The sequence below is a fragment of the Perognathus longimembris genome, chromosome 8, assembly GCF_023159225.1.
Source record: "Perognathus longimembris pacificus isolate PPM17 chromosome 8, ASM2315922v1, whole genome shotgun sequence".
Lineage (NCBI taxonomy): Eukaryota > Metazoa > Chordata > Mammalia > Rodentia > Heteromyidae > Perognathus > Perognathus longimembris.
Window position 1 is genome coordinate 5,683,665 of NC_063168.1, and position 56,419 is coordinate 5,740,083.

Sequence of the window (56,419 nt, forward strand, 5' to 3'; positions counted from 1 at the left end):
CTAAAGACTCTTTATATGTCTAACAATTACTGATATTGTCAAAGAATTTCAGCACACACGGTTAACTCCACTGTTAACGATAGTAAAAAATAAAACAAATCAAGAAAATTATGGATCATTAAAAATACCAATGAAACCCCTTATCTGTTAACATAAATAACATATCTTTTATAAAATATAGCTTTAAAACAAGCAAAACGTTAGGATAGTAGCATTGTTCTACATAGTTTTCCAGTTCTGGAAATATCTTTTGTATTTAGCTCCATAGAAGACAGTTATAGTCTCTTGTTTCTGCTTGTGACTTTGAAATACCATACATCGTTTATGTATGCTCTGGAAAACTGCACTGAACACTTGTGAAAGAAAGTGACTAAGCAACACCATCTTTAAATGGTTATGAAATGTTAAGTGAGGTAAGCCGATAGCAGAGAGACAAACTGTACAGGTTCTCCCTGATATGAGAGAGTTAGATCTAAAACGCACTGGGGTATGGCCAAGTGCATAGAATTCTACATCCCCAAAAGAGGATAGTGTTAGGAGAGAATCACAAAGGTGCAATACCCAAATGCCTCTTCGCATATAAATAAAATAATACACATACTGGAATGCACTCCAGAGATTTGGAAACAAAAGACTATTTCCTGACGTTTCAAAAATTCATTTATTTTTCCTTGTTTTTCCCAGTCTGCTACATAGAATAAGAATTGTAAACGGTCAGTCAACTATTATGTCCAAGTCATTTTTCTTTTTGTTTTTGTTATCTTTAAGTAATTGTTACAAAGGCGTTGCCATTCTACAAAGCAGTTTATGAATACAACAGGTCTTGATCAATGTCAGGCCATTGGACATTCTCATTCATCCCTCCAAGACCAGCTCTTCCCTCACCTTTCTTTTTTTTTTTGGCCAGTCCTGGGCCTTGGACTTAGGGCCTGAGCACTGTCCCTGGCTTCCTTTTGCTCAAGGCTAGCACTCTGCCACTTGAGCCACAGCGCCACTTCTGGCCGTTTTCTCTATATGTGGTGCTGGGGAATCGAACCCAGGGCCTCATGTATATGAGGCAAGCTCTCTTGCCACTAGGCCATATCCCCAGCCCCAGCCTCGCCTTTCTTAATTTTGTAGAATATGTATTGAATTCTTGACTACATTCTCCCCAACTTCTCTTCATTTATCTGTCCCTCCTCTCTTGACCCTACTCTGCCCCTTTCAAGAACTCATTTCCCGGTGCTTATTTTTCGTTGAACTTGGCTTGTCTTTCTAAAGAATTGTACCATTTGAGTTCTTCCTTCAATCTATTTCCATATATTGGATGTATTTATTGAATGAGTGGATGGATTTCAATCAGTACAATTGCATATCACCCAACATATCTACTTATATATTTACAGACAAATTCTAGCTTCCACGTATGAGAGAAAACATGCAAACTTTGTCTCCCTGGATCTGACTTACTCCATTTAATGTAATTTTTGCATGTCTTTCCATTTCTTTGCAAATTGTGCAATATCCTTCTTTCTAATGGGTGCCAAGTCACTTTTCTTTCTTTTTAAATTTTATTTTATTGTATTGTAAAGGTGATGTACAGAGGGGTTACAGTTACATAAGTAAGGTAATGCGTATGTTTCTTTTGAACAGTGTTATCCCCTCCCTCATTTTCTTCCATTGCTCTCACTCCTGACTCCTCTTCCCCCAAGTTGTAAAGTTCATTTCCAAGACAGTGTCCAGTGAGTATCACTGTTACATTGGTTCACCCTTGGTCCCACTGTTTCTGTGATTTTCCTTCCCTTCCCCAAATCAGAAAAACTTATATACAAGAGAAAGGATACAAAAAACAAAAACAAACAAACAAAAAAAAAACCAACGTTGAGAACAGGGAATAAATCCAATCTTCCCTGAAGAAAAGAAAAAAGAAATGACTGCAAATAGGACACTACAAAATCCTCTTGTTTCCATTTCTTGGAGTTCGTTTCGATAAGCATCATTTTATATGGTCATATGCACATAGCTATTAAGCTACTGTGATCCTCTGCTAAGAATAGCCTAGACATACTCTAGTTACTACAAATGAGGGAAACCATGCAGCCTGCATTTCTTTGGGTTTGGCTTACTTCACTTAACATAGTTCCCCCCCGCCCCAAATCTTTCCATTTCCTTATGAAAGCATAGAACTCCATTGTGTATATAGACTGCATTTTCTTGATCCACTCATCTACTGTTCTTTTCTTTTTCTGAGGACTCTGTAGTCTTTATCTTCTCTATAGTGTACTCACACGCACACATCTGTGGGAGGGCGGGGGAATGGCACGGAATCCAGGGAAAAAGTGCAACACACTGGATTGCACTGGACATTGAGGAAAGTGAACTATATAGCTCGTGGGTGGAGATGGAACGGAGGGAATGGGAGAGAGTGAGGAACAGATGACACTGTGCAAAAGGAAATGTACTTATCACCTGACATATGGAAATGGAGCCCGGCTGTATAGCACTCGAAAAAAACAACAACAACAAAGGAAATTAGAAAAATAAATAAATAAAGCCAGCCTGGGCAGAAAAGTCTTAAACAATGTTATGAAAGTCGTTTCATTCTCGAGAAGTAGAAAGGGTCACTGGGATCTTTTTAAGAACTGTTCAATAGCCTTTCCTCTTTAATATTTTTAAAAATACTTTTTATTTTCAGTTGTTCCTTGTGTGTATTTATGGGCACAAAGTGGTATTTCTATATATATATATATATATTCAATGCATAATAATAAATCAAGATAGTTGGCACATTTATCACTTCAGACCTTTGTCATTTCTTTGTATGAAAATATTCAAGGTTCATTCTACTAGCTTTTTGTGTGTATGTTAGTACTGGGGCTTAAATGTGAGGCATCTTGCTCGTTCTTGTTTTTTTCACTCAATGCTGGTCCGTTACCATTTGATCCACAGTACCACTTTTGCTTTTTGCTGGTTCATTGGAGGTAAGAGTTTTTAGGATCTGTCTGCCTGGGCTGGCTTCAAACCAGAACCCTCAGAGTAGCTAGGAGTACAGGTGTGAGCCATCAATGCCCAGCTATACTAGCTACTTTGACACATCCAATTTGTTTTATTTTTTTTTTGGTCAACCTTAGTTCTCCTTTGCTATAGACTGTTAGAAGCTCTTCTTCCCATTGACCATCTTTCATCAAACTTTTGGGAATTGGCCATCTTAGAGAAAGTGGTTTTTGGCCCTTTGGCCTCCTGCTGTCTTTCTTTCTCCCTTTCTCCTTCCTTTTTCTCTTCAGCCTCTCTCTCCTCACAGATATTCTGCTCCTAATGGCAACTTGGGAGCTTTATCTCTTAGATGGTCCTTGCTAACTACTCTCTCTGCCTCTTGGACCCAACACCTGCCTGGCTCTTCTTACCTGACATAATTTGCAATTTACTTTCTTCTGCTAACGTCTTGCCCAACAGTGATTACTACTTGGTTATAGTTTGTAAAGAGTCCAAGAACTTTTACTACCTAAAATTTAAATATAATGGACATACATAAATAATCTCAGGCATGTTTACTGATTAATTTAGGAAATGATTAGCAGATTTTTGCAGCCAGCCAACTTTGAACAAAGGGATTGGCTTTACTTTCTCACCAGAAAGAACCAAACAACTGGACGAACTAAATGAAGTCAAGGTTTTATAAGATTCTAGATTCCTGTAGTGAAGGACTATTATTCCAGAGATTAAGAAAAAAAACATCATACAATTGAGCCTTCATTATTCCTGCTTACGGACGTGTTTGCAGGATACAATTGAGCCTTCAATTACTCCTGTTTACTGACATGTTTCCAGGCCATGGTGCAGACAACAGTGACCCAGGCACTGGCTGTGGTGCAGAAAGCAGTGACCCAGGCACATCTCAGAAATTTTCCTGAACTAATGGGATGGATCTGAGAGCCATTCACAGGCAGGGAAACCATTGCAGAGAAAGAGCACTTCAGAGGGGCCCACTTAGGAATACAGCTGAGAACCGACTTACACATGCTTGGGAGAACCACCCAAGGCCAGAAAAAGAACCACCCTCCCATATTAGAGGACACAGTGGACGAAAGCTGGAGCAACTCCTATGGCCACTGGCCAGGTTAACAATGTCTAACTTACAGGCATTTGATAGAGGACTCAGAAGGGCCAGGCTTTAGCAGTGGAGCAAGCCACGGCCTACACTGAATGCTACTATGCTACTGTTTAGCAAGTCTTAAATGTAAGACCTCAAAGAATCACATTGTTTCCCAAACTAAAATGCATCCTGGGAAACAAAAACATTCAGCACCCAACAAGTTAAAATCCTCAGTGTTCTAGGCACTGATGTCTCACACCTTTAATCCTGGCTATTCAGGAGGCTGAGATCTGAGAATTGTGGTTCAAAGTCAGCCTGGGCAGGAAAGTCTGTGAGACTCTAATCTCCAATAAATTATTCAGACAAAGCTAGAAGTGGCACTGTGGCTCGAGTTGTATAGCACTAGCCTTGAGAAAAAGAATCTCGGGGATAGCACCCAGGTCCTGAGTTCAACATATAGAACTGGCACCACAATAAACAAGCAATGAACAAGCAAAATAATCCAGGGTGTTTGGTATTCAAACAAAAATGAGTAAAGCAGTGGGAAAATAATGAAGAGAAAAAGCAGCCAATCAGCATTAACCAAGGACAAACACAGATGTTCTGATTAGTAGACAAGTACATTGAAAGAATGATCACAAATAGATTTTATATGCTTAAAGAGTTAAGAAAAAAAAAAAAGCAAGATACAAATCCACTTCTGTATAACCTTTCTTCCCAGGGAAGTTATTTGGGTCAGCAGTTTTCTTTAAGGAAAAGTTACACAGAAGTTTTTGTACATCTTACATTTTTCTACTGGAGTGGTTAAGGAAAAATGTCAATTCTACCCAAGCTTTTCCAGAAAATTGAAGAGGATCTGGCCATTTGCAATTCATGTGTAGCAATTTTCCAACTGTGAGGTCAGCATTGCCTAGATATCAAAGGCAGATAAGACATTCCAGGAAACCTAAAAACCAGTATTTCACATGGACACAGACAAAAAAAGTCTAAACAGAATGTCCTAATAAATAAAATCAAACAATATGCAAAAAGGAAAATAGTGACTGTTGAGTTGTTGCCAAGTGTCTATCTCAAAGGAAGACCAGAAAAACAACTGGGTATCAAAACATCAGGGAAATGATTCAACCGTGCCACACATGTGAGTCTCATGAGATTTTTCTTCTGCTCCTTTTTGAAGTAGAGGCCCACTCTTCACTCTCCCAAGCATTTTTTTTTATTGTAATGATTTACTTCTTATGAGTTTCCCTGTTTCTTCGGAAATCATTGAATAACAGCACCAGAAATTAAATAACTCAAGTGGTTATTAGTAGGTAGTTGTAGTAGTACTCAAGTTGTTTGCATTTACTTATCAGTGGGTAGTTGTACTAGTTCTTTTACTCAATAGTATATGTGAAACTACATCGATTTGATAATCTCCTGCCTCTTGTTTTTCATTTGCTGGTGAGACTGTTGTAGTAATCTTCTGAAAGCCCTCCTTAATTAGACATCATTTGAAGGTGATGCTGGAGAAGAGATGATGATGGATGTTGTGAACAGAGAGAGTTGCTGTTAGGTTGACTTTCTATGTCACAGGATGGGTCATGGGAAGACAGGACACACTTCTGAATGTAGCTATTATTGTGCTTATCCAATATTTTGCTATAACTCACCTTGAAACTCTGTGATTTAAAACAACAAAGTACCATTACATTTTATGTAGGGTGGAGGTTGACAGGGGTACACTTGGGTCCTCATTTGGGGCCTCTCTTGTGGATATCATCACATAGTGGCTGGCTAGAGTTGACTGGCTTGAAATCCAAGATGGCGCACTCTCATGACTGGAATTGACTCGGATTGTCAGCTGAGGTGATGGATTGGAGTATCTGCACCTGGCCTCTATGTATCTTAGGGTTTTCACCAGTATGGAAGTTGGAAGAGAGTAGTATTTCTGAGTTGGCCTTTCTGGCCACCAGGAGTAAATGTTCTAAGAAACCTAGGAAGAACCTGGGAAGTTTTCATACTTGGGTTCAGGAGTTCTTCTATTGGTTGAAATTGGCTAAGCAAGTTACCAGAGCTGACTTAGATGGAATGGGAAGGAAATAAGACTTTATTTACATATCAGATAAGGACCAATTCAGTATGGCTCTTAAAGAGAGTTGTTTTTAATTTATTTCAATGGTGATATCAAAAGGAAGTGCCAGGTGCTGGTGACTTACACTTGTAATCCTAGCTACACTGGGAACTGAGATCTGAAGATTACTGTTTGAAGCTAGCCTGGGCAGGAAAGCCTGTGAGACTCTTCAAAGTATGTTGGCAGTGGCACTGTGGTTCAAGTGGTAGAATGCTAGCCTTGAGCCAAAAGGCTCAGCAACAGTACCTGGTCCTGAGATCAAGTCCCAAGCCCCAGGGTATATCTCTCTCTCTCTCTCTCTCTCTCTCTCTCTCTCTCTCTCTCTCTCTTTCTCTCTCTCTTTCTCTTTTTCTCTCTCTCTCATGAAGAAGTTTAGTTATAGAGAGCCAACGATGGTGGGGCCATCCAGAAATACAAAGTAAAGGGGATTCACTATGTGAGGAGTTTAAAGAAAGCCATGAGCTTATTATGTATCTGACATGTGACATGTGAAACTAAAGTTTCAATGGCATCTTCCTAGATCAGGTGGAGACCTGGGAAGGGCTGCCTTTCTGATGTCAATGGACACTTCAGTTATTGATACAGTTAAGTTCTATGTGTTAGTGAAATCATCCAACAGAAAATAGCATGAGAGACACACAGAGAGAAAGAGAGAGGCCATCAATCTGGTTCAGTTAAGTGTAGCAGAACGGGGAAGTTACCAAGCTTGTCAGATTTTGGAACTTAGTATGCCCTTTCTGTGTTAATATGTGATGCATTTAAATCAGGTGCATGAAACCTTTTTCAGTCCTTTGCCCTCATTGAACAAGCTTAAAGCTGCAATAGAGTAAGACATTGACCTGTCATGTCTGTCATCTTTTTCTGTTTCTAGAAAGGATTAAGAAATGGTTTCCAGACTTGGTTGTCTTCTTGTGTTATGCTACACTTGCTTGTAAGCACTCAGCTCTACTTCACTGTACCTTGCTGCTTGGGAAAGGGGTTAGAAACTCAAAGAACTCTGACTAGAAAGAGGATCACAGAAGTCTATGAGTGCTGAGCCAATTACAACTGAGAAATTGTAGTGATGAGAGGCCACTAGGGACGTAAGTAAGAAAGTCGTTGATAGTAGCTGGAAACTGGGTAAGAGGAGCAGAAAAACTGGGCTACACTAGGAAGTCCATCTGGGACAGTGGTTTTAAATCTATGCTGTGGTTTTGTGAGAGATTACTGGCAGCTCTATAAATAGCAAAGTAGGTGTAGCAAGTTAAGAATCACCGAGGCCCTGTGTATGAAAATATACATTTAAAAACATTGCTTGAGCAATCTGGGTTAACTTTATTTTCATGCCATCTGCAGCAGAAAAGAAAAGTACTGCCAGATTCCGAGGTGATTTGTGTACTCTGATTCCAGACTCAGTGTCTTTGGGGAATAATTACAGACTGCATGCGGAATTCTTCCTCCCTCCCCTTTGCTTTGTTCTAACCCACAAGTCTTCATGGGCAGTGGCGATGAAGGAGATGGAGGTGAGTAAGGTTTGTCCTGGTGCCTAGGGTTAAACTCGGGACCTTAGGTCATCCTGCCGTCTTACAGATTTCACCTGAAACCATGCTTGTCCGGTCAGCCTCAGCTACAAAGGCTTCTGGGAATTGGCTGGCCTTCTCTGCCCTCTCTCAGTCCCTGTGGGAGGGGTCGATGACTCTTGGTTGCTTTTGCCGAACACGAGGACCCACCAGTCTGTCTGTGACAGCTGTGCTTAGTTCCCAAGCACCAATCTGGCTGCTCCTTGGCTCAAGTCGTGCTGACCACAGCACTTTTTAAATTTCATTTTTAAAGTTTCTTTTAGGACACTGGGGGTGCTGAAGCTACTTTGGGGGAAGCCAAACAGCGTTTCTCTCTTCCGGGATTCTCGATCCGTTTCCTCCCTCGGAAGGAGGCCGGCGTTTCTTTGAGTGACAGCAGATAATAAGGATAGTGAGCCACAGACAAAGACTGGGAACACCAGCCACCAAACTCTGCTTCTCCCTGCTGGCGACTGCGCTTTAGGCCGCCAGCACACGTCCTTCTGGACCCCACAGTTCATGGTATACGTTTATGGCCTAAGTTCTCCCACACTTTGCCTTCGTAGCACAAAAATGTTTTTCTTCTTTAAGCTTCCAAGCTCAGTGTGTGGTGTGTGTGTGTCTATGAAGGAAAATCTTTCAACATAGTCTCCTGCCACAGGGACCATGAGACATACTTTATGAGCACTGGTCCCCATGATTTTATGGCATATGCAATTTTCAAGTCTTTCCAAAGAGATTCCCAAGACCCCCGTAGCTAAATGGATGAGGATAGGCTGAAGAACCTCCGGAGACAAGGCCTCTCTGTAGGAGGGTCACCTGGGAGTAGCCGGGAGACTGATAAGGATCCCGAATGATGAGCAGGAGGCTGGAGGGTAAGGCACTACTTCTGTGTCTGGTAAATCGGATTACACCATCAGCGCGCCAGCAGTGTGAGCGACGCATGGAAAGCTGAAGCATCTCAGTGTGCTGGGAGCATTGGTACGGGCTTGGAAACTGGCAGAGAAGGAAACCAAAGGTGCCATTCTCCATCTGATGAGCGGCTTCCCCTTGGAGGTGGAGTGGGATGGGTGCACACGCATTCCTTGAGATGAGGAAGCCAGGGAAAGTAGGAGAAGTGCTCAGGTCCTGATTGAGGGAAGGAGGCAGGTGGTGACCTCTCAGGGTCTTGGGTGGGATCTTTATGACTAAGCATGAAGAAGAGAGGTCTTCAACGCTTACACACACGGAAAGCCCGAATCCAGTGTTGTTGGCTCATGTCTGCAAGCCTAGCTACTCGGGAGGCTGAAATCTGAGGGTCGTGGTTAAAAGCCAGCATGGGAAAGGAGAGCCCATGAGACTTTTATCCCCAAGTAACCATGAAAAAGCTTGCAATGGGGCTGTGGCTCAAGTAGTAGAGCACTAGCGTTGAGCACAAAAGCTCAGAGACAATACCCTGGCTCTGAGTTCAAGCCCCAGGCCTACCTGTAGTCCCTGCTGCGACTCAGGAGGCTAATGTAGGAGAGTTCTTTGAGCCCAGCTTAGGCAACATAGAGAAACTCTGGCAAACAACAGCAACAACAAAACAAAAAGCCAGTGTAAATTTTTATTTGTATGTCATTGCACAAAGCCGTTTAACTTTTTGGTGGTAAATTGCTTAAAATCGCACAATACATCCAGTCACAAGACAATTTGATCTTATGCTCACCAACACAGAGCTTGTGGGACTCTTCCACCAGTTTTGGTTTTCCTTGTACACACCTGCTGGAGCAGCTTCCAGGTAGAGGTTTCAGGGTGCCTGCATCGCTTGTGGAAGCTGAAAGGAACCGCATCCTGCCAGCACAATGGAATCACCAGGAAGCTCTAGAAACTCTGAAGTGGGTCCCTAGCCCAGAGACTTCTGGGGGGCTCATGTGGAGGTGCTGGTATCTATAGAATCTCCTCAGTAGTTCCGACGGTAGTCAGGTGCAAGAATGATCGCTATACACAGAGGAGTACCAGCAGATGGGACAGCTAATGAGCCCTCATAATCTACGACACAGCCAGATTTAAGGCTACTTGGCTGAGGAAAAAGGAGGGGCTGAAACCTTTAAAAACATAAACTAAAAATGAGAAGTCCTTATCAGGCTTGGCCACAAGACAACTTGTATAAGTTGTTACTGTTCATTCTTTTATGTCTCCCACTTGCCCCCCAGAATTGTCCCAAAAACTGAGGCCTCGGCCCAGGTTACCCCAGTTCTAGACTTTTTTTTTTTTGGCCAGTCCTGGGCCTTGGACTCAGGGCCTGAGCACCATCCTGGCTTCTTTCCGCTCAAGGCCACTCTGCCACCTCAGCCACAGCGCCCCTTCTGGCCGTTTTCCATATATGTGGTGCTGGGGAATCGAACTGAGAGCTTCATGTGTAGGAGGCAAGCACTCTTGCCACTAGGCCATATTCCCAGCCCAGTTCTAGACTTTTTGAAGGGCCTATGAAGTATGAGGCAGAGAAACAAGCCCTGGTCCAGACAGGAAGGGATGCAGGAAGGGGCAGGGATGTCCAGACTGGAAGGAAGAAGGCAGCATCCTTTAGCATTTCATTGCAGGGTGACCTCTGTGACCTGAACAGAAGCCAGTCCTTTGCTGGAGGCTCCTCTGGCATAGGGGCTGCTGAGATGTCAACAGTACCACAGTGCCACCCCATCCAGTTTTAGGCATGACCCTGCCAGGAACTTAGCTAGAGGTCTTTGGCTCTCCTTAGATGTATTTCTTCCTGGGGACAAATTCTCATCTGCATAGTGCCCAAGGAGAAGCAAGTGGGTTTTTAAGTTTTAAGGCTTATGACATCAAGATTGTAAGGCACCCAAACTGCTTGCTCTGCTCTCTTTTCTTCTCGCTCTCTTTTCTTCTCTCTCCCTCCCTCTCTCCCTCCCTCCCTCCCTCCCTCCCTCCCTCCCTTCCTTCTCTATCGATCTATCTAAAATCTTTAAGTTGTTGTAGAAATGAGTTGTCATTCAAGCTGAACTGCTTTTTCATCTGGGAAATAACAATAATAAATTTAACAGATGGCATTTGTGCAGGTTGAACTCTGAGACTGACTCAGTATTATCTCTCTCTCTCTCTCTCTCTCTCTCTCTCTCTCTCTCTCTCTCTCTCTCTCTCCCTCTCTCTCTCCATCTCCCTCTCCTTCTCCCTCTCTGTCCCCGAGCTTTGCTGTTGTTTTTCCTCAAGGCTAGCATTCTACCATTGGAGGCACAGCTCCACTTCCAGCTTTTTGGTGGTCCATTGGAGATAAGAGTCTCATGGACTTTCCTGCCTGAGCTTTGAACCACGGTCCTCAGATCTCAGCCTCCTGAGTAGCTAAGAGGCACAAAAACGATGAAAAAAATGAAGAAACTGTACACTCATGAAGAAACTTATGCACATGTTAAATCGTAACCCTTCCTACAACGTGTGTGTGTGTGTGTGTGTGTGTGTGTGTGTGTGTGTTGGTGCTAGGTCTTGAACTCGGGGCCTGCACGCCGTCCCTTCACTGTTTCATTCAAGGCTGGCGCTCTGCCCCTTGATCCGCAGCTCCACTTCTGCCTTTTGCTGGTTGACTGGAGCTAAGAGTCGCTTGGACTTTCCCGCCTCTGGCTGGACGCGACAGGGGTTGCTCTGGGCACCCAAGTGTCCACCCTGGCCCGGGAATCCGACGCCTGGCCTGGAGCCAGAGCTCATCAGGGGTGGAGACGGGGAAGAGGGCTGGCCGCGCGGGGTCGTCTACCCCGCAGGCCGGCGGGCAGGGGCCGTCCAGCCGCGGCGGCTCCCGGGGAGGCGGGCATGGGGAGGAGGGGGGGTGGGGGGACGGGGCCAGCCCCATCGCCACCGCCCCGGGTCTGGCAGGGCGCCGGTCCCCGCCCGCTCCGCCCCCGCGGCCCTGGGCTGGCGTTGGAGCGGTGCCCGCACTTCCAGGCCGCCGCGAAGGCGGGCGCAGCTCGTGCCCGGTGCCGGGAGCCGGAGCCGGAGCCGGAGCCGCCGGAGGAGCGCGCGGCCTCAGCCGGGAGGAGCCAGGGAAGGGCCGGGTCCGGGAGCGCAGGGAGGAGCCGCGGCCCCCGAGCGCCCCTCGGCCCGGCGCCCCGGCACCCCGGCGCCCCGGCGCCCCGGGAATGTGATCCACGATCCACGCGCGCCCGGGGCCAGGAGCGGGGTTCCGCCTCCCCGCCTGAGGCTGCGATCCCACACTCCCGACTGGAACACGGAGGGGGGCACGCCCAGGTAGGAGAAACCTGGATGGTTCCGGGGGTGGGGTGGGGTGGGGTGGGTGGGGCGACGGTGGCCTGGTCGCCCACGATCGCCCCGAGTTGCACGTGGTTGTGAAAGCTTCCTGGGGTACAGAGGTGATCTGGGTTAAAATACCTCTGTCTGTCTGTGTCTCTATCTGTCCCGTCCCCCCTCCACCCTCTGCCCCCCTCCACCCTCTGCCCCCCTCCACCCCCTTCTCTGTAGTCAAGGTTATTCAAATGATTTGGGGGGAACTTGTCAGTAGTATTAACTGAAGTTTGTTCTGGGGAGCGAAGGCTGCCGCCTCTTCAAATCACTTCCAGACCTGGCCAAGTTCAACCAGTTCAGGGTGCCCCTCTTAGGGCCGTCGGTTCAGAAGAGACAGTCTCTCTAACAGGATGAAGAACACATGTCCTCATATTCTGGGCAGGGCGACTTGTCCTTCCAGAAAAAGGCTGACGCCGGGCGCTGGAGCTTCAAGCAGGGAGGGAGTCACCCAGAGGATCTATGGTTTACAAGCATGGTTTACAGAGCGCGGCGTACTGCTCTTTACAAGGCCCTTTATACACACTGCCTTTTATCCTCCCAGCACTCCTGTGGGGAAGGAGCAATGACCAGCCGGAGGAAGCAGGGCTTAGACAGGAGCCTTACTTGCTGATAGACTGGCACCCAGAAGGAGACTAAGACCCCTGGGTTCAGACCCCTGTGTGTCTACATGACCTCATGATGCCCCAACCATCCGTGCCTCCCACAACTTTCTCCTCCGCTTGCCAGGAGGTTTAAGAGGCTACTTAAGAATAATATGTGGAACTGGGCATCAGTGGCTCACGCCTGTCATCCTAACTACTCAAGAGGCTGAGATCCAAGGATGGCGATTCAAAGCCAGCCCGGGCAGCAAAGTCCGTGAGTTCAAGCTCTATGACTGACAATAATAATAACAATAAAAAAAGAGTATGTGTGCAGGCCCCCACTTCTGCTAGGGGCAGGTCTCTGCAGGGTCTCCTGAATCAAGGGATGGTATTAGTTCCACTCTGTGGTTTTTGCTCCACATCCTGGGAGCAGAGACAAGAGATTAGCTGGTTCTGTGGGAAAAGGAGGAGCCATGATCCACTTGCCATTTGCTGTGTGGTATCGGGTCATCCTGGCTTGGTACCAAGCTGCTGGGAAGAGGAAGTGCATGAAAGCAACTGCATGAGTGGGAGCTTGGGAAAGCCACAGCAGTGCGAGGAATAAACAGTCTCTACCGCTGTCCTCACCTCACCCACCAAGCAACTACTTAATATCTTATTTAACACTTCATATGCCTACCTGATGCTAAGATTTGTCTAGGCAGAAACATGGTACTACGTTGGCAATGAGATTTGGTGGGGACAAAGGATGTAGAAACGGGGTTTGTTTTCAGTCTGTGGGAGAGCTGCCTTTCTGGCGGGTGAGGCATACTGCGGCTCTCCATTTGGGGCCAATCATGCACTTCAAGAAAGAACATTTGTGCTGAATTTTCACATGACCGAAGCAGTACAGAACCAAACTTCCCATTTCCAAAAGACTCTGCGGGGCCCTGTGTGTTGTAAAGCAGTACCAAGTTTCTTTATGGTTCTGAAGAACGGCCTATCTTTTGAGTCAATCATTCACCATCATGAAATACTACTTGATATTAGGTTTATTTATGTATTCAACCTGTGCCTATGGAATGCTTGCTGCGTGCCATACACTGAACTACGTAAGATTCCTCCTTGGGCCCGAGTTCTCTTGGCGAGTCATGGGATATTGGAAGAGAGAGAGAGGGTTGGTGGTTCAGGAGGAGGATCTGCGTTGTCGGCAGCTTTGTTCTCCTCTGCCACGACCCTAGGAAATGCTGCCACAGGCCTTGGCCTGTACCTAGCGCCAGAGACCATTCAGAGAGGCCCTGGCATCAAAGGATCTCATCAAGTATTGACAGAGGCTGGAGTCCTTCAGGGTCCCTTGTTTCCAGAATACTCTGGATTCTGTGCTATCTCCTTATACATGTTCATTGGCACACACGAGTGACAGGATAGTGAAGATGTTTTTTTTTCTGTGTTTTATGCTGCAAAAAGGATTTATAAGATGCCATCAATTGCAACCTAGGCAAAGCAAATACGAGGATGGAATATGGTGTATGAGGATGTTAACAGGTGTCAAATGGAAACTTCAGCTAGGATGTAGCTCAGCAAGGCTTGATCCTCAACACTGGAAAAGCAACCTGCCCACAAATCGAACTCTTGATGAGCTGGATGAGGTGTAAATGTTGAGGGAAGGTGGGGTCCCAGGCAGGCCTGGGTGTGGAGCAGACTAACTAGCACCTCTGGGGTGTGTCAGGCATTTGTGAAGCACGCAGATGGTTTTTGAGCATGATGACCAGGTTGGCCACACAACTATGCCTTCCTGTAGGTGGTCGGAGGAAAGGAACCTGGGAGGGCTCGGCTGTTTGTTGTGTCTTCAAGAGAAAAGTGACATGCTTGGGAACAATGAAAGCAGTCTTGATACAAAGTCAAGTGGGAGCTTTCTCTTGCAGGTCGACAACCAGGGGGTGGAGAGCAAATTCTGAGTGGTCTCTGTATGATGCACACTGGGGCTCTAGAAGGTGCTGTAGCTAGTCTGGGCTCTGTACATCTGGTCTCCTCCACCTGAGAGCTCGAGGCATCTGAGAGAAGAGCAGTGACTCCAACAGGATCTAGAGGCACAGGAGAAGGTCATGCTGTCACTTCTGCCAGCCCTTTTCTCTTCACTAGTCAACCCATTCTTGGAAATATTTTTGAGCTACACCCTGCTTACAAATCTGAAATGATATAATATAATAAAACTTTCTCACAATATGACTTTAAAAAATCAACATAACATCTAGATGTTATGTTGTAGGTGTTTTATGTTATGTAGATGTAAAGAAAAATTAAAAGCAATTTGCATTAAAAGTATGTAATTCAGCTGGGTGCTGGTGGCTCATGCCTGTAATCCTAGCTACTCAGGAGGCTGAGATCTGAGGTCATGATTTGAATCCAGCCTGGACAGAAAAGCCATGAGACTCTTACCTGCAATTAACCAGAAGAAAACGAGGTGCAGCTGTGGCTCGAAGTGGTAGAGTGCTAGCCTTGAGTGACAAAGGTCAGGGACAGCTCCCAGGGCCTGAGTTCAATCCCATGACTGACAAAAAAGTAATTCCGATGTAGATGGCTGGTCTGAGCCATCTGGAACCTCGGAAGGGGCAAGCGCTTTGTGTAGATGGACTACAGGATGGCCTGGGACATGTTCAAGTGCAACCTGTAACGGATGAGGCAATGGCTGTACAAATACGCTAAGAGACTTCACTCTTCCTCAAGGTCTCAATGGGAGTGAAGACAAATCTACTCTCAATCGTAGCGATAGTTGCATTTCTAAAATATTCAGTATGTATGGAAATTATGTTACAAGATGTGTGTGTGTGTGTGTGTGTGTATCAGTACTAGAACTTGCACTCAATGTATTTGTGTGTGTGTATCAGTACTAGAGCACGAACTCAAGGTCTCTGTCACTTGGCTTTTTCACTCAAGGCTGGAACTCTACTACTTGAGCCACATCTCCACTTCAGGCTTTTCTGCAGGGTAGTTGGAGATAAGAATCTCACTGACTTTTCTCCCTGGGCTGGCTTTGAACCTCAGTCCTCAGATCTCCGACTCCTAAGTAGCTAGGTGTATAGGCATGAGCCATTAGTGCCCAGCTCACATGTATTCTATATAAATGTGGAGTCGAACTAGTGGCTAGCTTGCACACATTGCATATGTGTTTCCTACTTGCATGAGTGTCTGTGGGATATATGGTAGCCATTTCAGGCGAGGAATGAGTCTCTACTGAGCAGAACTTCCTTGTCTTATATAAGACAGATGTCCAGCACCATGACTTTCAGCACTCACTTTTTAGTACATGATCATCCAATGTGCCCTTTCACCCATAATTTGTGATATGCTCTCTTAGGGGCCAGGCCCTACCTACAAAGAGCTGCTCCATTGCCTGTATGACTTGGGAGTCAGTGGCCAAAGCACTTGTGCAAACCTGGGATGGGAAGTAGCAGGACTCTTATAGGTAGCTAGAAGCTAGCAATCTGGGGTACTACTTAGGGTATGTTGTTAAAGATAAAAGTAATGGTACAGGTCAGGGTGATGAGTACCGTGTATTCATAGATGACTCCATGGGGCTGCAAAGGGGCTTGGAGGACTGATGGGAATGGCCTGGATCCTGATGGAGTATTCCTGGTGCACACAGTTTTCTTCATGTATGAAATTGGGTATTTCCCTCTATAAGTATTTTAATCTCAGGGAAACATTGCACAATAAAATTCACTGTGAGAATTCTTGTGGAGGATGCCTACTCCTTTGGGAGTGTCTCTAGATCCCAGCTTGAGATTCTTAGCTCTTCTCCCCTCACTAGAGGAGCATCTTCCGCCAGTAACTGTGTCTTGCTGTCTCATTTCCCCCTTTGCTCTTAAAACTCACTTGCCTTAGTTGAAACTACCAATCTAAGGGCTTTGCACCTTGTTATCAATGACTATTTAGAATTCATAGCAACACCCCACATCTCTCTGGCAATTTTTACTGTATCTTTGTGATAAAGAAATTCTCTTGCTTTATTTGTGTAGGCAAAGGAGCCAAATCAATCTACTATGAGCTGAATTTTGTGGATTCTTCTACTGATGAGAAGATCCCTGGTCTTGAGCTTTCTTGAGATAAGAAGTGTGTTTCTTTTGCTTCCTCTACTAAATGTAGTTAAAATATAGCTTTTGCTTGCTCGTTGGTTTTTCTTTTTTTGTTGTTTATTTTAGTGCTATGGATTGAACTCAGTGCCTCAGAACTCTTAGCTTTTTTTGCTCAAGGTTGGCACTTCACTACTTGAGATGTACTTCCACTTCTGGCTTTTTGCTGGATAATTGGAGATCAGAATGTCACAAACGTTCCTCCTTCAGCTCGTATCAAACTGCAGTCCTCACATCTCAGCCTCCGGATTGTCTAAGTTAATAGGGGTGAGCCACCAGTGCTTGGGTTGCTGATCGTAAAGCTGTTTCTTCTGGGATGACTATATGAATGTCTGTATATGATGCAACTTGTTTCTAATCTCTGCAAAGAGGGAATGTCCTGTCACTTTTGGACTGAACACTGTGGTGTTCTGCAGGCTCCTCTGGTCATTTCCTCTTTCTCCTCCCCCATCTTGATGCTGGACTCCACCTGGATGGACAACTTGGTAGTTGAGATTGTGTTGCTTGGTCTGTATTATCTTATGACTATGAATTTGTGGGCCCTCATATTTCCATTTCTGATTGTTGGGATTTCATGGAGAAGCTTGAGGGCACTCACTTAGGAGGGTCCTTCTTAGATTTTATCACTTTAAAGTCTTGTTGAGAAATGAAAAACTAAGGTCCAAAGCAGCATCCCAGAATTGCTTACTTTTGGGATATTTCTTTGATGTCTCTATTTCATCCTGGATCAATCTCGAAGATTTCACCCCCACTCTTCCTATCTGATAATATAGTCATGCTTGTTCTAACATAAAAATAATACCCTCTGGAACTTTTCGGGTAAAACTGATGCCCTAGTAGGATTGCCTCTGGGTTTCCTGGATGTTTCAGTGTTCTTCTTGGAAATGTGTGGATTCTGATATATGAAGCATGCATTTGAGTAAGCGCAGAATTCTAAAGTGTTTTCTACTGGCTTGTGGTTTTGTGGCTTTGTAGTTCCTTGTAGCCTTATCTCAAACTGACATTTTTGGTTTTAAGATTAGGTTATGAATTTTTTTTTGAGACAGGGTTTCACTATGTAGCCCATCCTAAGATGGAACTTGCTAGAATCTCCCACCTCCATCTCTCTGGTGCATGTGACATCTCGGTTGGCTTTGGGGACTGTTTACTAGCTGTTTGAATCCTCATCATGTGTAACAGGAGAACACCCCAGCAATAGACCATGTACCTCACATTTCCACTGGTTTTGAATAGATCGCATAAGTTATGATGTATTTCATCTGCTGAATTATTCTTAACTCTTGCTTTCCCAAAGGAATTGAACATAGTCCATAACTCTTCAGTTATGGATAAATTAGCTGGAGCCTAATTCTGTATTTCTGAATGACATTAATCTACACATATGTGCATATCAATTATTAAATTGTATTAAATAATGGTGTATGTGTATTTATTAGGCAGTACATGAAAAGGAGGAAGAAAATGTTGGTATGAAGTGGAAATTTTAGAAGTAGGCACTAAAGTCTGAATGTGTCCCCCAAAGTTTATGTGTTGACATACGTACAACAGTGCTAAGGGGGTGCTAGTGGGACATGATTAGGTTATGAGGACTCTGCTCTCCTGGATGGATTAATAATGATATACTAACCTGTCAGTGTAGTGAGTTCATGATTGCAGGTGTGCAGTTGTTAATCAAATGAGCCCAACCCTCTCCCACTCACGCAGTCTTATTTTCCCCTTGCCTTTCTACCTTCTTCCACAGGAGGACACAGCATCAAGGCCCTCCCTAAAGGCCGGCACTCTGCCCTTGAGCCATACACATTTTTGTGCAAGACAGATTGCCTAGGTATAGGGGCAAAACAAGGGCTAAATATGGCTGGGATTTCCTTCTGAGTTTCGCATTTGGAGATTGGTTCCTTGGGGCCCTGGAAGGGGGTTGCGAGGACTATGGCTATGCAGATTACTCCCTGTGGGTTTCTTTTAAGGGTTGGCTTGAACTCAAACTGAGAACTAACTCTAATCTGAAGCCCTGTACTGTGGAGGCCTCTAGTCTATATCCCAACCAGCCATGTCTCTCGCCATGGTGAACCGTCTGGAAAGCCAAGAGGATATGTTCATTTGGAAATTGGCTGACCCACACCTCTCTCTTGACTGTGCTTCAGGTACTTGAGACCTCTGGTGTTCTCAGGCTCCAATTCAGAGCTGCACAGGGCTGTTTCCTAGGCTGTCCCCTCATGAGCTCCTCTGTGTGTGGGCCTGCCTGGTTTGTGGGCATCCAGGCAAGACTGTGTGGAGGAAGACGGACTTGGATGTTGACTTGTGTGCATATTTAGGACCACTCGTAAGATGTAGAAAGCAGGAGGAAGGCGGTGGAGAGAGAATATGAGGTGGTGTTGGCAGAGTTGGCATGGGCCCCTATTGGGACAGCTCTGTGCAAGTTCCATGATGGTGGTGGCAGCCAATCCTGGGTTCAAGCACTGAGCAGCAGGTCCCACAGTGAGTTGCTCCCACCGCCGGTGCTGCCCCCCTCCCCGAGTGATCCCGTGCATCGTAAGTCTGACATCCCCCGGAGGGTCTAGTGTGTGCCACAGTGTCATCAAGTGGTTTCTGTTCTGGCAGGCCTGATTGACAATGCGGGGATTTCCTCAGGAACAAGACAAAAATTCCATAGGTTTGTGTGAATTTCCTCATTATGAAGAAGGTATTAATAGATGCAATGTGGTTATAAGCTAGGAAGAATACCTTTTTCCCCTGCTCTGGGCTCCAAGCCTTGAGGAGGATGCTAGGGTTCTTCAGACAACAGCTTTGTCCCCAGCTGTCTCTTTTCCTGTGCCTGCACTGGACAAGGAATTTCTTGTGGAGTGACAGGGAGGGGTTGCTGGGTACAGTCGGGCCTTCCTGGAGAGGAGAACTTTTGTTGGTGGTGCTTACGTTCATTGTGGATTCTGGTTCACAATGTCTAGTTTGGTAATTTAGCTCATGTTTTAAGTTTCTCATCCTGAGGCTAGCCATGTCTTAGTTTACAATACCCAACACTGAGGACTTCTTAATCAAGAGTAGAAGTTTATCTAGCTCACAGTTCTGGAGGCAGGAAGTTCAAGATCAGATGGGCATATCTGGTGAGGCCTTGGGAGACAAACCATAAGGAGAAATCCTGCTTGGTAATGACCCACCTTCTGGAAAGAGCCCTTGACCCGCGCCTGTGAGGATGAATCTAGCATTGCGGGTGCAGCGTTTATCTCTTCACCCCACTTCAAGCTCCCTTACCTCAATACTGATGAATTCACAGTCAAAGTTCAACATGGGTTTAGCAGGATCTAAGCCAAATCAAACTGGAGAAGTAGGAAACTCCTTGATGCCTCAAATGCATCAATTCCATCTGCTACTCTAGCTGCATTTTAGGAAAAAGCTATTTCCAGATACGGCACAGTTAGGCAAGAGCAATGGGATTACACTGGGCCACCCCTTCAACTGGCAGGGCTAAACGATAGGGTTGTCATACAAAGCCTGGGCAGCGAGTGAACAGGGCTACTGGCCCAGGAGGTGACGAGCCCTAGACTTCTGGTCACCTGAGGCCCCAGCCGGCCACTTCGTGTGCTGATCGTCAGTACTGGTGCATCACGGAGCCTCAGGCTTCTGTGGAGAGGAAGTGGGCAAGTCCATGTGGTCCATACCTGATGTCCCTACGGTAGAAAGAGGGATGCAGTATGTTACAGCTTACTAATTTATTAGACGAGTTCGTTCTTTCGCTCTTCGTCAATATTTTATTTTGTGTGAAGAAGTTCATCGTTAAAATCACAGCGTATATTAAATCTGTAATTTTCTTGTTGGTATTTTCTACAAGTTTATTTTTGGAGGTTACTATTAAGCCTTCTCAAAAATTACGATGGCCATGACTGAGCAAGGCTTCGTTTGCTCAGGATTTGCTTGGCCATTAACGGGTCTCCGTCTGTCGCTTTATTCCTATTGCTGTCTTTCTCCTCAGAGTCATCCCCACTCCTAACTCTGATATGAGCCTTTGTTGTACCTTTTAAGTTAGACTCGGCCTTGGCTAGCATGATTGCTGGCTATCTTGAGACTCCAGTGATTTCCATTTGTATTCCTGTTTTCTACCCCATATACCCATACTCAGCACCTGTCTTTTTCCCTTGCTTCCTGTCATTCTAGGCAAAGTGTTCATGCTTGTGTGTCTAATGCAAAGATGATGGACGTGTGAGTGAACGTATTCCTTCCTTCTCTCTCTCCTTTCTCTCTTCCGTAAGTATTGCACTCACCGTGCGCAAGCTATGTAGGATGAGGACCTTCTCATTAAGAATATGGGAGAAGAGAGGTTAGCCTGCTTTCTCTTCTGGCCCAAGCCGGGAAGACCAGTCACCCTTGTGTCTTGTCTCTCCTGCCTGTGAGGGATGGCGATACTGAGAAGCCTCTGCTTAGAGTTGGCTCAGACCTGCCATACATTTAAAACGTCTCAGGAAGAGGACGGAGAGAATTACAGAGACGCACCCTGGAGTTAGAGTGGCACAAAGTGCTTCCAGACAGGAGTTAGGACAGGAGCCCAGGAAGGAACGGAACAAGATGGCAGCTGACTTCCAGCCCAGAGGTCAAGAGGGATGGGGGGTGGCTCAGGTGCTGCCCCTGGAGAATCTGGGAGGACTGGTGGCTTGGGTGGCACATTTCAGAGGAACAGCAAGTATCCAAGGGAGATGTGGGTAGTTCGGTGATGATGACAAGTAGAGACTGTGAGTGCGAACATTGTTTTCTTCTTTATTGTCAAAGTGAAGTACAGAGGGGTTACAGTTTCATATGTAAGGCAAGTACATGTCTTATCCAACTTGTTACCTCCTCCCTCATTTTTCCCCTGCCTCCCCCCTCCCCAGTCCACCCCCCCACCCCGTTCCCCTGTTAGTTGTACAACTGTACAACTAACCAATTGGTCTTGTAAGTATCGCTGTTGCCCCTCAGTAGACGAGTGGATCAAGAAAATGCGGTACATATACACAATGAAATTCTATGCCTCTATCAGAAAGAATGATACTGCCCCATTTGTAAGGAAATGGAAGGACTTGGAAAAAAATCATCCTAAGTGAAGTGAGCCAGACCCAAAGAAACATGGACTCAGTGGTGTCCCTCATAGGGAATAACTAGTACATCTCTAGGATAGTCATAGCCGAAGATCACAATAGCTCAATCGCTATGCCCTTATGAACATATAAGATGATGCTGAGTGAAATGAACTCCATGTTATGGAAATAAGTGGTATATCATTGTTGTAGCTAATTTCAACATGCCATGTGAAGCCATACCTTTTTATTTTTCTCTCTCTCATATTCCCTTCCTGTGGTTTTACTCCCCCTATTACTGTAAATGAACTTAGTACCCCGGATACTGTATATACATGTGTTGGAACTAGGGAAGGGAAAGGGAATACCAAAATCGAGAGACAAAGGATAAAAAGACAAACCATTGCGAACACTTTTTTAAAGGAAGTTTCTGGAGCAAAAAAGAAAAGGGAATGTGAAACTGTTGGTGGGGAGTGGAGAGTCAACAATTTTCCTGGACCTTCTGAATAACTTTGGCCTTTGGTACATCCCTCTTTCCCTCCATCCCTCTGTTTCTCTGAGGCAATGTCTCTCTATCATTCATGTCAGCTGCAGTTATTTCTGAAGCTGCCCCTGGAGACAGGCTGGGAACAGCAAGACCCAGGATTCGACTCTGATTTGGGGCTGTGATACAATCCCTGTGCCTCTGATACCTTCATGCGATGCCGTGTCCTATTGTTTCCATGTAAAGTGCATAGTAATTTGGGATGTGGTGTGTTTAGTCTGAGCAAAATGCTTAACATTGAGTTGGTTAGAGTGTTTTATTGAGAGGGTGAAAAAAAGGCTTTATGTCTAGGCCGCCCGAGCCTTTTGTGGTACCAAGGCCATGACTCAGACATGAAAAATGAGATCCCCAAGTACTAAAACTTTTTCAAAACAAGTAATGGATGATGAGGTTTCTGTAAGAAATAAAGGGATGAGAAACACAGTCAGCTATTTACCAAAAAGCTGAGCAAGAGGGCCAGGCCCCGAGTTCAAGATTTGGTACTGGAACAATAAAGGGGAAGGGAACTTCTCCCCTTTTCTTATATGTGCTAGCCCCTGACTTCTGATCTTCTTGTGCACCAAGCTGTGATCTCCCCTCAGAGTCTGAATCATCTCTGTGTCTGGCAAGTGTCAGACCAGCACATTTGACCCAAATTAGTGTATGGTGGTCAAGCTCTGCATTCCCCGCTCCTGTGACTTGATTTCCTCAAAGCGTCATGCCCCAACCAACTCATTTCTAGGAGCATACAAAACCTACGCGTCCTTTCTTGGTGTCTTAGAGACTGTGGGTGACTTTAGGGCTCCTCGTTTATTCAGCGCTCTGTTCTTCCTTCCCCAGGTAAACACCCCCCTAAAGATGGTGACTCATTCCTGAGAAGCAGAGCCACTTCCTACAGGTCAAGGCCTTCTCCAAGGTAACTGTGTTCTCCTAGCCTTTCCTTAATAATAAGCAAGGCCTTCAACCCTCAGCTCGAGGTGGCTCTGCTGTATCTACCACAGCATGCAAGAAGTATTTTGTATTTACTGGCAAATTTCTCTTTGGGGGCAGCTCTGAGGTTTTTATCAGGTTTTTATGTATTTATGTTGGTAGTGCTCGAGTTTGAATTCAGAGCCTTGTACACACTGAGCTTGCTTGCTCACTCGGCTAGCATTCTATCACTCGAGGCATGCTTCCATACCTGCTTTTTGATGGTTATTTAGATGATAGAGTCCAGCAGACTTTTCCGCCTTGGCTCGCCTCAAATTTCTATTTTCCAGATGGCAACCTCCTGAGTACATAGGATTACATGAATGAAGTATGGGTGCTTAGATGGATTTATTCTTATTTTTGCTTTTTGATTTACACACAATAATGGTACATACCTGCCCTTTGTAGCAATATGACAGGCAGGATTACACAGCACTTTGCAGCAGTGCAATTGGAGACATGATGGTGAGTGAAATGACCAGTGGAAGACATACGTCACAGGATCTCATTCATAAGTGGAAACTCAAATATTGATCTCAGACAAGTGTAGGAGTGTAGGTCCTAGTTGATAGGAAGGGAAACGGTGAGAAGATAAAAGGAGGTGTTATCATATTATTTTTGGAGTGGTGTACTGGGGCATAAGTTCAGGACCTCACACTTACTATGCCAGTGTTCTACCACTTGAGCCATGCCTCTAGCTCTGTAATGGTTGTTTTTTGTTCTTTGAGATATGATCTCTTTTTTAAAAATTAAGTTATTTATTGTCAAAGTAATGTACAGAGAGGTTACAGTTTCATACGCAAGGCAGTGAGTATATTTCTTATCAAACTGGTAACCTCCTCCCTCATTTTTCTCCCTCCTTCCACCCTCCCCAATTCCTTCCTCCCCCTGAATTGTACAGTTGGTTTATGGCATATTGTCTTATAAATATTGCTATTGCATTGGTTCACCTTTTATCCTTTGTCTCATCCGTTTTGATGTTCTTTTTCCCTTCCCTAGTTCTGATAAATATACATACAATTCCAAGGGCACCAGAATCAGATATCGTGACATCAGGGGTAGAACCATGGGGGAAGAAAGACAAATTAAAAAGGCATAATTTCACATGGTACATTGAAAATATCAACAGCAAAGATAAACCACTTATTTCCAAAACTTAGATCAAGAAAATGTGGTACATTTACACAATGGAAGTCTATGCTTCTATCAGAAAGAATGGCATTGCCCCATTTGTAAGGAAATGGAAAGACTTGGGGAAAAAATCGTACCAAGTGAAGTGAGCCAGACTCAAAGAAACATAAGCTCCGTGGTTTCCCTCATTGGTAATAATTAGTACGTGTCTAGGAGAGTCCTAGCAGAAGATCACGATAGCTCAATAGCTATGTCCATAGGAACACATAAGATGATGCGAGGGGAAAGGAAGTCCAAGTTTTAGGATCTCTTTTGAGAACTTGTTATGCCAGGACTAATCTTGAATCTCAGTCCTTCTGTTCTCAGCCTCCCAAGTCTCTAGGATTCTGGGTGTGGGCCCCCAGCATCCAACTGTCAGATTTCATGGTGTCACTGAGAGCCATGGTGTCACTGAGAGCTGTGCTCACCCACTTTCCCAGGTCATCCGAGCGGTGCTGTAGCTGTAACGGAGGGGACAGCCCCCAGAAGGGTTGGAGCTGTCCCCTGCTCATCCCAGGCTGACTGTCCATTTCCACTGTCGATTTCTGCTCAAGGCAAGACTGCTGCCCCCATCCCAGGACACGCAGGCCCTGTGGTGGGCTGTGGGTGCCATCCGCTGATCATACCTGAGCTGTCCTAACCTGAGCTAGCCTGACCCTGACCCCCATCCGAGAATCAGGCTGAGAATCACCTTTCTTTCCCCTGTATGGGCTCGTATTTTCCTGCTGACGGGACCGACTCTTGTCCTTCTCATCCAGACCATCATGGCAAGCTGTCTCCCCGCTCATCTCCAGCTAATATTCCACAGAGATGTTAAAAAAAAGTCTCTGTAAAATAAAAGCCAGGCAGCAGTGGCTCACGCCTGGCCGGTAATCCTCGCTATTCAGAAGGCTGGGCTTCTCTCCGTGGATGCTTCTTGTTACAGAGTAACTCTCAACACCATCACTTCCCCTATATCCAGTGAACTCCTTCAGCCAGGCCCGTGGCCATTACTTCTGTTTACACCCCCAAGGCCAAATGGAGGCACAGGCCTACAATAGATATTGAATATACAGTTGCTCAGTGAGGCAGTGTGCAAATCCAAAAATAAATAAATAATTGATACTATTTAACCCAAATTTCTACTTGTCCTAAAGGACAAGCATGACATAGAGACACTGTTTCAAGTTTAATGAATGAGTCAGCTCTCCCATTCTCATGGTAATAATCAATGCAAGTCAATGCATGTGACCCGTTTGGTCACATGGGGAAACTGAGTGATAGAATCTGAATTTTACCTAACATGCTATATGTGGGTAGGTCCTCTTCTTTGTGCCAATACTGGGACTTGAACTTGAGGCTTCATGTCATTTTTACTGGTTAATTGGAGATAAGAGTTTCATGGGGGGCTGGGAATATGGCCTAGTGGTAGAGTGCTCGCCTCATATACATGAAGCCCTGGGTTTGATTCCTCAGCACCACATATATAGAAAAAGCCGGAAATGGTGCTGTGGTTCAAGTGGTAGAGTGCTAGCCTCGAGCAAAAATGAAGCCAGGGTCAGTGCTCAGGCCCTGAGTTCAAGCCCCAAGATTGGCCAAAAAAAAAGAGTTTCATGGATTTTTCTGTTTTGAATGATAATCCTTATATGTCAGCCTCCTGAGTAGCTAGGATTACAAGCATGAACCAGAAGCTATTGGCTATAGGGACTTTCTGATTTGTGCAACCTGCCAACTATTGGCACCATAATGCCAGTCTGGACTGTCTCCATTTTAGCATTTTTGTGTTATTGATGACATCATGAAATTTAGTTTGCTTGCTTGCTTCCTTCCTTCCTTCCTTCCTTCCTTCCTTCCTTCCTTCCTTCCTTCCTTCCTTCCTTCCTTCCTTCCTCCCTTCCTTCCTCCCTTCCTTCCTTCCTTCCTTCCTCCCTCCTTCCCTCCCTCCCTTCCTTTCTTCCTCCCTCCCTCCCTCCTTCCCTTTCCTTCCTTCCTTCCTTCCTTCCTTCCTTCCTTCCCTCCTGAGGTGGATATTGAGGCAGGGTTTTTCCTAGACTGGTCTCAAACTCATGATTCTCCTGTCAACATTTGATTTGATTTGAAATATATTATGTTGGTGGTATGGGATGTTTTTCCAAGTAAGGTCCTCATTCCTGGGGTAGCTTTGAACTTTCTTCTTCTGAATCAGCCACCTGAGGAACTAGGATGATAAGGTCTAACCACTGGTGCTAGCCTGTGTTGATTTTTATTGCATACATTGAAATTTAGTCTTGGGTGTACTCTTCTTTCAAAAATGAAGGTTACGATTTCATAAATTAGGTAAGTAAGTACATTTCTTTGTGGACAGTGTCCCCCCTTCTTTACCACTTTTTTCCCCTCTCATCTGGGCCACAAGTTTTATAATTCAATTTCAACATATGTTTACTGAGAACCACTGCTACATTTGTTCTCCCTTTGTCATCCATTTCTATGCCTCCTTTCCCCCTCCAAATTGAGTGCATTTTTTTTTTTTTTACCTTCTTCCCTCATGTCATATGATTGGTGACAGCCACTCCTCAGCTCTGTACGAACTCGGCCTCGTCCTGGGACAGATGTGGAATCAGAAAGGTGTTAAAGGAAAGGGCCACTTCCAACTCCTGCTTTCTTTCCAGAGTAGTTTTGGGGCAGAAGTCAAACCTGTTTCTTGTGTTTTATAAACCATTACAACAGGAAGTGGTCTGAGATCACTTGCCCCGGTGTTCACCCATGCAGATGAACACAGGCCCAGGGAGGAGTCATGTCCAAGATCGCACAGCCTGGTGGTGGGCACCATTAGCCGTGGCCGTGCAACAATTAAGGATCATTTGTCTACAATTAATTTAGAATTATACCTTGACATACATTCTATAAAAGCCAGTCTGGCGTCTTTCTTTTCTTCTGACCTAGTAACCAAACAAGCCTCATCTTGTACCTAAGTGAACTGACAGCCTGGGATGTTCATCTGATTTCTTTCCTCCTGTGAGTGTTGATTACCCAATGTGAGTGGCCAGGCAGTCTGGAGGCATTTTGACTCTTTCTTCCCTCCCTTCACTTCTTAAGAAGAATTGAAACACATTCGCAAGCCTTATAGAAAGAACAATTAGCCAGGCTACAGAGATTCAATGCCTTCCCTCATACTTAGTAATCCAAATAGAGTTTAAGGTAGCTATAGTAATGATGCTATTAGTCTAGAGTAATTTGGGGGATGGCCAATTTATGTGAATCAAGCGTTAGATTTACAGGATATTTAAGGAATGTGGTTTCACAACTCTGTACCAGACTTGAAGGCTTGAGGCAGGCTTAGGCTTAAACTGGGGAATACGAATGGGTGTGTCTGACAAACTCATAAAATCTCCTCCCCTACTCCAGTGCTTGTTTTTTAAAAAAATGTTGTAGCATTTTATACCCTTTAGTACAGTTTCTTAAATAGAATGTTTTCACTCTGGAGAAGCTAGGAATCCATGGAACATTCCTCAATACAATAAAGGCTGTATATAACAAATCTATAGACAGCATTATACTTAATAGTGAAAAGCTGAAAGCATTTCCTCTAAAATCAGGAACAAGGAAAGGATGTCTGCTCTCTCCACTCATCTTCAATATAGTATTAGAATTCCTAGCCAGAGCAATAAGGCAAGAGACAAACATAAGAGGTATCCAAATAGGGAAAGATGAAGTAAAACTCTCCCTCTGCAGATGGCATGATCCTGTGTTTGAAGAACCCCATAGGTTACTCGAGCTGATTCAAAGCTTTGGCAAAGTAGCAGGGTATAAAACTAACCCTCAAAAATCAATGGCTTTTCTGTATGCCAACAATGAGAAGAGCGAGGCTGAAATCAGGAAAGCAACTCCTTTTGTAATAGACAACAAAACAAAACAAAACTAGGAACTAACTTAACCAAAGATGTGAAGGACTCCTATTATGAAAACTTAAAGCCGATCTAAGGAAGTGGAAGAACCTCCCATGCCCCTGGATTTGGAGGATTAACATGGTGAAAATGGCAATGCTGCCCAAGCTGCCTACAAACTCAGTGCAATATTCCCATCAATATCCCAACAACATTCTTTAATGAACTAGAAGAGGCAATCCAAAAATTCATATGGAATAAGAAAAACCCCAAAGAGCAGAAAAAACAATCCTTAGCAGGAAGAACAGCACTGGGGGAATATCAATACCAAACTTCAAACTCTATTATGAAGCTATAGTTATAAAACACAGCTTGGTACTGGCACAGGAACAGGCCTGAGGACCAATGGAATAGAATTGATGACCCAAAAATGAACCCACAGATCTATGGGCACCTAATTTTTGATAAGGGAGCCCAAAATACAGGATAGAAAAAAGACAGCATCTTCAACAAATGTGCTGGCAAAAGTAGCTATACATGTGTAGAAAACTGAAGTTAGATCCTTATACTCCACCCTGCACCAGAATCAATTCCAAGTAGATAAAAGGAAGGGATAGGGTAAACACTAGGGCTCCTTGGTACAGGTCAAAAATTCCTGAGTAAAGATCCAAAATCACAACAATTTTTTTTTTTTTTAAGGCTGGGTAAATGAGATTGTATTTAACTGCAGAGTTGCGGCATGGCAAAGGACATAGCTAGCAAGATAAAATAAAAAGCCCCCCCCGCCAAAAAAAAAGAAAGCCCACAGACTGGGACAATATCTTTACTAGCTATACATCAGACAAGGGCATCATATCCAAAATATACTTAAGAGTGAGAAAAGTTAACCCCCCCCAAACAAATCCTCAAAGAAACAACAACCTCATTCATTAGTAAGTAGGCTAAAGACTTAAGACATCTTTGAAGAAGAAATAAGAATGGCCAATAGACACATGAAGAAACATTAACATTTCTGGCCATAAAAAATGCAAATCAAAACAACACTGAGATACCATCTTATCCTAGTTAGAAGGGCCATTGTCAAAGCAAACTAATAATAAGGATGCTGGTGAGGATGTGGCCAAAAGAGAAACTACTACACTGTTGGTGGGAGTGTAAACTTGTTTAACCACTCTGGAAAGCAATGTGGAGGTTTCTTCAAAGACTACATATAGAGCTTCTCTATGACCCCGCAATCCCACTCCTGGGCATTTACCCAAATGACCACAAACAAGGCCTCAGTAAAGCTACCAGCACAACCATGTTCATTGCAGAACTATTTACCATAGCTAAGATGTGGAATCAACTCAAGAAAATGTGGTATATCTACACAATGGAATTCTATGTTTCCATCAGAAAGAATGACATTGCCTCATTTGTAAAGAAATGGAAAGACTTGGAAAAACAGACTAAGCAAAGTAACCCAGACCCAAAGAAACATCGACTACGTGGTTTCACTCATTTGTAATAACTAGAATATATCTAGGATATTCTTAGCAGAGGATCACAATAGCTCAATAGCTATGTACACATGACCATATAAAATGATGCCCATCTAAACAAACTCTGAGAAATGGAAACAAGAGGGGTTTGGGGTTTTTTGTTTGTTTGTTTTTAGTGTACTGTTTTCAATTTTTTCTTTCTTTCCTTTTTCTTTGGTTTATTTCCTGTTGTTGCTGTTTTTTTACTTTTGTACATGTTCTCTTGTATATAAGTTTTTCTGATTTGGGGAAGGAAAGGGGAATCACAGAAACAGTGGGACAAAGGGTGAACTAATGTCACAGTGATACTCACTAGACACTATGCTGTAAATGAGCTTTACAACTTGGGAGGAGGGCAGTCAAAGGGAAGGGTATAGGAGACAATGAGGGAGCAGGTAAGAATGTTCAATAGGAAATGTACTCATTACCTTATGTAACTGTAACCCCTCTGTACATCACCTATACAATAAAGGAAACATAAATAAAACATAGGAAATTGTCTCAACTAGTTAATGTGGAAGTGTGATTCAAGTGGCAGAGCACCAGCTTTAAGTGAAAAGGTAAAGGGAGAGCTCCCTGGTCCTGTGTTCAAATCCCAGGACTGACACACACACACACACACACACACACACACACACACACACGTTTGGTCTGGGTGTCTGTTGGGGCCAACAGCTCCAATGCTAAGTGGAAAGGATAGCTATGTCTTTTGCTCATTCAGTTGCTTCATTCCATGGGACTTTTCTAAGGGCTTCTAGAGCTCAAGCTCACTTGTAGATGCTCAGGGGACAGAGCTAAAAAGCCTTGGTTCCAGCCCTCCTGAGGTTTCCTTTCCCAGGGTCAGTGTGGGACAGTGCTCAGAGCCATGGCAGGCAGCCAGTTTGCTAGGAGACCCGGAGGAGAAAGCCAGGCCCAGGGAGTGGAAGTCCCTGGTCAAGGGCTGATGGAGAGGCTGGGGATTGGGATCTGATGCAGATGGGGAGAGGCAGTTGAAGGATGGAGGGCATGAGATGAGGCTGGTGTACATGGGGACACAAGGGCCGAAGTCTGGAGTGATGTGGGTAGGAGCAGCAGGAGTCTAGAGAGGCAAGTCAGGGCCTAGCAGAAAGGCCCCAGATACTGTTCTACAGGGGTGGACCTACACTGTGGAGCAGCTTATTTGGTGACTGTCAGCTCTCTAGATTGATTAAAAGACATATCTCCATAGGTAGGAAGATGGATAATGAGTTCACGCACCAGCCGGAGATACTTTGAGCTGTGATGCACTAGCAGTGGGTGGGGCTGTCTCTAAGGAGACACGCTGCTTAGGGCCTGGGGAGGGAGAAGCTAGGGGTGGTGGAAATCTCAGGATGATAGATCTTGGTTTCTTTTGGGTGCACATCTAGTAGTGTTAGAGATAGCCTATACCTGTCATTAAGGGAGGGGTTGGGGGAGGCACCAATGGGAAGAGAATGAATTTGTCTTGTTTTCACAGCCTATTAAGGGTCAGATGCTTACTGGCCTTGAGTGAATTTGTTCAAAAGCTAGACTGGAACTCACTGTAGGTCACTGCAAGATCCCCAAACAGGAAGGTTCAGAGACATAAAGGAGCTACAACGTACATTAACCGAGACGTTTAAAAAGGCAGGCAAAGTTAAGGCAGTTTTGTTTTCTCTTTTGTCATTGCGACTACTGTCGTGACTTCATTCTGTAGATAGGGAAGTGGCGAGTTCTCTTTCTGGACTTGCTATGTTGGGCCAGTACCTGATCTGGTTACACCACTGCCTGTCACATATGTGTCACTCAACAATCACCACGACCTCTTCTTAATATGCGGCCCAGTCACCAGCCATTAGGTGTTGGTATGACCTTCAGAACCAGCACAGGGGAGAACACTGGAGTTTTTTCTTCCCATTTCCATTGTGAAAAGAGTCCTATAGGCTCATTTATGGAAAGTACAAAAAAAAAAGAGAGAGAAGGGGAAATACACAAGAATCAACCCAATTTGAATATACTCAGAGATTTTGAAAAGTTGGCCTGGGCATACTCCTCTAATATAGCTGTATGATGTCGTGCAGGCAATTGCATGTCTCCCACCATAATCGGAAGGCATGACTTGGGAGCTGGCCTACAGTCAGGGCTGCCTTTGGTGGCTGGGTGCTAGACCACAGCACATGCCAGCGGTGAGGGAAACAATTCCACGGAAGCAGAGGAAGCTCATTTAGGTCTGGTGGACAGTTTTTCCTAATGTCTATGGGAGATTGGTTCCTGAATCCTATGGATAACAAATCCATGGGTGTTCAAGCCCCATGTACAAAGTGGTGTAGGATTTCCAAGCAACCCATGTACATAGTCCCATATATGTAAACGATCTCTAGATGACTTATCATACCTAATACAACGTAAGTTCCAGGCGAAGAATTGTTCTGTTGTGTTGTCTAGATAGCGAATGCAACGAAAAGGACTGTACATGCTCAGTAAGCTGCAGTTTTCAAATATTTTAAAAATGTGATTGGTTGGATCTATAAATAGAGATGCAGTCTACTTTGGGTGCAGACTAGATTTTGGAAGACTTTAAGTAAGAGGCAAGACTATTCATTTATATTGGGGTTTAAAGCTTCAGTTGTTAAAGTTAGTCTGCAAGGCTGTTAAACATCTCTACCCTCCCTCCCCGTTTTCTGACTAGGAGCCTGGCGTGATTCGCTTGGTCACGCAGGACGATTGGATCAGAGCATGGGGACAGGTGGGCTGTGGGTGCCTGTCTTCAGAGAGTTGCCAGAGTTGTAACATGTTTGTCTCTTTTGTTCCTCCACTCCTTCAGGAGAATATGAAAGTGTTACTCAGACTTGCTTGCTTCATAATTCCACTGCTTTCTTTGGAGGCTGGTAAGTTGAACTGTTTCTTCTAAGTAGGTAAATGGAGGGTGATGGGGGAGGTTGGGGGAGATGTGGGAGAATGATGCAAGGGGTAACTTCAATCAAGATGCACCGTATTCATCAACTGACTTGCTGAATTGAAACACCTTTGAACTACTACTTAAGGCTAATAAAAGAAAACGAAACCTTCCCACTTCCATTGTTTTTGTCTTCTAAGAGAAACTATAATTTATAATACAGGCTGTACCTGTCCTAACAATTCCTATTGAGTTCCAGAACACAGAGCCTTCTGGTCCTTGAGCACTGTAGCTTGAAGTCCTCTTCAATATCTTGCTTCTGCTGTCACTCACCTTAGGAAATTGAGGCCAGGGAGGTACAGAACCCAGACTCCAGTGGCTTAGTTGGAGGCTCACATGCAGGTCTATGTCTCTAGTGTCTAGTCTGGGCTCCTTACCACTTTGCTGCTGCTTGAACTGGGAAGGAAATTCTGGGAAGGTGAGGCAGTCTTCATGAATCCCAAGCCAGAAACCTGCAACCAGAAATAATTGTTTTCCTTTTCTATTTATTTCCCTTTTGTCCATTCCTTACTGTATATATTTATTGGGCACTTACGATATGCCAGATGTTGGAGATACAGCAGGAAATAATCTAGACAGAAATGTCTGCCTACAAGTAGGAGAGAGATGTTCTCTTAGAAATGTCTTCCCATAAGAGAGAGATAGAATACATTAAATAAGTATTTGTGTCATGGGGTGATAAGCATTAGAAAACAATTGGAAGGCAAAGTGTCATTTTGGGGGTTAGAGGAGACAGAAAGTTAGACTTTTGGTTCTGTGGCCAGGAAAGGTGCCACTAAGAAGTTTTTTTGACTTGAACTTGAAGGAAGTCGTTGTGTAGACCTCGGGGTGGACATAGAAATATCTTGGGCAGCATATGAAAAGGCCTCGAGGCCAGTAGTACCTTACACATTACAGGAAATATGGTACTTAGCAATGTGACAGACGAGAGAAGGTGTCAGAGACGAGGTTCTTTGATGAATGAGGGGAGGGCGGAGGATCTGTAGAAGTCTGTGGACTTCTCTAACCACCTTGACCATAAATCTGACTGAAGTCAGGAATCTGAAAGGTTCTCTAAGATCCCTCCACCATTCCCCATCCACCAAATAACCTCTCTCTTCCAAACAAGATCTGACTGCTATAGTATATAGTATATAGTATATATATTTATATATATAGTATATAGTATATACTATAGTATATATATAGTATATACTATAGTATATATATTTATATATACTATATACTATATAGTATATATATATATATATATATATCAGTTTCTTCGATTCCTAGTTTGAGAATAGGTGCTGGCTTTTATTGGTTAATTTATGATATCTATTGGATCCGTCTGTTTGGAATAGATCCTCAGATCTCAGCCTCCTGAGTGGCTAGGATTACAGATGTGAGCTGTAGGGCCCAGCTGTTTCAAGCCCTTAATCTCCCTCTTTTCTATCTCATCTCATTCCTTCACCCCAGTAAATCACTGATTTGCTTCCAATCCCTGTATTTTTATATCCTCTAGAATTTTAAATCATTATGCAATGTGAACTCCTTTGGAGGGGGAGGAGTACTATTTCTCTCACTGCTTATTTTGTGATTTATTCATATCAGTTTACATGATCGCACTTGACTATTTTATTACTTAGTAGTAATACATTTTCTGAGTATATCACATTGGTTTATCCACTGATGGATATTTTGGCTATCTGTAGTTTTTGGCAAATGAAATAAAGGTGTTATTGTTTTAATGCTTTTACAAATAGTTTTCCGTAGCTTGGGCATGTTTATGGCTGTTTCAATCTTTATCTAGAAAATCTAGCATCTGGACTCCTCTTGAACCAATTCCACTGGCAGTCTTTTTCCCTCCTGTGTATGAAGCATTCTTCCCATGTTTTCTAGCACTTGGCTGGTCTGTAAATATTTTAGTTGTCATTGCTGATTTTTAAGTTGTTTAGGGGCTGCTTCTGTTCACTTGTTTAATGGGTTTCCTGGACTAATCGCCCACCCTTTCCTGTACTCAGGAGCCATCGAAGTGATTGCTTTACTAACTCAGTGGTCAACTAATGATTGGCTAAATTTTTCCTTAAATTTCTCATGGAAGATGTTCTGTATCATTTGCTGAGGGCCTCCTATTTGTGTTTGGACCTTCAACAGTTAGACTGTTTATACCTCTGCCTGAGCCTTCGTTTCTTGTTGTGTGTGACCTCAGGGTTGTTCAGATGCTCCTGCCAGGGGATGAGAACAGCCCTGCATATATATGTGCTCTTCCTTGTTCCCCAGCAAGGGGTCAGTGTTCTTCAGATCCCCCTATGGGCGATGGCTCTTATTTGTTCTGACTGGTATTGTGGCCGCAGGATGCTGTCCTCTGAAACAGCTGGCACTGAGTTTCTTCAGCAGACAATCTGGGATGGGGCTTCTCCAAATCAGGTCAATAACACCACCATTCTATGGGTGTAACTTCTGGGAGCTACCAAGTGCATGGACGAGTGGCAATGCTCCAGATATGGGACCTGGTGGGAAGTTTCAAACTGATCTGATTCTTGGAGGCTGCTAGATTTCAAGAGGATCATGGAGCTGGGAGACAGGAAGTGGGCGGAGTCACAAACCCTGACATTCTATTTTGATTTGGGGCAGGCAGCATGAGTAGAAGCAGTAGGTTATTTGTTTGTTTTGTAAATAAATGATCTTAGGATCGCTTTCCTTGATTTAGAAAATTTTTTGCTAGTCTTTTTTGGTGCTTTTATGGAGGAATGATCGTGAAGACTTTCACTGTGCTATTTTCAGTTCTTTTTTTAATCCTTAATTATTGATGCCTTTTGTTGTTATTTTGTAGTTATTTTGTTGTACATTTGTTAAGATTAGTTTTGAAGCTGCTGGTGGCTCACCCCTGTAATCCTAGCTACTCAGCAGGCTGAGATCTGAGGATCATGGTTCAAGGCCAGCCCCAGGTGGGGAAAGTCTTTGAGACTCTTATCTCCAATTAACCACCAGAAAACTGGAAGTGGCTCTGTGGCTCCAGTGGTAGAGCGCTAGCCTTGAGCTGAAGAGCTCAGGGACAGTGCCAAGGCCCAGAGTTCAAGCCTCACCATGACTGACTTAGCAGTACTTGCAAATAAAAACATTTAGTTTTGCATATTTCTGTTGTATTCCCCAACTTACTAATATTTTGTATGCCTTGCGTAGTTTTGACAGCATTGTCATCATAGATAATGGTGTTGGCGAATGACAACATTGACTTTCTTTTTAGTCTTGATACCAGTACAGTACGAACAGTCATTAGAGCAGGTACCTTGTTCCCAGCCTGATCTTACTCATGTGATGGTTGTCCTTCATGATGCTCAGTGTGATTCCTCTAGTTATGTCTGTTGAGATGGTTACATAGTTTTCTTCACCTGTGCATTTATTTTATTTATTTTTATGAATCTAACTTTGAATTTCTAAGATATGCCTAACTTTACAGTGGATGGGGTTTTCTGTTACATATTGTAGAATGTAATTAGCTAAAATATTGCAATGAAATTTTGCATGTGTGCTGAGGATGGAGATTGGTTTGTGATTTTCTTTCCTTGTAATAGTTTTGGTTCTGGTATCCGATTAATATTGTTCCTGTGGAGGAGAATTTATGGGGATTTGTGTAAAATTGGTATTATTTCCTTGACAAAGTTTAAAAGGAAACTCTTTTATGTTGCTATTTGTCATGTTTATCTTTCAGCTGGCATCCTGAACAAATGGAATATGGTAGTAATGTTGATATTAACTTTTCCATCTAGTAACTGTACTATCTGTCTGATGAGTTACTACTGTTTTCCATTACTGGTTCTTACTACTTTTTGCATTCCCAATGATTTTTTTGTTAGATGCTGGGCATTGTAGAATTTTCCATACTAAATGCTGACTTACTATTATTGTTATTATTTTTGTGGTGGTAACAGGGTTTAAACTCAGGGTCACATGCTTTTTAGACAGGTGCTCTACCGCTTGAGCCATACCTCCATTCAGTTTTTTGCACTCGATTGTTTTTGAGGTAGGGTCTTACTTTTTGTAAGATCAGTCTAGGTTACAATTCTCCTATATACTTCCTGAGTAACTGTGACGATCTGCTTGAGGTGAGGTCTTGTGAACTTTTTGCCTGGGCTAGCCTTGAACCTCTCAATCGGAGCCTCATAAGCAGCCAAAATTATAGGCACGAGTCACTGGGCCCAGCAGATAATAAATACTTTTGTAAATAATAAGTACTTCATGTAAAACATATTCTTGACCATTGTTCTGACAGAGTGGTGTTACTTGGAACTGATTCTATCCTTTAACTGACGCAGGAAAGGATGCTATGAAGACTGTCTCCCCAACTAAATGAGTCTCCACCATTTGGGGCACTCTCTGTGATGCTTCCTGATTGATGAGGTCTCTAGAGCCTTCTGGCTTTCTGGATAAGCAGTGATTCTCAGTGCTTTCCAAGCTTTGCACCTCATCATCATTTAGCCATTCACATTCTAGCATTGGGCAACTTGCTAATGTTCTGATACTGACTGTGCTTAGCTGGAAACTCAAGGGACACCATGGGCGGAATCTATAAAAACCTCCTTCTCTATTAGCAGATCTAGGGATTTCAGCATTTGCCTGGCAAATCTTCATCTACACAGATTCCCGACTCTACCTCTCAACGTATAGACACTGGCTTTCTGTGGGTTTTGTCTCTTTGGATTCAGCCTGGAAGGAATGTGGGCAGTAATTTGGGACTATTATCAGGCTCTCCTTCGTTTCCCATCTTTGTGAGATCTCTGTCCTTTTGTTCCGTCATGTTTAAGGTGTTGAACAGCATTGTCCCACGTGCATTGTTTATTATTATTTTTTTTTATTATTATTATTTTTTTTTTGGCCAGTCCTGGGCCTTGGACTCAGGGCCTGAGCACTGTCCCTGGCTTCTTCCCGCTCAAGGCTAGCACTCTGCCACTTGAGCCACAGCGCCGCTTCTGGCCGTTTTCTGTATATGTGGTGCTGGGGAATCGAACCTAGGGCCTCGTGTATCCGAGGCAGGCACTCTTGCCACTAGGCTATATCCCCAGCCCCGCATTGTTTATTATTAGATGTTTGTATGGGGAGATCCTCACTCCATTATGCCATCATGTATTGAGCAAATGTCTCTTTTCTTAAAATGTCATTATTTTTAGGATAAAGGAAGAGTAAGAAATGTTAAGAAATTAGACATATTGTATATCGCATACAGGTAATCCATGACTCAACTGTAACCAAAAGCCATTTTTCCCGACTCCCAAGATGTTGTTGCTCTTAATCACAAACTTTAATGAATTGATGTATTTAGTCACTAATGTGTTTCTAAATAGGTACTATATTAGGAAATACTGGGATATTTTCTCATGGAAAGTACCCCTTTTTTCTCTCTTTAGAAGAGAAAGAACGTGAATGTAAAGAACGTGAAGAATATGTAATTTTCCTCGCATCTGCAAATGAAATAGATGTTCGTGCCTGTCCTCTTAACCCTAATGAAAACAAGGGCACCATAACTTGGTATAAAAACGATAGCGTGACACCCATATCTACATCACAAGATGCCAGGATTCATCAGCAGAATGATAAACTTTGGTTCGTTCCTGCGAAGGTAGAGGACTCAGGACATTACTATTGTGTAGTAAGGTAAGGACGGAATTTATGTATTACCAATGTGTCCTAAGTACATACAATAGCAAAAGATGGAACAATCTTTTTAAAATATTGTTTGATTTCTGTATTTTCTTCATTTTAGAAATTCAACTTACTGCCTCAAAATTAAAATAACTACCAGTATTTTGGAGAATGAGCCCAACTTGTGCTATAATTCACGAGCTGTATTTACACAGAAACTGCACCTTGCAGGAGACGGGAAACTTGTGTGTCCTCATTTGGATTTTTTTAAAGATGAAAATGAAAAGTTACCTACAGTCCAGTGGTATAAGGTAACTTTATTATTAAAATGACAGTTTACTTTTCCATTAAATGAAATAATTTTTTTGTGTTGGATAGGCAAATGAATCTGCCAAAGTGTTTTTCAATTTGAATAGTTTCTTCTTTAGGGAGAAATGATATTTCATTGTAATATTGCATTCATTTAATTTGGAGCTTAACTGAGGCCTTACTACTGGTATTTGTATTTAACTTAGTGAAGTATAGATGAGAAAAGTAATAGTAGAAATAAAACATGTTTAAGGAGAAGACTGACCAAATTTCAGATACTTAATTGATAACTGTTTATTGCATTATATTAACTTGTGTGTTTTTCTTAAACACAGTGATCTGCAAATAAGTTGATAGTTTCTGAAGTTGGTTGATTATTATCATGTGGAACACATCATATTCCCCTTGCTCTAGTGGAACTTAGAGAAAGGATATCTTTCAGAAGTTAGGAAATACAAAAGAAATAAAATTAATAAGGGAAGGAAATATGCCAATGACAAACTACAGCATTAGCAGTTCCATTAGACATGTTTTCTTGTAAAATGAATTTTTCTTCATTTGCCTTTGTATCATAAGTCTCTGGGCACAAAAATCTTAGTAGTAACAAATAGAATGAACATTTCCTCTTCCAAAAAAGAATTAGGATATTAAAACTGATTGAGCCCAAGCAACCATTCAATTATTTTTTAAATATTAATAAACGAATGGGGAAGATGGGGTACTTTTTATGGGCAAATAGGAAGAATTTACCAATTTTCAATGTTTCTTTTCTTTCATTTTATTTAGGATTGTGAACCTCTGCTTCTCGACGATAAGCTATTCTCTGGAGCCAAAAATCAACTCATTGTGAGGAATATCTCTGAGAAACATAGAGGGAATTATACGTGTCTCATATCCTACACATACTTGGGAAAGCAATACAATATTACCCGAGTAATTGAATTTTTTACTTTAGGTGAGTCATAGCCCTAAGTCTAGGAGTTTGCATCTGGGATTGCTCAAAGACCATGATTCTAATATTGCTTTCACGGTCCAGGGAGAAGTTCAGTGACTCCACAAAGGACCCCATGGTAGGAATTATCTTTGTTACTGAATACTATGTAAATATATTCCATTCCCATTTTAAATGGAATGCCGCTTGAACAGAGAAGTCATGGGCGACATTGTCCAAATGCTGCAATAGGTGTCTTCTTAGATGTGGCCAACCACGATTCTGCCAGAGAGCTCTGGGGTTCCTTTGGCTTGGGTAGGAGCATGTTCTGAGATCCTGAACTTGGGGTGTCTAAGGTCTGTCATCAAGAGTCTTTAGCATTGGATTGGAGGTGTAGCTTAGATATGGAACATATGCATAGAATCCTTGAGACTTTTAGTTCAATTCTCCGTATGGAAAATGGAGAGAAAAAGGAAGAGTCTTTACCACGAATGGGGTGGAAGGCAATAGGTTGTGGCAAAGATTTGGTTCCCAGAATCTAGCTCTTGATCATTCCGTGATAGCTCAATTACTTAATCTCTCTAAGCCTGTTTCCTCCTTGATAAGATGCTGTCACCTCCTAAAGTTGTCTGGGAGATTAGGGACCAGGTATGCTCACCTGGTATACATGTGTCTAATACACAGTAGTGCTTGGCACAAAACACATGTGTAGCTAGTAGGTGTGTAGGAGCTGTTCTTCATTTTTCTTAGTTCTGTGCAACTGTGTCTCATGTTTAAAGCTATTTCTTAAGAAAGTGAAGCAAAATGTAGTTCCACAAATTACCTGTGTGGAAGTGAGCAGAATAATAATATATAATTAATATAATAATATAATAATATAATAATATAATATAATAATAATCTTTCTATTAATAGCAGTCATGAGCAAGAAGAGTTTACGAAGAGTTTATCTAGCCAGACTGTGTTTACAAATTAAAGAGTTGTCTATTAGTAATTATATTGGGAAAACTGTTATAAAAATTGGGACCATCCCAGACCAGCTGAGAACAGGATAGTCCCACATATAGTTATATTGTTCAATCCTATAAATAATTAACTTTTCAGAGATTAGTTTTATTGAATAAAAATTTCTTACCTTGGTCCCATAAGGATCAATGAATCTTAATTTTCAGTGGTCTTAATTTTACTGCCATATTCTTGAGTTTTCAGCCACCTGCTCCCTATTATTGTATACTCATGGTTATTATTATTGTTTCTTTTTTTTGTTACCAGTTCTGGGACTTTAACTCAGGGCCTAGGTTGTCCCTGGCTTCTTTTTGCTCAAGGCTTGTGCTCTACCACTTGAACCTCAGTGCCACTTCTGGCTTTAATTATATTTGTGGTGCTGAGGAATCGGACCCAGGGCTTCATGTATGCGAGGCAAGCACTCTATCACTAGGCCGTATTCCCAGCCCATTATTAGTTCTTAGGACACAACAAACAAAACAATGGGTAGAACTGTAGAGAGCACAAGGCACTGGGGAATTCCACGCTAATGTGGTGTAAGTATTCTCTGACCATCTCAGTTGTGGAAGTAATACATTTCACTCAGGGTGGTTTGTTTTACTCCAGAACCAGGCCAGTGATAGTGATATTCTTGCTCTTTCTTGGACTCAAAAAGTATTTATTGAGTATGTACTATGTGTGAGGGACTCTCTTACACATATATCAATAAACAAAAATGGAAGTGTTTTGTCTTTACCATGTCTTTATTTGCCCGTAAAGGAATACTGGTAGCACATTCAAGTTCATGGATTGTCAATTTCCTCTTGCAGAGGAATACTCACTCTAAACCTTTGGAGACAGTATTCTATAGATGAGTAAACTGTATGTGTGAAGGTCTTGCTAGTTTTCTGATTATTTTAGTGAATTATGTCAGATTGCTTGTTCTCCTTTGGGTCTAATGATCCAAAGGTACTAAACACAATTAGTTTTTCTGGCCAGTTGGTGCTTTTCCGTAGCTATTGCATCTCTTGATTTTCCATGAGTAAGGTCCTTTTCAGAAATACCAAGGTCCTGCTGTTGCTGCTTCTGCTGGTGGAGGTGGTGGTGGTGGTGATGGTGTGTGTGTGTGTGTGTGTGTACCATACCTTTTGGCTCAAAGGGCCCAGCTTTCTAGCTTTACTGTGGGTCATCTTCTGGCTGCTTTCTGCTGTGGGCTTCTTTCCTTCTCCTCTTACCTTCCCTCTCCTGCTCTGTATTCTCTAAGTGCTCCAGGGACCTTTTGGCCAGCTGTCATTTAGCATGTTATGAAAGTGTGATTCTGACCCTTGAGAGTCTGAGAAACCCTGTATGTGTTCTTCTTTCAGAGGAAATCAAGACCCATAGACCTGTGATTGTGAGTCCAGCGAATGAGACCAAGGAAGTGGACCTGGGTAAGTGAGTTCCAAACAGGAAATGCTGAAAGCCTTATTTAGAACTGAAGATGAAGATACATTATGCATTTAATATATGTAATTAAAGCCTTTACCGAATAAACCAGTATAGAGAGGGGATGCAGCACCGACTATATCTTAACTTCTCTTCCTGTGGTACCAGAGATTGAAATCAGGGCTTTTTGCATCTTAGGCAAGCACTCTTACCACTTGAGCCATAGCCTCTGCCCATGTCCTTCCTTCCCATCTTCCTTCCTTCCTTCCTTCCTTCCTTCCTTCCTTCCTTCCTTCCTTCCTTCCTTCCTTCCTTCCTTCCTTCCTTCCTTCCTTCTTTCCTTCCTTCCTTTCTGATATGTTGCCTCTCATGGCAAAAATGTCATCATATCTAATTTGCCCACTCTTACTTTGTTGAGGATACTCACTACCTACAAAAAACACCAACCAAAGACCAAGTTCAAAATACTGAGGAATACGAATGTAACTTGTGAGACTGCCACAGTATTTCTTATCATCAAAGTTAAGCTGCTAGGAAGAAGGGTAAGACTACAGATAAAAAAAGATGATAGTTATTCTAGGAAAAAAATGTTTCCAAGTCAGTGAAAAATGTTTTATTTTAAGAATAAAGAGTCATCCTTTTCACACGGTGGAGTATCCAGTTTGTCACCAGGAGGCTGGCGTTTCATCCGTTTAGAGGAGGCAGGGACCACCTGCAGTCCCAATGCTCCAAATCTAAGGCAGAGGGATCTAAAGTTCAAAGCCAGCTTTTGTCTGGGAACATCAAGAGAGAGGGAGGGAGGGTGTTGGAGGGGGGGGAAGAGGAAAAAGAATAGAAAGGAGAGAGGAAACAAGAGAGAGGGAATGGGATATGCTTAATATGATGAGTACAAAGATTTAGGTCAACAGAGAAAGTCCAAAATTACAAAAAAAACCACCACACTAATTGTGTTTAGTACCTTTGGATCATTAGACCCAAAGGAGAACATATATGGCTACTGATGAATGCCGAGCAATCTGACGTAACTCACTAAAATAAGCAGAAAACTAGCAAGGCCTTCACAAGTATATTTTACTCATCTATAGAATACTAGATCCAAAGGTTTAGAGTCAGTATTCCTCTGTGGCCAAGAGGAAATTGACAATCATGAACTTGAATGGGCTACTAGTATTCCTCTACAGGCAAATAAAGAATTAAACACTGTAAAAACAAAATACTTCCACTGATAAGAAATGTACTCACTCATGGGCTGGGGATATGGCCTAGTGGCAAGAGTGCCTGCCTCATATACATGAGGCCCTGGGTTCGATTCCCCAGCACCACATATACAGAAAATGGCCAGAAGTGGCACTGTGGCTCAAGTGGCAGAGTGCTAGCCTTGAGCAAAAAGAAGCCAGGGACAGTGCTCAGGCCCTGAGTCCAAGCCCCAGGACTGGCCAAAACAAAACAAAACAAAACAAAACAAAACAAAAAGAAATGTACTCACTGCCTTATGTATGTAACTGTAACCCCTCTGTACATTACTTTGACAATAAAAAATTAAAAATGAATAAATAATTAATTAACAAAGGAAAAATAATAAAAATAAGACAATGAAAAAAATAAGTTTAAAAGAAAATGTATATGGATAGTCTTCTTGATTTGGTGGTAGAAAGGGCTTTTAGAAAAAAGTATGTGTACAATGGAAAATATTTTTAAATGTGTAAACTTTGATCAAAGATAGATATATATACACATATATGCAAACATATTATCTATATACATATATAGATAAATAGAGATAGATATCTATGTCTATAAAGAGATGTACATCAAAGACTTTTCACAAACAAAAGTAAAACGAAGGAGGGTAACCCGAAAGTTTTGGGGAACGTTTTTCATGTGTAATGGGGAACATCTTTCACGTTGCACTAAGGAGTCCCTGCTTGTCAGGAAGCGTCATCTGAGGATGAGGTTAGATCATGGACTAGGTGCTTTAGGAGCAGTTCTGAAAAGAAAAGCCAATGGGCACTAAGCTTATCAATATATGGTCATTTACTGTGAGCACTGAGTGTAGCTCAATGGAAGAGAATGACCACTTTTATGCTGTAAAACCCTGGGGTTCAATCCCCAGCACGACAAAACAATAATAACACACCACACACACATGAGAACACACACACACACACACACACACACACACACACACACCAAATGCTGGTGAAAATTTAATTTAATTTACTTTATTGTACTCATAGATCTCCTTTAATTGAGTTCTCCTTCCCGGTTTAAATTCAAAGTAATGCTCTGGATATAGATAAACCTGGCAGTATAACCAAGCCTGTTCAAGGGGATGTTAACCATAATGCTGAGCAATTAAAAATAGATTAGGTTTACAATAAGGAAAATCTAAATGAGAGTACGTCTATGTTAAGAAATCCTAAGCAACTACAAACCAGCCAGTTTGGGAGGAGTGACCATCGAGGCTGAAATTTCCAATTCACAGCCAATTACAAAATAGGTAATAAGATCTCACAAAGTTTCATAGGTGTATGGAGACAAGGGAAGAAAGGGCAAAGATAAAGTTATTTATCTGAGGAGGGTGATGTTAAGGACAATTTTCTTTTTTTCTCTGCACTTTTTTGTCTGTAATTTAAAATTTTATCTACTAGCTATTTAGTAATACAGAGAGATCTGACTAAACATTAATTCATTCTTTGATTAAAAATGCACTGCTTTGCAGGATCCCAGATACAGTTGATCTGTAATGCCACTGGAAAACTCAGTGACATAGTCAGCTGGAAGTGGAACGGGTCAGAAATCCTTGTCATTGATGACCCAGTGCTGGAGGAGGACTACATGTTGTAAGTACACCCGTCACCGTTGATAGTAACTTATACGCTGCATTTGGGGACCCTTTATATAATCTTTCATTGAACATGGAGGGTACCTGGGAGTTCCTTATTCCTCACCTTTTGCTGCTGATTGTGTTGTTGTTTTGTGTGTATATGTTGGTCCTGGGCTTTGAACTCTGGGCCTGGGCACTATCCTTGAGCTTTGTTACACAAGGCTAGTGCTCTACCATGTGAGCCACAGCTCCACTTCTGGCTTTTTTCCCCTTTCTGTTTTTTTAGTTAGTTGGAGATAAGAGTCTCAGGGACTTTCCAGTCTGGGCTGCCTTTCAAGTGCAGTTCTCAGTTCTCAGCCTTTTGAGTAGCTAGTCTCACAGGCGTGAGCCAGTTTTTACTGTTAGCGAAACAGGATTTGTAAGATCTGACACACTGTGGTGCAGATTCCAAATCAGTTAGAAGCCTTTCTCTTAAATTCAGTAATGAATGGTGCAACCGTGCAATAAATTCCTCTTGATATTTTTTCCCCTTAGAGTTTAGGAGTTTTCATTTGTCCTAAAGTTACTAAAGAAAAATTCATGAGAAAGCATTCTTTCTTGTAAAATACGGGCCACTTCCCGAATTTGCCCTTGGCGTAGGGCTGTGCAGCCTTCTCTACTGTACCAGTTTTAGCAAACGTGCAGCCAAAGCTAGCACTTCTTCGTGCTTATTAAGAACCAAGAACTCTAAAAAGCTTCTCCTGTCTTCTTCTGTCTGTGGACCTGTTGGAGGAGGCTTCCATGACACCTTCCCAGTCCTGGTGAAGACTTTGTCCTCTGCCTCAGTCTACCCTTGTTTAACATATGCTTTTCTGTACTCCACGGAAGATAGAATGCACGTGTTTGTAGTTTTCCTGTCTGAAGCTCATCATCTTTACTACTTTCTGTGTTCCTGCGTCTGTTACTGACAGTAATCTCAGGGCTACAATTCAATCAGACCCAGCGGTCTGATTGTTATGTTACCCTGTAAGTAGGGTAGGTGGTTATTTCCGCTGCAATATATGCTACAAATGCAGAAATAAACCAAACACATATATCTTATTCATAGCTGGTGCAACATCGCTGCCTAACTCCATTGACCTTCTGTCTTTTGAACAGTGTGGAAAATCCTTCAGACAAAATAAGGAACACACTCATCACAACACTTAATATCTCAGAGGTCAGAAGTCAATTTTATTTATACCCATTCATCTGCGTGGCCAGGAACACAGACAAGATCAGTGAAGCTTATGTCCAATTCATACACCCAGGTAAACGACAAGCTAGTTACTTGAAGTGCAATTTGTTGCTGTTGTTTTTACGATTTGTTTTTAATAGGATTCCATGACCTAGAGGTTTTCAACCTGACTTCCTCTGCCCAGAATGCTCTTTCCTTCCTCTTCAGCTACGAAACTTCTAGTCCTTTTTCCCTTCTCAGCTGAACTGTGTGTTCTCAGTGGCATACTTTTCTATTCCAATGTGTACTCTCTCTCCCAGCACTGTATCTGCTAGACTTAGTTTTCTTGACGGTAAATTCTATGATGGTGCCAGCCATTTATCTTAATAATTATTCTATTTCCAGAAGTACTAATAACTGAAGTTTGCTACAGCATGGGAACCTAACAAGTGTTTGTTTTTGTGGGTTTTTTTTTTTTTTTGCCAGTCCTGGGTCTTGAACTTAGGGCCTAAGCACTGTCCCTGGCTTCTGTTTGCTCAAGGCTAGCTTTCTACCTCTTGAACCACAGTGCCACTTCTGGCCTTCTTTTTGTTTGTTTATGTGGTACTGAGGAATTGAACTCAGGGCTTCATGAATGCTAGGCAAGGACTCTACCACTAAGCCACATTCCCAACCCCCCAATACATGTTTTTAAGTAAATAACTTCATGAAGAATGCTTAGAAACATAAATAGCTGCTTCATAAAGGGAATGCCTGAAGTCATTGGTCTTCATGAGTTGGTATGGTCAGGAAGTATTGGAAATATCTTTCTACCAAAATAAATTCCAGGCGGATCAAAGAATTAGACTGAACAAATTAAGTTACAGGCTTTTAGATGTTATTTTCTGGGTGCCTGCACATGCACTGACATTTAAAATTCCTTTTATGTTCTTTCCTTTCCTATTTTCAGCCTCCTCTCCCTTATCTTCTCACTGCTTATTCCCTTCCCCGGCTTCCTCTGTCACTGCTATGGATGAGTAGCTAGAAAGAGCAGCCACAGAATGCAGAGATCACTTAGCAGAGGATCACAGTAGCTCAATAGCTAGGTACATATGATCCCATAAGATGACGCTAAGCGAAATGAACTCGAGGATATGGACCAAGAGGTTTATCATTGTTGTTGTTACTTTTAATGTACTATGTGTAATTATTTCTTTTTTACTTCTTTGCTATTTATTTTTTATTTCCTTTATTGTCAAAGTGAAGTACAGAGGGGTTACAGTTTCATATGAAATTATTTCTTTTTTCTTCTGTTTATCTTACATATGGTTTAGCCTTTGTTGTCACTGTATTTGGTTTTGGTACCCTGGGTATTGTATATGTGTTTGTCTGAGTTAGGGAAGGGGCACGTGAAAATGGTGAGACAAAGGGTAAATGGCGAATCAATGTATCAGCGATACTTACAAGACAATATGTTATAAACTAACTGTACAAAAACTCGGGGGGAGGGATTGGAGAGGAGGGAAGGTGGGAGAAAAATGAGGGGGAAGATAACAGGTTTGACAAGAAAAGTACTCACCACCTTATGTATGTTACTGTAAGCCCTCTGTACATTACTTTGACAATCAAAATTTTAAAAAGAATGCAGAAATATATCTACATATCTACATATCTACATACATACATATATACATATATATATGTATATATATCCCTCCTTCCCTCTCCTCTAGCTTTTGGCTTTTCTACCTAAAGACACTTCTGTAGATTCTGAGTCTTTTGAATTCTTGTACTGTGAAGTGATCTATCTTTAGTATATTTTTTCTTAATGTGTATGGTGCTATTTAGATGGAAACTTAATAGAATGTGCTCTAGTTTTATAGCTTGTCCAGGTTAGGTTGCTTTCTGTACTTAGTATCAATTAATAATTATAACAACGGATGAGCTAATACTGTCTGAATGTTAGGATATTATCAAATGTGTCTTCCCTGTGATGAAAATAGAAAAGTTGCTATGTTCAAAGTTGTGATTCTTTTTGGTGTTAATGCATTTCTTCCTCTTTTCTGCTACAGTTCCTGATTTCAAGAATCACATAATTGGAACATTTGTCCCATTAACAGTTATGATTGTGTGCTCAGTATTCATCTATAAAATCTTCAAGGTCGACATTGTGCTTTGGTACAGAGATTCTTGCTCCCATTTTCTCTATACAAAAGGTATAATTTTGTATCCACACAACAAGTTCTCCTTGGGGATATAGATGGTGATGAAGAAAATGTTTACCAAAGAGTCAGAATGAAAAGTGCTGGCAGATATAAGGATGTTGGTTATTCTTAGACTTAATTATAGTTTTATAATTGACTTAAGTAGACTGAATTTCAGTGTTTTCTAAGTTCCGCCTTTAGCATTCAAGCTGCAGGATAAACAGACATTTGGAGCAGCTGTGTATGAATTCCGTTACTCAGAATCCATTGCTGGGCGCATGCTCTGTGTAGCTCACTCCATGGCCCACTTTCAAGTGGAAGGAATGGATAGATGTTCACCCATCAGGGGAAGTCTCTTCCTTTTGGTAAAACACCATAGTAAGATATAAGAGGCAGACTAGACAGAGATTATTAGGGCTGAGATGTTTGGGGGAAGAAGATAAGACTAAAGAATTAAGGACATTTTAAGACCGCATGTGCGTGAGGTGGTCACTAATGCGAGAGAAGAATAGCTAGTTGTATGGAGAGCTTGTCGTATGGAAGAGGTGAACACTGTAAAATGGTATCCTACTTTGAGTATTGCTCCCTCAAATTGTGCACTGAATGAAAAAGATGCATGTTTTATTGGTAGGTGTGTGTTTGTGATACTGACTTCATCAAATCATTTGCATTTCCTTTTGCTTCTAAATATTAGACCTTTCCTGTTCAGCTTCAGATGGGAAGACCTATGATGCATATATACTCTACCCAAAGACTTTCATGGAAGGCTCCACCTCCAACTCAGATATTTTTGTGTTCAAAGTCTTGCCCGAGGTCTTGGAAAACCAGTTTGGATATAAGCTGTTCATTTATGGAAGAGATGACTACGTTGGAGAAGGTATGGGTAGGAGTAACGCACAGGAGTAATAGGCTTATTGTTGAAACCACTAATCTGTAAGTTTGCTGTAGTGTGGGTATGCATGTTTTAAAATTTTAAACATTTCTTCATAGTTTTGTATGTGTATGCATATGTAGGTGTGAGGGGAGTGTGTGTGTGTGTGTGTGTGTGTGTGTGTGTGTGTGTGTTTGCTGGTATTGGGCTTGAACTCAGAGCCTTAAGCTCTTATTTGGCTTTTTTGCTCAAGGGTGGTGTTCTGCTTCTTTACCCACACCTTTACTTTTGGCATTTAGCTGGTTAATTGGAGATAAGAGTCTCACGGACTTTTCAGCCTACATTGGCTTTGAACTGGGACCCTCAGGTCTCAGTCTCCTAAGTAGTGAGGATTTCAGGCATGAGCCGCTGGTACCCAGCCTAACCTTCATATTTATTAAGTGAAAAGTATTTACCTCTGTTGTAGTCTGATAGATCATTAAGTCATTGATTTATATCTGTTTCAGAAAACATAATGACTAATTAGTGGTGATGACTAGTGGTTATGAATACAATAAATTAGTAAGTCATTTATAAATTTTTGACCGAAATTTTTCGGAGTTCTAAGTGGAATATTCAATTTTTGTAGGCCGTTGTTTGATCTGACCCATAAAACAGGACAAACCTTTAAGCCTGAGTAAAAGGAGCGAAAGGGAGCCTGAGGAGGCATAGCGGATGCGGTGGGAAGAAACCTGTGGAGGCTTGGTACTGCCATGTGACTGATCACAAACTGCTTCCTGTTTTTCAGATACTATTGAGGTCACTAACGAAAACATAAAGAAGAGCAGAAGACTGATTATTGTGTTAGTGAGGGATGTGTCAGGCTTCAGCTGGCTGAGCCATTCCACAGAGGAGCAACTAGTGATGTACAACGCACTCATTCAAGATGGAATCAAAATTGTCCTGCTGGAGCTGGAGAAAATTGAAGACTATGAGAAAATGCCAGAATCCATTAAATTTATTAAGCAGAAACATGGGGTCATCCGCTGGTCAGGGGACTTGAGAGAGGGACCACAGTCCTCAAAGACTAGGTTTTGGAAAAAGGTCAGGTACTACATGCCTGCTCAGCAGCGCTTGCCTTCATCCAAACACCAGTTGTTGTCCCTGACCTCGAGGACAGGCACTATGGAGAACTTGCACAGGGAGCTTCAATTGCCTCTTGGGTAGCGTGGAGAAGCCGGGTGTTCCTGTTGCATGCACTGCAGGCTGGGCTGTTGCCTCCTGCTGACTTGTATAGTCATGAAACGTACCTGTGTGGTCCCTTGTCCCCAAAGTAAACTGGAATCAGACAGCGAAGGGAACAGGACTTAGTGACAAGAGCAGGCCCAAGCAGTTTAGAGCAGAGGGTTGGGATGACCTTCATGTACGACGACAAAAGGCTCCCTGACTGTTGGAGCAGCTAAGAAAGGTCACTCGGACAGGGAGGAGAAGACCAAGACATGGCCACCAGGTAGAGATGGTTTTACGCATTTGTTCAGAGCACCGAGGCTGAGCTGTGGCCATTGCAGGGCCAGTGACCCGGGTGAGGCTCTTCTGGGCAGCACTGTAGGTACTGTAGACTGACATAGAGGAAGGACATGTTTCTTATTGGCTTGAGTTTGTCAGATGCATCCTCTACCAGCAATCAGATTCCCAAGACCAAATTTTATTGGCAGACTTTGAACACTGTCATTTCATCGGGGACTGAGATTCTCCAGGAATCCAAGGTGGCCAAATCCCTTTATCTTTCTGCAGAGCGGAATTTCAAAAGCAGCAGTAGCAGGAATTAAGCCACCTCTTCCCCCTCTTCGTGTTTTCTGCGGAATGCCCATCCTGTTCTTCTTTGTTCTGCATTGTACTTGACTCCTTTGCTTCTTTGGGGAGACTGCTTTGCAATGCCCTCCTTCCTCTCCTCTAGCATGAGCACACTTTGAAGTTTCAAATGCTGCTCTCCTCACATCCTGGAAAACCTCAGAGGGTCTCCTCCTGCTCAAGAGCTAAAGCCAGTGTTCTCCGCCAGGGTGTCACTACTCCAGCCCTCCCAACATGTCCTCCCAACCTTCCCTCTGCCATCCTGTGGTGTGAGTCCCAGGTCTGTCCCCGGGACTCCATCTTGGCTGTATCTCCTTGCATCTATCCCCTGACCTGAATTTCTTCTTGCGTTCTCTCCAGCTGAAATCCAAGTTGATATCAGTGCTGAAGTTCCCAGGGTCCTTTCCCTAAGAGATTCCATTCTAAAGCCCCAAATCCCTCCCTGCCAGTCTGTGGGTGCTGCCTCTAGGTTAGCACTTTCGGAAATAGCTCCTTCTCTGGCCGGAGTCTGTGCTGTCTGAGGGAGAGGTGACAGGTGACTGCCCTTTCCTGCCTGCCAAAAACGATGTGCACATGTGTTAAAGGTTGTGTACTGCTTTGTTATTTAAACATGTTCCCAGATCATTGCATTTAATTTGTTGTAATAAGGCTAATTCTAGATGTAGAGAAAATTCCTTTTTAAAAAAAAATTACCCCATTAATTCCAGTTGATCTAGTACATGAACTTGTGTTTTCTGGCCACTAGTCCAATGCTAAAAGTACTTGATTTTAGGTCAGTAACGGTCCCTTTACCACCTACTTGATACACATGTGAGAAGAAATGATAGATTTTTTTATTTTCAAGGTGGCAACTGAACCCACTTTTTATGTAAGAAACAAATCTGACACTTTTCAGTGTTGGAATATATAAACAATATGTTTGGATTTTATACAAACATGTTTTAACTTGCATATATTCTTTCTATAAAAGTCAATACTTCTTATTCAATTAAAAGTGACAGAAAAAGATTTTGGGGGTCTAGAAAAGGCATTTTCTCCAATTTGATGACAACCTTCAGGATCATTAGAATAAATCTTGAAATTTGCAAGGCTGGGTTCATAGGCTATTTATTGAAGACCGAGGACAGTTCTAAAAGTTGTCTGAACATGGATTGTTTGCTTTTCATATTTTGAGTATCTAACAGTAGGGGTGCACACAAACCCTTCTTTGGAAGGGCATTTCCCCATTAAAATGTTCAGAGCTGAACAAGCACATCGTCGAAGGTTTTTGGCCACCCTTTTTGTTCCTGCTTTCTCCTGACTCCTGTCTGAATACGTTGGCAAGCACAATGTCCAGAAAGCAAGCTTAGAAAGAGTGGCAACATGGGCTACAAAGAAAGTGGGGGTAAGGACAAAGAGAATTCCACGTAGTGAGTCACCTGGAGTTTAGGGAACAAAAGAAAAGGGGAGAACCTTAACTTGGCAGAAATCCCAGACAGGAAAGTGCAGAAAGGCTCCCTATCTAGCAGGGAATGCATCCAGAAAGGAAGCTAAGTTCCCGGCCACTCCTTCAACTTCCTTAGACTGACCATCCCAGCCCCCAAAGCTCTTTCTTCTATAAGATCCCATTCACAGATGTCACTGCCATTTAAGACAGTATTTATTTTTTTAATAAAGAGTCGACCTAAGTGTTGAGGATTTGAAAATACAGTCAAGTATTTAATTATCAGTGGATAAAACTGGCTTAACCGGATTTTGTATTTTCTCTCTCCTGCTTTCCTGCTGAAAATACTTACTTTCAATGGAAGAGAAAGTATTGAGCCACTTTAAATGACACTTTTAATAACATATTTGTCCTGGTTAATGATGAAGGTTCTTTTTTTTAAAAACTAAGACTTAATTGTATAATTCTGTGGCAAATGCCAGATATTTTTATATTGTAAATCATCAAATTTGTGTACAGCGTGTCATTGATCAATTGGCTGTACTTGTTTTCCAATAAAACTGTTAAAGCTAATACTGGCTGCTCAAGTCCGTTTCTTTACCTGCTGTCTTCATAGCCACCTCGAGGCTACCTTTAGGATGAGGATCCTTTCTGCAGGGAGTTCTTCCAGGGGTGGGCCTAGGGAGAGGGGAGTGGATGAGGGTCACTGGCCAAACAACATGGCCTGACTTCTACTGGGTACCACCATCTTTACTTCATCTGTTCCTGTTTCTAGAATGGACTAATGGACTAGGGATGAGAGTATGGCTGAGTGTATACTAGGCAATAGGTTCAATTCCCCAGCATGCAGAGAGACACAGAGAGAGCCAGAGCCAGAGAGAGAGAGAGCCGAGAGAGAGAGAGAGAGAAAGAGAGAGTCAAAGAAATAGAGCCACAGACAGATAGATAGAGCCAGAGCCAGAGCCAGAGAGAGAGAGAGAGAGAGAGACAGAGAGAGAGACAGAGAGAGACACAGAGAGAGACAGAGAGAGAGAGAGAGCCAAAGAAAGAGAAAGAGAGTCAAAGAAATAGAGCCACAGACAGATAGATAGAGCCAGAGCCAGAGAGAGACCAGAGAGAGGGAGGTCTTATCCTGCTGGTTTCAAACTCCCCTCCTCCCCATGCTGCCTGCAGCTTCCACCAACTTTTTTTTTTTGTTTGTTTCCTGTTACCAGCTCAGGTGTACTACCAAGGATGAACATCAAAAGTAGGCAGACCACCCCAAGATCTCACCCAGTGCCCCACAAAGTGATCTGAGCAGCCTGTGTGTGTAGTCAGGAAGAAGGTGTGGCAAGAAGGTGTCTGCACCAATCATGGCTGAGCTCTCATGCAAATGAGGGATGTCTTTGCACCAATCATTGCACAGCAGTCCTTTATGATAATGAAGAATGTGTGCACACCAATCATAGGTCTGCTAGTGATTTTCCATCTCTTCTGGATGGAAGTGGTCTCTGTGGAGGCAAAGTCTGGTACAAGCCGATTTCGGGAATGGTGCCTTCTGGAGTCAGAGTCACGTTTTGGACACAGAACAGCTGCTCTTGGCGCGAGGAAGGTCCAGTGGCCTGGCTTCAGTCCAGGCAGCCAGGGCTTTGGGGCTCCAGTAAAAGGTTTAACAGCTGGTCATCTAAGTGGTCAATGCTCTCCAGCTCTTAATGTCTCAGGAGAATTTTTAGAAAGTAAATAGTGAAAGATGTGTTTACAGCAAAGAGTTGTCATTAACTGTGCTTTAACAGTATTCAACACTCTTCTAATAATGCCTAATTCCTTCCCAGGGCCCCAGGGAGAGGTGAATCCCTCTATTTCACTATTTCTATCTTTCTGTGGATAAAGGCATCGTTTGTATAGACATTCACATTTCACCGAGGGCTTTCCTTTATTTTCTCCTTTGACAGAAAGGAACAAACTTGGTGCATGCTGGAAAGCTAGTAAATTCTAATGATCTCTGCGAACATTTGCACCTGCTCAGTCCCTTCCTTCTCCCCTCTCAGAACCCTCCAAGGGTGGGTGGAGATAACAGATGAGCTGAGAGCCCAGGAGTTCCCACAAGAAATGCTGCCTTCACCATCTCCGTGGCATGAGGCCTGAGGCAAACTATTTGGGCCTCAGTTCCCTTGTCAACGAAATGCACAAAACCCCCCAATTGATAGAATTATATAAGGTTTGAAAAGTCCTCAGACAATGGCAGCTTTGTTTTGGTTTTATTTGAGTCCTAGTAGAACCTGCCAGTAGAGTGGATACAGAGGAGTTGTACCTGCTCAGCGCTCCCAAATGGGAACGAATGCTCAGTGCTCTAAAAATCCACAGCGTTGTCAGTTTCTATATGACAGATTGGTCACACTCCAGCGCAATGCCTAAGCAATGCCTCATGACAAATTTAAAATGAAGAGGCTAGAAAAGTTGTGTATTCAAAATTTCTCATCTAAGGAATGTAGCATTTCCTACAATATTTTCATACTTTTACCAGTTCGTTTTTTAAGGGTACACTGCTAGGAAAATCAACCTTAATCTCTATTAGAACGTTTTGTTTGTTTCTTTATAAAATAACATTTCATGATTCAATAGAAAATAGATTTTGGGGGATGAGGACCCTGGAGTTTTCTCCCTAGAATCCCATTTGATGGAAAAGATGGGTGTCACAAATACTTGAACTGTCACAGACTGCAGTTAGAGCAAGGCCCTTAGCTAGGTGCCCCGAGCTCTGGTTTTGTCATCTGTAAAACAGGTCCTCAACTACAAGGTCTTTCTTTGTGAAAAGCCCATACTGGGAGAGAATATTAACACGTTTTTCTTAATTTGACTTGATCATTTCAGGTACAATGAAAAGTTTCATCTGCTTTCACTGAAATTAAATGCACAAATTAATTACTACAGGGGGAAAGAATTCTGGGGACAAGAAATATAGAGAACACATAAAAATGTGCGTGGGTAAAATAACATTTATTTTGTAAATTCGGAAAAAGAAAGAGAGAGAGACAGATAGACAAAGACAGAGAGACAGAAATAGAAACAGAGCTAGAGCTTATGGAGACGAATGAGAGGAAATAGGTGGTACTGGTTAAAATGTGTACTAGTCTTTCAAAACGGAAACGCACTCCTCTCATTCTCCAAGCACACTTTCCTCAGGTTTTTCTGAGGAAGGCTTGGTTGGCTTATGTAAGTCTTGTTCTGTTCGCCTTAAATCTGAAGCCCAAACACCAACCACAGTCACTAAAATTGGTAGCAGTTAGGCCAGTTGAACCTGTCCAACTTGAATCTAGGCATATAGGATCCTGTTCACGTCACTGGCACGGTGCTCAACCAGCTGAGGGCAATATGCAATCACAGAGTGAAAGTCCATGAAGGCTGTTTTTGTTAGGACCTTTGACCTGGAAGTGATCCCAAATGTTATTTGGCTTATGCTTCCTGTTTGGAGAAAGGCTTCACTGATAACCATTTCACAGGGTACATAGGTTTTCTTTTTATTCAACGTATTCCTGGGAGTGAAATCCCTCAAATTTCTTTAGTGAAAGGATATGTTCCCACAGGTTATAGGAGAACCCTTCTGCTTTTGCTCATGTGGCTAGTTCTGCCTTGGCCATCTTATTTGCTTGATCTAATTAGGTAAACAATGTTTACATATCAGACTCCCGGTGGGTTCTCCATCTGGAGAAAGGGTTATGTGAGGAAACGTAGCAGCAGTAGGTTAGAGCTCCTCTCCCCCTGTGGTAGAAGGGCTTTGTTAGTGACACACTAGTTAGGAATGAGCCCTCACTGAGGGAGCACATTCTATTCTATTGTGATCCCCTAAATGTATGGTAGATTCGATTGAAAAAAGGTGTTTGAATGGATACTAAATAGGTATCAAGTGGCTATGAAACACATTTTTTTAAACAACAACAACAAAAACCCCAAAATCCCTCCTGTTTGCATTTCCTGGAGCTAAATATGTTCTTCTTCATTGCCATTGGCTAGTCCTAGTCATGTTATTTATTTTTCCCCTTGGACCACCCAGGGCCTCCTATTTGGAGCCCCAAAGGGAGAAGGGTAGTGTATCTGCCTAACAAACATGGAGCCCTGAGTTCAAATCCTTGTACCCTAAAATCCTGCCATTCCATCTCATATAACCA

At 42.8% G+C, this 56,419-nt stretch overlaps 1 protein-coding gene across 1 annotated transcript; it reads left to right on the forward strand.

Moving 5' to 3' along the window:
- The first annotated feature begins 11,873 nt into the window (after nucleotides 1-11,873).
- Il1r1 (interleukin 1 receptor type 1) lies at nucleotides 11,874-52,845 on the forward strand. Its single transcript, XM_048352463.1, has 12 exons — nucleotides 11,874-11,932; nucleotides 23,082-23,157; nucleotides 32,543-32,606; nucleotides 38,071-38,308; nucleotides 38,418-38,607; nucleotides 39,392-39,560; nucleotides 41,885-41,950; nucleotides 44,668-44,788; nucleotides 45,910-46,061; nucleotides 48,019-48,162; nucleotides 48,860-49,027; nucleotides 49,809-52,845. Exons 3-12 carry the CDS (start codon nucleotides 32,549-32,551, stop codon nucleotides 50,225-50,227), a joined length of 1,725 nt encoding a protein of 574 aa, XP_048208420.1. The 5' UTR covers nucleotides 11,874-11,932; nucleotides 23,082-23,157; nucleotides 32,543-32,548; the 3' UTR covers nucleotides 50,228-52,845.
- The last annotated feature ends 3,574 nt before the right edge of the window (nucleotides 52,846-56,419 follow it).

What these genes read in the sequence shown, in the direction of transcription:
- Il1r1 (XM_048352463.1), top strand. Translation starts at nt 32,549, where the DNA reads ATGAAAGTGTTACTCAGACTTGCTTGCTTCATAATTCCACTGCTTTCT. An exon ending in ACTGCTTTCTTTGGAGGCTG is followed by an intron (nt 32,607 to 38,070) that starts GTAAGTTGAACT and finishes TAGAAGAGAAAG; the next exon opens with AACGTGAATGTAAAGAACGT. An exon ending in CTGGAGGAGGACTACATGTT is followed by an intron (nt 44,789 to 45,909) that starts GTAAGTACACCC and finishes TCTTTTGAACAG; the next exon opens with TGTGGAAAATCCTTCAGACA.